The 72,089-nt window shown below is 41.4% G+C and overlaps 1 non-coding gene across 1 annotated transcript; it reads left to right on the plus strand.

Moving 5' to 3' along the window:
- The first annotated feature begins 26,637 nt into the window (after positions 1–26,637).
- Trnas-cga (transfer RNA serine (anticodon CGA)) lies at positions 26,638–26,711 on the plus strand. The gene has a single exon. It is a non-coding gene; the product is annotated as a tRNA-Ser (tRNA).
- Positions 26,712–72,089: the final 45,378 nt, after the last annotated feature.

Here is a 72,089-nt window from a genome sequence, read left to right on the forward strand (position 1 = left end):
ACCCATTGGAGACTTCTTCCCCCCAGTGGTCAAGCTGCGCCCGGATACGTTATATTAACACTGTGTAGTTGGAGGATCATGAGTACGGATGTCTCTACGTCTGGTGTACTGGTACGGTAAGAGAACTAGATGAAAATGGGTTATATTATCTTGGATCATGCTCGGAACATATTAGTTAAAGTCAACGTAGATAGGGAAATGCCAAGTAATGAAAAGTGTGGGGTCATCCACAGGTTTCTCTCCCTCGAGGTGCAATGAATACAGCGATAGTACAAAATCTGTCACTTTCTGAAAATATATTTAACATAAGAGTAAAAAAGTTATAAGGTTTGTTTCTATTCGCTTCCTTCTGTCGTCATGGCCGTGATTTCCTTTTTCATCTACATCTACATCTAAGTACGTACTCTGCAAACCCCTGTGAAGTACATGGCAAAAGATGCTAATCATGGTACTGCATCTTAGGATCTCTCCCCGCCGCAGGAGCGTATGAGGTTGAAGAATACATCTAGGTTCTTCTCGTAACACGTTCACGCCTGAGCTGAGAATTGTGCGTCTCGCTGTGGGGGCGGCACTCGTATTCAAACGCCTTAGGCTAACACTTTAATATATTGATCTTTTATTTTGAAACTGACATGAGTCTATTCTTTTAAAACAGCGAGAGATCACATAAAAATTTTTACACCAAAGTAATCACAAAGTACGTGATGTCTATTTGAAGGATCACGGCCGTCCGTAGCACCTGCCTGATAAGTAATAGGTCATACGTTAATGTACTGCTGGTACCATAATTGGTAGAGCCGATCGTGAGTCACCGCTGCTATAGACCGACATGATCGTGAAATGGTTCTTAAAATTTTACAAGTAGACTTTCGGGGGAAAATTAGTGTGGTGTATGCCGATTCACGTTTTCCAGTCAAACACATGACTATTCATACCGCCCTTCTTTTTATATTTTCAATATCCCCATTTAGTTCTATATGTTACAGGCCCATCCACTTCAGCAATATTCTAAGATGGGATTCACAAATGATTAGTAAGCAGTTTCCTTTGTAGACTGAGTGCGTTTCTCCAGTATCCTGTCAGCGAACTAAGTCCGCCACCTGCCTCACATACTACTGAGCCTATGTGATCATTCAGTTTCATATCCCTACAAAGTGTAACACACAGTTGTTTGTATGAGTTGACGGTTTCGAATCGAATAATTGAAATAGTAGTCATAGGACACAACTTTTCTTTTTCTTTTTTTAAGTGAAATTTTACATTTTTGGACATTTAAGACAAGTCGCCAAACTCTACACTACATTGAATTTGTATCAAGATCTAACTGAATAGTTGTGCAGCTTTTATCTAACATTACTTCATTATAGATAGCTGCCTTATCGACGTCAAGTCTGAGGTTACCATTAATAGTGTCTACTACGTCATTAATATATAATATGAACAGTGAGAGTCCCAATACATTTCCCTAAACCAAAAATTGAAAAAACCGCTTTAGTTTCAAAGTTCTTTTATTATGACATGACCGATTTCTGGCTCTTACAAGCCCATCTTCAGGTATCGTAACTTGGCGCTGTGGTCCCCGAGCGCCGCGGTGGACGTGTACTAGGGTCGCCGTGCTACCTAAGAGCGCAGAACAGGGAGTTCTGCGTTGTAGTACGTAGTAGATCTCCTTTGCCATCGTCAAGGGTAGAGCCATAAAAGCGTCGTGTGTGTATAACTGAAGTCCAAATAAAAACGCCTAAGATAGAAGAACGGTGTCGGAATATTTTGCAACGACACTGGGACTCGAGGGAAGCTGGCGCTAGAGCTTGCAGCAGTAAGTTTGTCAGTCTCGTGAGGCAGCGATGCCATAACCGTAAATGTGAACTAACGAACAAGGCCACCGCTGTGCTGTAAACGTTTACTACCCCTAGTCCTCCCCAGTCCTCGGGGAGGGAGAGGGATTCATATCGAACTTTGAACAACATTCCTGTACTAACGAAGTAGCCGAAGATCGCCGTAATGCTTCCGTCTATTGGGTTCGTAACTGCAAATGCCTGTGCAACGTGCGGGATGCGAGACGCTAGTTGGACTTTGGCATACTGTGTCTGTGGAGGATGTTTAATGTCCACAGGCGGTGATCTGCTATCCGTGCTCTAATTTGTACAAGAGGCGCCTTTAATTACAGCTCGTCGCACGGCTTATATCGATTGTAAAGTCTAAGCCCAACCATCTTATTTAGCCGCTGACGCATAAATGCGTAACATCGTCAGGTGGTGGTCCCGTCTTGATTCGCATGGCTACTGACTTCTCGACATTCATGCGGCTATCCGAGGCTATCCCATATGTCATGATCCATTCCATGGCCATCGTTATATCATCACTGCCACAGAGTACCAGCATCAAGTCATCAGCGTATGCAGTGCATCGGAAGGTGGCCGTATCGAGCATAAACAAATCGGCATATGCCACATAACAAGGGTTCTAAGACCGATGTGTATAACATCTTTGACAATGGCAGCCTTGGCGCACCGAGCGGCGAATCTGGATGGCTGCTGTTAAACGATCGTCAACGAGCACCTTCAATTACGCATCGCGTAGTAGGCGCTTCACCACTTCAGTAAAGCGGTCTGGGTATCGCAAGATCCGGAGGAATAACTGCTCAACTCGGTCACATGCTCGACTGAAGTCGATGGATCTGGCGCACCAGGCATGTGCCGAACCTTGACCAGTGTTATCAAGTCTCTAAATCGGCATAGATCTGTGCGTATATTGTGGGAACCCTTGATACTTTGAAATTACGTCCTGTATTGTCTCCTGAAACGCTTAACAATTAGCCTGGTGAAAAGTTTCGTAACACTATTCAGCAGTGTCAAGGGATATGGGACCAAAAAATGGTTCAAATGGCTCTGAGTACTATACGACTTAACTTCTGAGGTCATCAGTCCCTTAGAACTTAGAACTACTTAAACCTAACTAACCTAAGGACATCACACACACCCATGCCTGAGGCAGGATTCGAACCTGCGACCGTGGCAGTCGCGCGGTTCCGGACTGAAGCGCCTAGAACCGCTCGGCAACCGTGGCCGGCAATATGGGACCCACCTTGCAGTGACATCAGCTCTTGGCATGTCTCTGTCCAGCAGGGCATCTCCATTTGCTTGCAGGTCTGATAAAACACCAAAGGCAGGCCGTCTGGTCCGGGGCTCTTGCTGGTCACACTTCTGATAATGGCATCAGACACTTCGTCTTCTGACACGTCGACTATGAGGTCCGCTTCCAATGCCTGTGGTGTGGAGGTGTGGATCAACCGTGAGACTTCCGTAGCGATTGCCGGATTCAGTTGCCACACCAGATACATATTCTATGTGGATAACGTGGACCAGCCCAGGTCGCCGCTTTTCGAACTCCATGAGTATGTGATACATTAAAGGTCGTTTTGTGAACTCGCGGTTTCGTACACGTGCACGTACTAGACTGCCTCTAGATGGAGGTGCGTGAGAGAAACGATCTTTGCTTTTTCACAGTTGACTGATGCGTGTATGCTTAGCAGAGCGGTTGCTTTGAACTTTCTCAGACGATGATAAAGTACAGGTACGTTGTATGTCTGCACCACGCAGCTACTTGTCTACCGTATGTCACGAAGGTTCACCTGAAGGCCGGTTTTGCACAGACACTCCATCATCTTAGGGCCGAGGGATAAAGACCGCGACGGCAGACACACGTATTCCATGTAACATCCACAGCTACAAGACGGAAAGGAGAGGACAAGTGGATGATATTGAGCTTCCATGGATTCCTATTTCGCTATACCCTCTGGGGACTGAAGGCTGTAGTACTATTGTAGGCCAACTAATCCGAAAAGGCTTAGTTCCACATCACACGTCGCCGCCTGTAGCAAACGAGTGACATAAATCTGGTAGAGCTGGCTGGACGAGTGACTGGTGAATATAGCTGTGAGTATAGGTGTGTCTATCACCGGGGGTTCGGCGCAATGTGTCCACCGGTTGAAGACTTTATAGGAGTACGTCAAGCTCAGCAAATGGAGAACGGCAAAGGGAGCTGATACGAAGGTGCTTGTGCGCAGTTGAAATCCTCACCACTCACCAGGTCCTCTAACCGATCCTGGCAGAGCAGCGTGATGACCTCTGCAAAAGAAGCTGGAGCCGACGATCTGTACCGGGAGGGGCATAGACATTCGTGGTGCAACAAACTCGGTTCACTGTGGCGGTCAAGCTCCATGCATTGAGAAGATATAGAACGTCATCGACTACCAAGACCTCTCTACCTAGGACGGCGACGCCCGCGGCCTACGGGAAAAGGGTGGGAGACATTAATTGTGTAACCGAAGAGGTCAGCAATGCTAGCTACGTGGACCGAATGCAGCAGAGAGATTTCTACGTCCGCAGCGTTAAACATGGTTTGCAACATGGGGAATTTATGGCACATTCTGATAGCGCTGAGGTTGATTGTTGCCAGTCGAAAAGTTTGTTGCTGTGTCTCTACCTCAAGTGGTGTCATCATGGACAACATTGGAATGGGCTACCGTTGCCTAAGCGCCACTGACGCACTGTTACTTACGTAGTCGCCAGAGTGGTAAGAGCATATTGGGTATCACCCTTATCTTCCTCCCCCTCTTCTCTCGTCACGTCACATGCAACGTCGCCTGACCATGGGCCGTAACTTGCCAGCTGCTGCTGTGTAGAAGTAGAAACTACTTTATTTAAATGAGTATGGCTGTACTTAAATTGCTGAATGACTGAGGCCCATAATATCCTAGCGCAACGCAGTCTAACTGATTACCTGACTTCAAATAATTAATTCAAAAGAATGGCCCTGCCTAAAAAGAAATCCTAACAATAAGCTATACATTTCATTAAACACTTACCTCACAAAAATCTTCATTACGCGAACTATTGCAATACATCAAGCGTCAATACTGCCAGCTAACTAAAAGATTCTAACTACTAAAGCCACTAATTATTAATAGTCATGTGGTTAGCAAAGTAAAGTTTTTGTTGCAAACCAAATAATGTATTTTTTACCTTAATAATGTGACATCCAGTTCAGACATGTATATAAATCGTCATTGACATCTAGTACAAAGGTATATAATCATGAATAATATTCGATCTCCAAGTCGAACATGTACAGATCGTTAGCCTACGCTAACACTTCAGACCTCGACCTTCCATCAATGCTAACTTCTAACATCTAACATCCATCACTGCTGGCTGTGCCCCTCCAACTGCCCAACACTACTTCCATCACTGCTGGCGACTAACTTCCAACTGCCCAACACTACTGGCGATTAACTTCCAACAGCGAATCCAACCAGCAACAGAGTCTCTTATAAAGAAAGCGCAGTCAGAGAGCCAATGCAAAGCGCTACATGGCGCTACCAACACAGAAGCAGCCCACCTACAAAGTTCCACAGGTCGGATCCTGAATCTCTTTCGTACGGGTAGCTGATGGAGGGTCAAATTCCCTTGGTGTCGTAGCCAGCAGGCCGAGAGGGGACGAGGAGACCGCGTCTTGAGCGTGGAGGATGTCTGAGGCAGGAGCGCCCTCTATGCCCTCTGTAACGTCGTCGTGCTGACCACGCAATCGTCGGAAGGTGCACACCATCGCTCTTCATGTTTGCGAAGTGAAGGTTGCTTGCAGACATGAGTTTCCATGCAGGAGTCAGGATGCTGATCGGTCGCCGTCGCTTCCTCAGTAAGGCAGGCAGAGGTGGGTTTCTTGAAGTTCGCCCGTTGACGGCCGTTACGGGTATTGCAGTGTTGTTGTCACCTGTATTGGCCTCGTGGCCTGGGTCGTTCATCAGCACCCGTAGATGACCGGTGGTTTCTCCGTCCATGTGGGATGTCTGTCTGACGCACTTTAGGGGGAGGATTGCCGTCTCCACCGGTGGCGCCGATCCTCTGAGCAGTGTTTGCGTCAGCCGGAATTCAATACACTCGGACTTGACATGTCCTTCCAGGCCGCAGCCAGACGATGTGCGTGGCTGGCCATCGTATATTACTATCGCACGGCAACCGCCGTCGCTCATGTGGGTTCTGGGCACTATGGGACTTAACTTCTGAGGTCATCAGTCCCTTAGAACTTAGAACTACTTAAACCTAACCAACCTAAGGACATCATGCAGCCGGCCTAAGTGGCCGTGCGGTTCTAGACACTACAGTCTGGAACCGCGTTACCGCTACGATCGCAGGTTCGAATCCTGCCTCGGGCATGAATGTGTGTGCTGTCCTTAGGTTAGTTAGGTTTAACTAGTTCTACGTTCTAGGAGACTAATGACCACAGCAGTTAAGTCCCATAGTGCTCAGAGCGGTCGCGCGGTTCCAGACTGTAGCGCCTAGAACCGCTCGGCCACCCCGGCCGGCTGCTCATGTAGGATGGGACGTGTTTGGTCAGTTCGACTTTTATTTGGGGACACCATTGTACAGCCTTAAAGTCTCAAATATCTGCCATTCCTCGGCCACATGGCAGATCACGTTTCCGTACGGTTGGAAAGCCGCATTTGCGACGTTGGCCAACACCTCAGAGGGGAGAGCAAAGTCTCTAAGTGAGCGCAAGCCCAGGTCTGCATGGCCCATTATAACTGCCCCGACGAGATCATCGAAGCGTTTTAAGTTAAGTGAGTTGATGAATTTGTTCAGCACAGTTGTGCACTCCTCTCCATCTTAATGCAAACGACGCTGGCTAAAATTGAAAAATGGATGTCCATGATATCCTTGGGATCCAGATATAGAACGTCTCCTAGGAATCGTTCAACATTATATGCGCGTGATCTGGCATGATGCTGTTGGAAAGCGATTTTGCCGGCCGCTGTGGCCGAGTGGTTCTAGGCGCTTCAGTCCGAAGCCACGTGGCTGCTACGCTCGCAGGTTCGAATCCTGCCTCGGGCATGGATGCGTGTGATGTCCTTAGGTTAGTTAGGTTTAAGTAGTTCTAAGTCTAGGGGACTGATGACCTCAGAGGTTAAGTCCCATAGTGCACAGAGCCATTTGAACCATTTTTTTGACATTTGAGCCATTTGAAAAGCGATTTTGATCGTTGTCTGTGTATTGGAGTGCGCCATATTTATGACATGTGCCTAACGACTCGCTACAGCTAGGAAGTAAACAACTGCCTGTCCGTAGCTACGCTGGCGGGACGCAAACAGACGTCCGCTCCTCACCGGTGCTAAGCGTAAAGTGCCCTAGACCATACAACGAGTTAATTGGGGAGGTACTTCCGTATCTTCCTCAGTAAGGAAATATTCAAATATCGTGTTCATCATTTCTGCTTTGTCTGTCCTCAATTTCAATCCCTGTGTCAGCCATAAGCGTCTGTACACTAATTGACAGTCTTTCTATATGACTAGAATTTCCTTGGGTGTCGTAGAAGATGTTTCATTAAAATACGGTAGGAAGTCGCTAAATGTCCGCTAACACGCCGTAGAGGTAGAACCAGCAAAAGCCGCTAGGTGCTGGGGCGATCGAAAGCTTCAAGACAGCCCGAGATTCCCGAACTGTGACGCAAACTGGAGTAGTGCCGAAGCACAGTGCTAGTGGATGCCCGTTACGAAGCAACAGCAGCAGCAGCAGCAGCAGTAGCAGAGGGTAGCTAATGAGACTGCCAGCGACGCCCTGACGGAGGATGGCGGCGATTTATGGGACGGGTAGGGGCGGCGGGGAGCGACGTAATCACCCGGGCAGGGATTGCCGACAATGAAGTGAGCGGCCCGGTTTATTCAATCGACAGCGAATGAATAGGTTATTAGCGTGTCGCCGAGTGCGGATGCGGTAATCGCCCCGGGCCAGCCCTGGGCCGGCTGCCCTGCTCTCGTGATACATATGGCCTGCTGTCTTTGGCGCGCCGCGCAAACCCAGCCGCCCCTCCCCACACGGATTAGCTTCCATTTGGTGCCACCCAACCCTCTACTAGCCTGGCGGAAAACATTGCACCGAGACCACCGTCTTGCCGAACACAATACCCAAAGGTTACTGGCTCAAATGGCTCTCACCACTATGGGACCTAACATCTGAGGTCATCAGTCCGCTAGAACATATAACTGCTTAAACCTAACTATAACCTAAGGACATCACACACATCCATGCCCGAGGCAGGATTCGAACCTGCGACCGTAGCAGTCGCGCGGTTCCAGACTGAAGCGCCTAGAACCGCTCGGCCATACCGGCCGGCAATGGTTACTGGTGTGACAGCATTTTTAGGCTAACTAGCTAGTGCTTCCCTAAGCAAAGAAGTGGAAGCTGAAAGGAGGAAGGAGTGTAGCGAGTGTCTACACAGGGTAGATGTGCTTGACGGCCACATTATAGAAAAGGAAGAGGACGCAGATGAAGTTCAAATGGGAGATACGTTACTGCGAGAAGAGCATTGAAAGATGTAAGTCGAAACAAGGCTCCGGGAGTAGTCGACACTCCGACAGAACTACTGACAGCCTTGGAACAACCAGCTATGACAAAAACTCTTCCTTCTGGTGTGTAAGATGTATGAACAAGTGAAATACCGTCAGACATCTAGAAGAATGTAATAATTCCAATTCCGAAGAAAGCATTGGCTGATAGGTGTGAAAATTACCGAACTATCAGTTTAATAAATTGCGGCTGCAAAATAATAACACGTATTCCTTACGGAAGAATGGAAATAGTAGAGACCGACCTCGGGGAAGATCAGTTTGGATTCCAAAAATGAAATGAAATGATCGTACGGCTTTGCTGGACAGGAGGCTCCCTACTGATCCTACAACTTTTCTTTGTAGATAGGTTCAGGAAAGGCAAATCTACGATTACAGCATTTAAAGAAAGCTTTTGTCAATGTTGAGTGAAATACTCTCTTTGAAATTGAGGTAAAATACAGGGAGCGGAAGGCTATTTACAACTTGTGCAGAAACCAGACGGCAGTTCTAAGAGTCGAGGGGCATGGAAGGGAATCAATAGTTGGGAAGGGAGTGAGACAGATTTGTAGCTTATCCTTAGTGTTAACCAATCTGTTCATTGAGCAGGCAGTAAAAGAAACCAAAGAAAAATCTGGAGTTTTGACTTAAAGGTCAGGATGAAGGTATAAAAACTTTAAGGTCGGACGATGACATTGTAATTCAGTCAGAGGCAGCAAACGATGCTGAGTGAATTAGAGTTTTGCTATTTGGGTAGCAAAACTACTCTTGACGGCTGATGTAGAGAGAACATAAAATGTGGTCTGCCTATGGCGAGATAAGCGTATCTGGACAAGAGAAATATAACATCCAATATAGACTTAAGTCTGAAGATTTTTGTCTCGAGTGCAGCCATGTATGGAAGTGAAACGTGGACGATAAACTGTTTACACAAGGAGAGAATATAAGCTTTTGAAATGTGGTGCTACAGTAGAATGCTGAAGATTAGATGGGTAGACCAATTAACTAATGAGGAGGTAATGAGCAGAACTGGGAAGAAAAGAAATTTTTGGTGCAACCTGACTAAGGTCGACAGGACACATTCTAAGACATCAAGGCATCACCAAATGAGTACTGGAGGGAAGTGTCGTAGACAAAAATGGTAGATGGATAGCAAGAGATGAATACAGTAAGCAGATCGGGAAGAATTTAGGTTGCAGTAGTTATTCGGAGATAAAGATGCTTGCACAGTAGAGAGTAGCTTGAAGAGCTGCATCAAACCAGTCTCCGGACAGAAGACCACGACCATAACAACAACAACAACGACGACGACGACAACAGCTAGTTTACTATACAGGGTACTTACAGCGATGAGCCAAATTGTTATGACCTCCTGCTCAATAGCTTGTTTTTGCGTTTTTGGCACGAAATACGTCACTGATACTGCGTGTCACGGATCCGACAGTTTGTTGGCAAGTTTGTAGTGGTTTGTGGCGTTAGATGTCTACTCACAAATCATGTAATTCACGTAAATAACTGGCCGCTAATTTGCGTATGTACTAATGGCGCAAGTGGTGATGGCGACCAAGATGGGTTCCATAGGATTTACATCAGACGAATTTAGTCGCTGAGACATCAACGTGAGTTCACCATAGTGGTCCTCAAACCACTGCAGCACAGTTCAGGGTCCGAGACACAGACAGTTATACTGCTGAAAGATGCTCCCTGCCGCCGTTGGATAAGCAGCTGCAGCAGCAAGTCGTATAACCCTAGCTTCTTATTTGTTACATAGTTTAATTTCTTTGCGTGTTTTCGGGTACTTGCATTGTTTAATTCGTATATTTCGGGCGTATTATAGTATTTGAGGGTTGTAGCATCGCGCCTTAGTACCTGAATAGTGCAAATTCGCGTAGTCGTCTGTCTTCTGTTTTTGTTTTGAACGGCCAGTGTCGGTTGGTCACAGTCATTGTGCTCCCTGCCGCCGTTGGATAAGCAGCTGCAGCAGCAAGTCGTATAACCCTAGCTTCTTATTTGTTACATAGTTTAATTTCTTTGCGTGTTTTCGGGTACTTGCATTGTTTAATTCGTATATTTCGGGCGTATTATAGTATTTGAGGGTTGTAGCATCGCGCCTTAGTACCTGAATAGTGCAAATTCGCGTAGTCGTCTGTCTTCTGTTTTTGTTGTGAACGGCCAGAGTCGGTTGGCCAGTCAGTGTGCTCCCTGCCGCCGTTGGATAAGCAGCTGCAGCAGCAAGTCGTATAACCCTAGCTTCTTATTTGTTACATAGTTTAATTTCTTTGCGTGTTTTCGGGTACTTGCATTGTTTAATTCGTATATTTCGGGCGTATTATAGTATTTGAGGGTTGTAGCATCGCGCCTTAGTACCTGAATAGTGCAAATTCGCGTAGTCGTCTGTCTTCTGTTTTTGTTTTGAACGGCCAGTGTCGGTTGGTCACAGTCATTGTGCTCCCTGCCGCCGTTGGATAAGCAGCTGCAGCAGCAAGTCGTATAACCCTAGCTTCTTATTTGTTACATAGTTTAATTTCTTTGCGTGTTTTTGGGTACTTGCATTGTTTAATTCGTATATTTCGGGCGTATTATAGTATTTGAGGGTTGTAGCATCGCGCCTTAGTACCTGAATAGTGCAAATTCGCGTAGTCGTCTGTCTTCTGTTTTTGTTTTGAACGGCCAGTGTCGGTTGGTCACAGTCATTGTGCTCCCTGCCGCCGTTGGATAAGCAGCTGCAGCAGCAAGTCGTATAACCCTAGCTTACTTATTTGTTACATAATTTAATTAATTTCTTTGCGTGTTTTTGGGTACTTGCATTGTTTAATTCATATATTTCGGGCGTATTATAGTATTTGACAGTTGTAGCATCGCGCTTTAGTGTTTACTTCGTAGATTCTTATTTAAATTGCGTGTGAGTTTCGTATAGGAGGTGCAGTTTAGAGTTTTAGTTACTGTAATCGTAAATTCAGCAGATTGTAGCGCAGTCGTTAGGCATTTGTACAGGTTAGTTGATACATTCTTTGCGTGTTCCGCTTGCGTTATCTAGGCACCGACTCGTGTTTCAGTAACTATTGTTAAACATCGATTAGAATGGACAGGGACTGCGATTGCTGTGTTCGGATGAGGGCTGACTTGGCATCCCTTCGCTCACAGCTGCAATCGGCGCTGACTTCGGTCGCGCAGCTTGAGGCTGTTGCCAATGGGCACCACTGTGGGGAGCCGGACTCGGGTATCACGGGGATGTCAACCTCATCCCGTCTGTCCCCAGATCGGTCTGCCGCTGTGGTTGCCCCGGTTGCTGCCCGCAGTGGAGCTGAGCCCTCGCCTGTGGTTGATTGGGAGGTCGTTCCAAGGCGTGGCAGGCAGCGAAAGGCGTCCCCGGAAGCTGACCAGAAAGCCTCCCCGGTGCGCCTGACAAACCGGTTTCAGGCACTGTCTCTGGCTGAGCCAGATGCAGCTGCCTGCCCTGTTTCAGAGGATCATTCTCAGCCTTCAAGGTCCGGGCAATCGCAGAGGTTGGGCTTACTGGTAGTTGGGAGCTCCAATGTTAGGCGCGTAATGGGGCCCCTTAGGGATATGGCGGCTAAGGAGGGGAAGAAATCCAGTGTGCACTCCGTGTGCATTCCGGGAGGAGTCATTCCTGATGTGGAAAGGGTCCTTCCGGATGCCATGAAGAGCACAGGGTGCAGCCAGCTGCAGGTGGTGGCACATGTCGGCACTAATGACGTGTGTCGCTTTGGATCTGAGGAAATTCTCTCTGGATTCCAGCGGCTATCTGATTTGGTGAAGGCTGCCGGTCTTGCTTATGAGATGAAGGCAGAGCTCACCATCTGCAGCATCGTTGACAGAACCGACTGCGGACCTTTGGTGCAGAGCCGGGTGGAGGGTCTGAATCAGAGGCTCAGACGGTTTTGCGACCGTATTGGCTGCAGATTCCTTGACTTGCGCCATAGGGTGGTGGGGTTTCGGGTTCCGCTGAATAGGTCAGGAGTTCACTACACTCAGCTGGCGGCTACACGGGTAGCGGAGGCTGTGTGGCGTGGACTGGGCGGTTTTTTAGGTTAGAAGGCCTCGGGAAAGTGCGGGATGGGCTGCAATGTCAAAGGGTGCTTGGCAATTACAGGACGTGCTTGGATCAAGGAACAGTCGGAATTATAGTTGTAAACTGTTGTAGTTGCGCTGGAAAAGTCCCTGAGCTTCAAGCGCTAATAGAAAGCACAGAAGCGGATATCGTTATAGGTACAGAAAGCTGGCTAAAGCCTGAAATAAGTTCTGCAGAAATTTTTACGAAGTCTCAGACGGTGTTCAGGAAAGATAGATTAGGCAGAATTGGTGGTGGAGTGTTGGTGTCTGTCAGTAGTGGTTTATCTTGTAGTGAAGTCGAAGTAGATACTCTGTGCGAATTGGTGTGGGTGGAGGTTATACTTAACAGCCGAATTAAGTTAATAATTGGCTCCTTCTACCGACCCCCAGACTCCGATGATACAGTTGCGGAACAGTTCAGAGAAAGTTTGAGTCTCGTAACAAATAAATACCCCACTCATACGGTTATAGTTGGTGGGGACTTCAACCTACCCTCGGTATGTTGGCAAAAATACTTGTTCAAAACCGGTGGTAGGCACAAAACGTCTTCCGAGATTGTCCTAAATGCATTCTCCGAAAATTATTTAGAGCAGTTAGTCCACGAACCCACGCGAATTGTAAATGGTTGCGAAAACACACTTGACCTCTTGGCCACAAACAATCCAGAGCTGATAGAGAGCATCATGACTGATACAGGGATTAGTGATCACAAGGTCATTGTAGCTAGGCTCAATACCATTTCTTCCAAATCCATCAGAAACAAACGCAAAATAATTTTATTTAAAAAAGCGGATAAAGTACCACTAGAAGCCTTCCTAAAAGACAATTTCCATTCCTTCCGAACTGACTATGCGAATGTAGACGAGATGTGGCTCAAATTCAAAGATATAGTAGCAACAGCAATTGAGATATTCATACCCCATAAATTGGTAAGAGATGGAACGGATCCCCCGTGGTACACAAAAAAGGTCCGAACGCTGTTGCAGAGGCAACGGAAAAAGCATGCGAAGTTCAGAAGAACGCGAAATCCTGAAGATGGGCTAAAATTTACAGACGCGCGAAATTTGGCACGTATTTCGATGCGAGATGCCTTTAATAGGTTCCACAACGAAACATTGTCTCGAAATTTGGTAGAAAATCCGAAGAAATTCTGGTCGTATGTAAAGTACACAAGCGGCAAGACGCAGTCAATACCTTCGCTGCGCAGTGCCGATGGTACTGTTATCGACGACTGCGCCGCTAAAGCGGAGTTATTGAACGCAGTTTTCCGAAATTCCTTCACCAGGGAAGACGAATGGAATATTCCAGAATTTGAAACACGAACATCTGCTAGCATGAGTTTCTTAGAAGTAGATACCTTAGGGGTTGCGAAGCAACTCAAATCGCTTGATACGGGCAAGTCTTCAGGTCCAGATTGTATACCGATTAGGTTCCTTTCAGATTACGCTGATACTATAGCTCCCTACTTAGCACTCATATACAACCGCTCGCTCACCGATAGATCTGTACCTACAGATTGGAAAATTGCGCAGGTCGCACCAGTGTTCAAGAAGGGTAGTAGGAGTAATCCATTTAACTACAGACCTATATCATTGACGTCGGTTTGCAGTAGGGTTTTGGAGCATATACTGTATTCAAACATTATGAATCACCTCGAAGGGAACGATCTATTGACACGTAATCAGCATGGCTTCAGAAAACATCGCTCTTGTGCAACGCAGCTAGCTCTTTATTCGCACGAAGTAATGGCCGCTATCGACAGGGGATCTCAAGTTGATTCCGTATTTCTAGATTTCCGGAAAGCTTTTGACACCGTTCCTCACAAGCGACTTCTAATCAAGCTGCGGAGCTATGGGGTATCGTCTCAGTTGTGCGACTGGATTCGTGATTTCCTGTCAGGAAGGTCGCAGTTCGTAGTAATAGACGGCAAATCATCGAGTAAAACTGAAGTGATATCAGGTGTTCCCCAGGGAAGCGTCCTGGGACCTCTACTGTTCCTGATCTATATAAATGACCTGGGTGACAATCTGAGCAGTTCTCTTAGGTTGTTCGCAGATGATGCTGTAATTTACCGTCTAGTAAGGTCATCCGAAGACCAGTATCAGCTGCAAAGCGATTTAGAAAAGATTGCTGTATGGTGTGTCAGGTGGCAGTTGACGCTAAATAACGAAAAGTGTGAGATGATCCACATGAGTTCCAAAAGAAATCCGTTGGAATTCGATTACTCGATAAATAGTACAATTCTCAAGGCTGTCAATTCAACTAAGTACCTGGGTGTTAAAATTACAAACAACTTCAGTTGGAAGGACCACATAGATAATATTGTCGGGAAGGCGAGCCAAAGGTTGCGTTTCATTGGCAGGACACTTAGAAGATGCAACAAGTCCACTAAAGAGACAGCTTACACTACACTCGTTCGTCCTCTGTTAGAATATTGCTGCGCGGTGTGGGATCCTTACCAGGTGGGATTGACGGAGGACATCGAGAGGGTGCAAAGAAGGGCAGCTCGTTTTGTATTATCGCGTTATAGGGGAGAGAGTGTGGCAGATATGATACACGAGTTGGGATGGAAGTCATTACAGCATAGACGTTTTTCGTCGCGGCGAGACCTTTTTACGAAATTTCAGTCACCAACTTTCTCTTCCGAATGCGAAAATATTTTGTTGAGCCCAACCTACATAGGTAGGAATGATCATCAAAATAAAATAAGAGAAATCAGAGCTCGAACAGAAAGGTTTAGGTGTTCGTTTTTCCCGCTCGCTGTTCGGGAGTGGAATAGTAGAGAGATAGTATGATTGTGGTTCGATGAACCCTCTGCCAAGCACTTAAATGTGAATTGCAGAGTAGTGATGTAGATGTAGATGGCATCGCTATCGGTGAAGATATCGAGCATGAAGTGATGCAGGTGGTTCGCAGCTGTCGATTAGTACCACAGGTAACACGCGATCGTAGGAGGATGTCTCCCATAGCTTAATACTGCACCCACCATCCCACGTCCGTGGCGCGCTGCACGTTTCGAGCCGCCGTTCACCTCGATGGCGATGTTTATGGGGACGACCATCGACCTAGTGTAGTAAAAATGTGATTTACCGAAAGAGCCGACACTTTTCCATTGATCGGCGGTGGAATCCCGATGGTCCGGTGCGAACTACAATCGAAATTGACGATGTCATGGGGTCAACATGTGAACACTTAGGGATCGTAGCACCAGCCTTGTCCTCTTTCGGCAGAGATGCCACAGATCACCATCTATCCTACTTTACAGAGTAGACAAGCCTCCAAACCCCACGTTCTGCCAGGAGGCGTGGTCGTCCAACAGTTCAGCGCCTAGTGGTAGTTTCACTGTATTTCTACCTCTTTCTGTAGAGACTAACGACGTAGCACGTGAACTTTCGATCAGCTTCGCAATTTTCGAGATATTCGTTCACAGGCTGTGCGTAATAATAATCTGACCTTTGTCAAAGACGCTTATTTCAATGGATTTCCCCATTTGCAGCACATATCTTCGTTAGGGTGATCCCTCACCCGTGTCTGCTCTGCTTACATTCTTTTGCTACTGCGTCACGGGCCTGCGGCGCCACCAGGCAGCATCCAACGTCGCGGTGGGCAGTGGTCGCAATGTTTTTGCCTTATCAGTGTCTAAAGTACATGAGATATTTCAACAAAATCACTACACGGTGGTCCATTGATCGTGACTGGGCCAAATATCTCACGAAATAAGCGTCAAACGAAAAAACTACAAAGAACGGAACTCGTCTAGCTTGAAGGGGGAAGCCAGATGGCACTATGGTTGGCCCGCTAGATGGCGGTGCCTTAGGTCAAACGGATATCAACTGTGTTTCTTTTAAAAATAGGAACTCCCATTTTTTATTACATATTCATATAGTACGTAAAGAAATATGAATGTTTCAGTTGGACCACTTTTTTCGCTTTGTGACAGATGGCGCTGTAATGGTCACAAAAATATGGCTCACAATTTTAGACGAACAATTGGTAACAGGTAGGTTTTTTAAATTGAAATACAGAACGTAGGTACGTTTCAACATTTTATTTCGGTTGTTCCAGTGTGATACATGTACCTTTGTGAACTTATCATTTGTGAGAACGCATGTTACAGTGTGATTACCTGTAAATACCACAGTAATGCAGTAAATGCTCAAAATGATGTCTGTCAACCTCAATGAATTTGGCAATACGTGTAACGACATTCCTGTCAACAGCGAGTAGTTCGCCTTCCGTAATGTTCGCACATGCATTGACAATGAGCTGACGCATGTTGTTGGGCGTTGTCGGTGGATCACGATAGCAAATATCCTTCAACTTTCTCCACAGAAAGAAATCCGTGGACGTCAGATCCGGTGAACGTGCGGGCCATGGTATGGTGCTTCGACGACCAATCCACCTGTCATGAAATATGCTATTCAGTAACGCTTCAACTGCACGCGAGCTATGTGCCGGACATCCATCATGTTGGAAGTACATTGCCATTCTGTCATGCAGTGAAAGATCTTGTACTAACATCGGCAGAACATTACGTAGGAAATCAGCATACATTGCACCATTTAGATTGCCATCGATAAAATGGGGGTCTCGCGTCCGTCGTAGTTTAATATATTATTATTATGTTGATTGTTGCCAACTTACGTTGTGGGCCTTAATAAAAATGATATTTCATTCAATTTTGATTTACGATTAAATATTTTTGTGAAGTTCTTCTTTTTAACAATATTAATCTTAAAAATATTCGTTACGTTAATGAATGTTAGACTCGCTGAGTCTTAAAACATGAGCATGTAAGTTGAACAATGGAATAAACTTTTCATATTAATTTCTTCGGCTAGTCATTACACTTTAAAGCAAAAAATCTTTAGTTATTAATTACAATTGCGGCCCACACACGCGCGAGAGTACTTTTTCTCTTACCTCCGTTAACCATTGCTTCGTAGTCGGAGCCCTGGCTCTGGCTCTCGGCTATGGTACTCAAAATAAGAATCTTAAAGCAACGTATTTCTGCAACTTAGTGCGGCTGTGGAGAAAAATGAATATTATGTTACTAGCGGGCGAGTTTTTCGCTTCCGCTAATTTTTTATAAGTTAATATCGCCACGTAATGGCGCCGTTGGCTGCATCGACCGCTGCGATTGTTGAACTGTAAATTAATTCAATGCAGGTTAATTCAAGGAAGGCGGACATGAAATCGGGATCACCTCTTACAAATTAAAAGTGAACAATGATATTAAATCAATATATTATCTGTTTAATTCGTACAAATATGCTTACATTTGCCAGCACTCGCAAGATGTCCATCTACACGCAACCAAGACAAGAGAAGAAGTGAAGACGAATAAAAAATTAACAAAAGAGCGTATCTTGTCGTCTCTGTAGACCATTTTGTTATATTTCTTTGCCCTCTAAACTTATACAGAGAAATGATAAAAATACATATTATTCCATTTTTAAAAGTCTCTTCTTTATAAATACCGTTTTTTAAGTCTTTTCGTAATATAGCACTGGGGACGCTATGGGGGCCAATTATCATTCCTCCTATAATGTCGCAGCATAAATTAACCCGCAAAGGTCGCTGATGTTCCACTTGTCTCAGCCATCGTGGATTTTCCGTTGCCCAATAGCCGGTTTACGTTACCGCTGTTGGTGAATGACGCTTCGTCGCTAAATAGAACGCGTGCAAAAAGTCTGTCACCACCCCGTAATTTCGCTTGTGCCCAGTGGCAGAACTGTATACGACGTTCAAAGCCGTCGCCATGCAATTCCTGGTGCTTAGAAATATGGTACGGGTGCAATCGATGTTCATGTAGCATTCTCAACACCGACGTTTTTGAGTTTCCCGACTCTCAAGCAAGTTGTCTGTTACTGATGTGCGGGTTAGCCGCGACAGCAGCTAGAACACCTACTTGGGCATCATCATTTGTTGCAGGTCGTGGATGACGTTTCACATGTTGCTGAACAAAAAAAAAAAAAAAAAAAAAAAAAAAAAAAAAGTTTCAGATGGCTCTGAGCACTATGGGACTTAACTTCTAAGGTCATTAGTCCCCTAGAACTTAGAACTACTTAAACCTAAGTAACCTAAGGACGTCACACACATCCATGCCCGAGGCAGGATTCGAACCTGCGACCGTAGCGGTCGGGCGGTTCCGGACTTGAGCGCGTAGAACCGCTCGGCCGCCCTGGGCGGCTTTCCTATTTCCTTAAATAACCTAACTATCCGGCGAACGGTCCGGACATTTAGATGATGTCGTCCAGGATACCGAGCAGCAAACATAGCACACGCCCGTTGGGCATTTTGATCACAATAGCCATACATCACCACGATATCGACCTTTTCCGCAATTGGTAAACGGTCCATTTTAAGACGGGTAATGTATCGCGAAGCAAATACCGTCCGCACTGGCGGAATGATACGTAATATCACGTACTTATACGTTTGTGACTATTACAGCGCCATCTGTCACAAAGCGAAGAAAGCGGCCCAACTAAAACATTCATATTTCTTTACGTACTACATGAATATGTAATAAAAATGGGGATTCCTATTTAAAAAAACGCAGTTGATATCCGTTTGACATATGGCAGCGCCATCTAGCGGGACTACCGTAGCGCCATCTGGTTTCCCCCTTCAAGCTAGATGAGTTTCGTTCTTTGTAGTTTTTTCGTTTGATGCTTATTTCGTGAGATATTTGGCCCGGTCACAATAATGGACCACCCTGTATAGATAAAAGGCCAAGATAAATTATACAGTAGGCTATGTGAAAGACAGATTCCCAAAGTCTTTCTTTTTTTTTACATTGCTTATAAATGTTTTGAGTCTACCCTTCGTCACAATGCGCAGATCTAATCGATGATGGAATTCTGCCCATATCCGGCTCAGCATATCAGGAGTGATGGTAAGAACAGATGCTGTGATGCAGTATTACAAGTCTTCGAGGTTTAGTAGTTGAGGTGGAACATAACGCTATTCTTTGTGAAACCCCACAAGAAAAATACCGCGAGGTGACAAGTGCAATTACCGTATTAGCTACTGTAGTAGAGCCAGGTCAGCAGCGGCAACACGACGTACATATCGACGTGGAAACGTCTCATCCGGGCTATGTAGTATACTTATTGTAGAAACATGGGGGGGGGGGGGTCGCCATCTTGTTGAAAGACGAAATCCTTGCACACAGTTTCAGGTTTCAGCATGAGCCACATTTACAGTACGCCCTGATAGAGATATCTTGGATAGTTGTCTTAGTGAAGAAGAGGAGTTTTTGAATTTCTTGCACCATTTCGATATGATATTGTATACTTGTAGCATTTTGTGGAACTTCCCACAGTAAGCTCTTTGTGCACTCACTACCAATCGGCAACGCGTGAATGCTAGCATACAAAATGCATTTCTCTGCCTGGTTCTCCACCATTCTCAGCAATTACGATCAGCGGTACCGATATCGGCGGTTTTCTGAACTGACTAGCCGGCACCAGGTTTTTTAAAAAAAGTTAAGAGCTTCTCTTTCATATTCTTTATTATTTGTTAGGTTCTGTTTAGCCATTTACTTGCATGACTTTTTAAAATGTTTGATTCACTTTATAATTACCCTGTGGTCCGATTTAAATTAGGTGTCATATGACTCTCAAGATTCAAATGCAAAAAGATAAAAACGGATGTGTGGTTCTAAAATACCTAAGTTACTATAAGAAGTAAGTGAAAGTGGTGAATGGAAAATTGATATCATCCAAACCATTCCGAAAATCGAAAGAAACGTGTGATGCAAAAATATAAACTTACCAGTCCAGAACCTAACCGTACCACCAAAAAATCGTATTTCTATCACATATCCATGGAAGGCATGTTACAGGACTGTTTCTCGGGGAACAGCCACGAATCAGAAACGAATTGATAATGTAAATCCCATCTGTTACTATTCTTTTGCAATTAATTCGAATCTGTATGCCTTGAGAGAGAGAGAGAGAGAGAGAGAGAGAGAGAGAGAGAGAGAGAGAGATAGGTGACTCTTTTCTGTGGAGTATGGTGCAAAGTAAGTTATTGGTAAACCAATTAGAAGAAGGGGACTATCGTTTTGTAAGCAATATTTTTGGCTGTTGGCACTCGGAAGATCCTGAGCCGAGTTAATCAAAATTCGTAAGAGATGCAAAATACGACAATGCCGTACCGCCTGAGCTACTGTATTAAAGAAATTTCTGACTTGTCTGCACATAACCGCTGGCGAGGGTTAGTTCTGCCAGTCATTGATTCTACGACCACTTCAGCCTCCACCAGCAACATTATGTTGAGGTCAAGCTGCAGCCACCAGATGTAGGGACATTAAATCATTTTGTAGTGTCCAGTTACTTTAAACTTCACTCTGAAGACTTGTATTGTATCGCCAATGTACAGTGAGGTAGCCCCTTGTGTAATAGTTTTCAGTTAACATCATGACAGTCACTGGACACTCCGTGATTATAGTTAGTTCACCTACACGATTATCAGTGTCTTTCCCCTGGACAGTCTATGACAGATGTGCTATCGTCCTATCATATTAATGTTGCCGCAGGTTGCGATTTGGTTTATCAGTGGTTTTGTTCGAATAATATCAATGTTGTCACAGGTCATCATTTGTATACCAATCGTTTTATAACAATAAATCAAAATAACTGTAATTCGTGTCCCATTTAGTCATAAATTCCCCAGTCATTTTATTCTGCTGTCATCTTATGCGATGCCTTTTAGGTTGCCAGTTCATTAACCTCGTGCGTCAACTTACAGATTTTAGGACGTCCCCCAGCAGGCATTGTGCGAAAACCCTTAACGATGTGACATGGGTGAAGATAGCCTCGTCGTTGAGCGCCCATAAACCAGAAAAACACACACACACACACACACATTCACACACACACACACACACACACACACACACACACACGTTATCACAGCAGACGCTTGTAAGTACAGTTCAATTATCAAACCAAATACAATTCAAAACGATATGATACACAACCTTCAGAACAAATGCCAACATTTCGGAAAAAGTGAGAGTAAATTGTTATATTAGCAGTTTGAAATAACTTAAACCTAACTGTAACGCTACTTCAGAAACGATACACATCCTTCTAATATTCTGCACTGTGCCGTATGATAGACCAGAAAAAACGAAAGGATTTGTGACACGAAGTCATGCACGTTGCGTAATGCATCTTTCTATAAACATGTCACAAATATTTACGTAAATTTGTTCCTGAAAAGAAGAAACTTTACTATCTAAAGTCTGAATACTGTGTGGAAAGGAAAAGCTAAGAACATGTTGCCAATACTAAAACTCACAAAACAGCCTGTCATACACGTAATACAAATTGTATCACCTATGTCCTAAACTGAAGCGTAAAAACGTACTTACCGAAAATAGTGCTGATGTGTTACAATCTACTGGAGAATGTCACCTAGAAATGGGCTACTAATTTCAGCGATGCAGAATCCGACATATTCTCTTCTTATTTTCTATGTCTTTGCTCACTTGTATGAATGTTCTTCTGGGCGTATATTACCTTAACAGGATGGTTAACAGTTAAATGTACTGGTGGATGTCTGTTCGTTGGTGGTGGTGGTGGTGGTGGTTAGTGTTTAACGTCCCGTCGACAACGAGGTCATTAGAGACGGAGCGCAAGCTCGGGTTAGGGAAGGATTGGGAAGGAAATCGGCCATGCCCTTTCAAAGGAACCATCCCTGCATTTGCCTGAAACGATTTAGGGAAATCAAGGAAAACCTAAATCAGGATGGCCGGAGACGGGATTGAACCGTCGTCCTCCCGAATGCGATTCCAGTGTGCTAACCACTACGCCACCTCGCTCGGTCTCTATTTATGTATTACTAATCACCTGTATATGTAATTTTTAGTATACTTGCAGTTTGTGTAGGTAGTTAACTGATTCAGAGACTGTAATGCAGCTCGACAGTGCCTGGATGGGTGAACTACCTGAAAACGACGCTGTGAACCGACTCGCAACTACCTGGGGTAGAGTCGAAATTGCGGTCAAGCTCTTGCCACCATTCTAGCCACCTCATCTAGATAAATATTTTGTCACTGTGAAGTGGCACTAAATATGGGGTGATATCACGACTATTTTTTTCTGTGTTGTCCAGATAATGGTTCAAAGTCAAAGTGCAACAGCACTAGTTATGGATTAAATTAGTGGAATTGTGGCCTTTATACATTTTACTATCACTGTATCACATCGACTGATATACACAGTAAAATAATAATAATAATAATAATAATAATAAATCAAAAAGACTCACGAAGATATTCTAAGCCCCGTTTTGTTCCCCTTTATGGCAAGTCAACCTGCGCTTACATTTCAGCAAGATATAATTCCCACTCACCCACGGCGAAAGTTTCTACTGCTTGTTCTCGTGCTTTCGAAACCCTGGCTTCCCAGCAAGGTCCTGAGATCTCTCCCCAATTGAAAACGTTTGGGCAGGGACCTCCAACCATCTCTGGATTTTGATGGTTAACTCTCCAATTGGACAGAATTTAGCACGATATCCCTAGGGAGGACATCCAACAATTCTGGCAGTCAGTGCCAAAGCCGACTAATGCTTGCATAAGGGCCAGCGGCAGTTAAACGCATTACCGACTTGCTCGGTTTCTGAAGCTCTTTCTCTTTAATAAATCATTCAAATTTTCTGAAATTGTGATCACTCGTTTGTCCGTACATGCACATCATGTCTACCGATTTCCGTTCGATTCCGATAATTCATTCGTGTGGTGCGTCGATTTCTTTTTTCTCTTTTTTTTCATAGAGTGTAAATACTCTTCTCGGGGGGTAAAAAATAGTGTTCCAGAATGATATATGGTCAGGTGCCACGGACAAGAGCTGCTGAGTCGAGGCTGAAAATCTATGGTGAAACAGTCACTATCCGAGCAAAAGTATCCGGACACCTGTTAGTGGACATTAATCATTAATGTGGCGTGTGTCTGCCCTTCGCCTTTACGACATCTTGAACTCTGGAGGGGACAATTTCAGTGAGGGGTCGGAATATGGGTGGAGGGATGGCAGCCCATTATTCCTGAGCCCAAAACAGAGTAGGTAGTGAAGTTGGACGCCGGGCTCTGGAGCGAGGTCGAAGTTCAGAGTCATCTCACAGATGTTCCATTTGGTTCAGGTCGGGACTCTGTGCAGGTCAGTCTATTTTAGGTATGCTATTGCCCACAAAGCATTGACTCACAGATACTGCTTTATGAAAGATTGGATTATTATGTTGGTAGAACCAGTCACCCTCTGAGAACTCTTCTCCTACTGTATTTAGTACCCAATGGTGTAAAATGTGTTCCCGGTTTTCGTGCTTTATTAAATACAATAAGGGAAACACACCCTTAAATACCATCATACCGTAACAACACCTTCTCCATACTTCACTGTTGCCATTACTCGTTATAGTAATCAACTTTCTCCATGAAATTGCCATCTGAACTCAAACCCTTCTGTCGGGCTGCCACAGGATACAGCCTGACTTGTCACTCCAAATCAGAGTTTTCCAGTTATCCACTGCCCAATGACGTCGCTCTTTTCACCATATGAAGTGTCGCTTAGCACTGTAACAGAAATCATTGGCTTCTGAGAAGCTGCTCGAACATTGTACAGCCTTCCTTTAAGCTCCTTACACAGAATCATTGTGCTAGCTTGACTGCTGATAGTACTGTCGAAGTCACGACTGACTCCTTCCGCCGATTTCATCCTATTTTTCTACACCCACCCTCCTCAGTGCTCGAGCGTCAGTCAGTCCGTCACTAAATGAGGTGCGCCAGGTCATCGTTTAGCTGTGTTTGTCTCCTCCCGTTTCATTTCGCACTGGCATCACCAACATTTGTTACTTCAGTGATATCCAATGACTAGTCCACATTCGAAGTCACTGAGCTCTCATGACTGACCCATTTTGCTGTTACTACTCCTCTGTTGACTACGCAATACTGCTCGTCTCCTATTATACTAGCGGATTCCGCCTCTCGTGACACCTAGTGGTCATTACGTAGGGGTGTCTAGATACTTTCGATCAGATAGTGTATATTAAGAAAATGGTAATCCTTACAAATATTTTCTTGTTGGTAGGCACAGGGTTCAGAGACTGAGCGCAATACTTCTACTGATGAGGTGACGCCTTCCAGAAATGTCAACGGCACCCATCTAAATTCATGTCACATGTATTTCTAATTTAAATCATGGAGTACTTGAGAACTTGTGACTGCCGTTAGTATAATGAAAAAAAGTACCATCTGTTACTATTTATTTAGATAACCTGTTTCGACCTAATGGAGATGTCATTTTCACACATAAAAACATAGTGAAGGGTAGGAAAGCGAGGGTGGGAGGGGGGAATAACAATACAAAAGTAGTAGTAATGTGTCGTTGAAAGAGGTAAAAGGAATAGTATGACATTGTTGGCTGGAAAATGCGAGGACTGTCTTCAGCCACATAATGGGAATGGGTTTTGTTCCTCCACGCACAATGACCTCTTTCCTCGCTGTGTGTCTTAATTCTATCTGTTGGGTGTAGGTGACCGTAACGTAGTCTACGAGGTGGAATCCAAAATTTTCGGGACTGATGTTGCCATCTGGATCTTTATACCGCTAGGTGGCGAGAGCTGCATATCTGATGAGTCAGTGTGCGGAGTGGGAGGACGTGTTGCGTGTTGCGTGTCCGCAGTGATTTCCGTAATACTCTGTGTTTGGTCTGTGGATTTTACGACGGATCCGCGAACAGAACAGCGCTTTTGCATCAAATTCTGTTCACGTCCCGGGAAAAGTGCTACGGAGACGTACAGGTATGACCAAGATACAAAGCAACAATCTTCCCAGTGGAAGAGCCCGGGCTCTCCAAGACCCAAAAAGCGAGACAGGTGAAGAGCATGATCATCGTTTTCTCTGATACCAATGGAATTGTGCACAAAGAATTCGTCCCATCCAACCAAACAGTGAAACCCGCATACTACTGTGACGTCTCGCGACGGCTCAGTGAAAACGTGCGGAGACGACGGCCCGAACTTTGGCGTCAAGGGAACTGGCTGCTTCATCACGACAACGCACCCTGTCACATGTCCTTGCTCACCTGGACCTTTTTTGGCAAAAAACAACATGGCAGTTGTATCCCACCCACCGTACTCGCCTGATTTGGCACCTTGCGACTTCGTGCTATTCCCAAAACTGAAAATCAAGCTGAAAGGCCGTAGGTTCGACGCTCTAGAGAAGATTCAAGAAGCGTCGCTGGCGGTGATAAACACCCTCAAAGAACAGGACTTCCAGAAAATGTTTGACCACTGGCAGGAGCGGTGGAACCAGTGTATATGTGCGGATGGGAACTACTTCGAGGGTGATGGTGATCATTATTCCAAAGGTAAGGTTTTCAACAGATGGCAGCACCAGTCCCGAAAATTTGGATGGCACCTTTTTTTGTTATATAGCAAAGGAACTCAGTGCTCGCACAAAGCGTACTACTCTGGAATAACAACAACGTGGCCATCTGGCTGAGGGACAGCCGTAAGTGTCACAAACCCTTACTCCACCAGGCACTGCGGAGAGGTCAGGAATGTAATCCAGCACGTTGGCGCACAGTCTGTTGATCAGGAACTTCACGCCATCAACTCTCCTCCTCTTGCCGGTTAGTACTTGCGGTAAATACCTTCCATTACCTACATTCAGACTGGTGGTCCGAGTCGAGAAAAAGAGATGAAAACAATGGTACTAAGAAACGTAGAAAGACTGCAGAAAAAAATACATTGCACAGACAAGTAGAATATTTAAACCTCGCTTTAATGAACAGACTTTCACTTCAAGCGAATGTGCGTTAGGCACACATTCCTTAAATGTTTTCACATAACCACAGGATCTCCGCCAAATATTTATATTTTACGTAGAATCAACAGGGGGAGGCATCTGGATGTGCTTGAGAAATTAGAAACATTTATCGTCAGAAGAGAAGAAGCAGGTAAGATTCTGAATGAACGAAATTTTCCTAGAACACTTATTTCACCATTTACGGTGCTTTCCAGTAATTCTGGGCTATCTACTTGCTGCAGTACGCGACCACAAAACCAATGTTTGTCGCGTGAGAAGACCATAGACCTGAAACTTCCTGGCAGATTAAAACTGTGTGCCAGACCGAGACTCGAACTCGGGACCTTTGCCTTTCGCGGGCAAGTGCTGGGTAGCTCAGTTGGTAGAGCACTTGCCCGCGACAGGCAAAGGTCCCGAGTTCGAGTCTCGGTCCGGCACACAGTTTTAATCTGCCAGGAAGTTTCATATCAGCGCACACTTCGCTGCAGAATGAAAATCTCATTCTAGACCATAGATCTGCTCGACCGGTAGGCTGAAGCACTCGTAACCGCCGGTGACATCTGAAGTTGGCTGTTGCACCGACGTTTCAATGTTGTGTTTTTGCGTGATTCGCTTTCAAGGGTGAAAATTACATGTCTCGGTACCTAATTTCCGGACATTCCTTGTCATAGACACCCCTAGAATACATGGTGTGTTAAGGTCGCAAAATTCAGTTCCCTTTTCTTTTCTTTTTAATCTAATTTACTATCCGGTGAAAAGTTAGAGATAATCTATGACAATAAAATATTTGTGGTAAAGAGCATCCTGCGATTTATCAGTTATCCAGTAAACCTATTATGTCACACAATGAACTACATTGCTACTAGAAGCGAAATACATTCGTCATTTAAAAGACTGGAAATAAGAGACAAATCATACATTGTAAGCACATTTATTCTTACCTCGCTTGTATTGAAAATTAACTCTTTTATTTTTTTATTGGTGCAGACTTGTCAATCACCCGCTGATTGAAGTCTGCGATCTCCATAACGAGATCTCTTCAGTGGAAATCATCACCGATACGGACAATCTTTCCTGACTCAGACTTACGTAAGAGAGATTTTATTTTTTTCAAAGTTGACAAGGACATTTCATCTTCGAACGGACGTCATGGGAATGCTTTCTCAAACTGTCGATTACCAACATTGATTTTTTACATAGTATTTAAAACTCATAACGATTGTACTAGTATATTTACAGCAAGATTCTCCTCGTCAAAAAGGTGGGAAAGGTCTGTACCTTATAAATTATTTACGCTATTCACTCTGAGCCGCACTCGACAACCTAGAACTAAGGGACGAACTAGTTCTCACTACCCAAAACGCAGCAGATACAGCAATGCACATAACACTGCGGTATCAAGTAACAAAATACTGTTACATTCAAACATCTTATCCATACACAAGGTTCTCACAAATAATAAGCATACACATAATAAACATAAAAATTACGGCTGCGGCAACCCCAACAATCACAATATTCTAGCCACTTTTCCAAATTTCACCATGATAGCATTAAATCCAAGCATTATTTTAGGTGGCGCAGTGGTTAGCACACTGGACTCGCATTCGGGAGGACGACGGTTCAATCCCGTCTCCGGCCATCCTGATTTAGGTTTTCCGTGATTTCCCTAAATCGTTTGAGGCAAATGTCGGGATGGTTCCTTTGAAAGGGCACGGCCGATTTCCTTCCCAATCCTTCCCTAACCCGAGCTTGCGCTGTGTCTCTAATGACCTCTTTGTCGACGGGACGTTAAACACTAACCACCACCATTATTTACGATTCAGAAAAATGATGATTCCTGTTGAAATATCCTGCCCTCCCTACCCCTTCCTCCTCCCCACCGTTCCTCCCTCCAAAACCGTCCTCTCGTGGAAATTGATGGGGAATATGCTGACATGTTGGTGAAGAAAGATATGACTTTATTTCATCATTTTTAGGATGTGCAGGTGTTATCCTGTTCGAAGAATTTTCGTGAGTTCATAATACTGCCAGAAATTGGTGGGAAAAGTTCAGTTGCTCATCAGCCTCAGTGGAAGCAACAGTGTGTGTGTGTGTGGGATGTTTTTAGTTGATGAGCTGTTGGTGTCAGACAGAGAAGATTTTAATAACCATATGATCTGTAAGCTCGCAGCTGATGACTGCAAATGCCAAATGGCAAATTCGTCACGTCACTGTGGTGGACAAGGAGTGTTTGAAGCTTTTAAAAGTTCTGAATGCTGGTGTATTTCTGCCATTAACTTTTCTGTCATGGGAGCTCTTTAAGTACCCGGTGCTATAAACTGCAAGCAGATAAATGGGGGCTATTAAAACCTCTGTTTAATTGGAGACACCCAGATTCGTAATACTTGCATTTCAGACCAATAGAAGAGAGAATTTAGCAAATTATTCCACCAAATTGGACAGTTCAGGTTAACTAATGACAGAGCTTACTTACACTCCAAATTCTGCCCGTATCATAATTTACACTTGCAGTGGGATGATGGCGTATACAACCTATCTTTTGACATGTATGTGAGGTTCAGTGCTTCTTACTATGAAGAGGAAAATTGTCTACTAAGCCTACTGAAATTCAAGGAGCTGGCACCAATCATCATAACAGACTGCTCAAAACAAAACTAGATTGTTACATCAGGACCAACAGATGTATGAATTGAATTAAATCTTCACCAGATTTCCCAGAATGCAGTGCAGCATATGCTGCAGTTGAGCAAGACCATGCGATTAACTATTGCCCACTCACTGATGTTGTGCAGCTAGCTGTATAAATGAACAGTGTTGTGTCATACTCAGAGAATTACACGATTGAATCTCATCACTGCAGACATTCAAAGTTTCTATGATGATGAGTACAGACAATTCATACTTAAAGATATTGCTTTCATTGCATTCATAGAGACATTCTCAGCAAGTATGATGTTATAGAAACCTTTCAAGGATGTGAAGCAAACTAAAACACAGAAGGGTGTAGTGTGATTAACTCATTCCTTCCATGGAATTCACTGGGAAGACCCTGGTATAATCATATAGAGAAGTGGTGGTATCACTTCAATAATTTGATTACATGGATATCATCATCTATGTCAAAGGCAAGGAGAAGACAACATGGATGTGTGGAATCTACAAGTTTGCAACTATTCAAGACCTGGAATTCCATGGGTGATTTGCCATCAATCAGCTCAAAAAGACATATGGATATGAACAAAATAATATTGTCTCTGCCTCTGAAAGAGCAAAAATTACTTTTAAGTTGGCTGAAAAAATAAATGAATTTTTGTCACATTCTGTGTATACTTTTAGTCATTTTACCCTGCTTCCACTATTGTACATGTATAGCTATATAGTATTCAGCTGTTTCCAGATGCTACATCTCTGGTTTTCTTCAAGCACAGGTGATACGATTTTAAACATGTTTGCTATATGTCTTTGGAAGGGGACATAGTCATGTGCCATCTGCTCCAGCAACCCAATATGTTCAGCATTGTAGGCAATACCTCCTGCAACCACTCCATATATTTTGTTATTAACCCTCCAAAACTTAACTTGCTTAATGGCACTCATGTTCCATACTAAAGTCTTGTTTGTGTCTCTCACACCTTTTACATACACAACATAATGGGGATAGGTGTTCTGTTAATAACAGCAGCAAAGTTCTTAGACATGGATGTATATGAATTATAGAAACATTTCAGCTCTTGGTTCTTTAAAAAAATGTCACATCTCTTTTAGATACAGATATAAAAGATGACAGATACAATTTGATTCTTAAAAAATTTACGCCTAAAATTTTCACTGCAGAGACACCTTTTTTTACACAATTATTATTGCTATTATGTTACTATAATATGTAAAGATCCACAGTCCACCAAACAGTAGCACTGGCTGCATTCTGTTGAGATTAAAAATATTAAAATTCTGGTGGACCATGTAGGAGAAGGAACTATATATCTACACTAAAAACTGATCAGAGTAGGATGGCTAGCAGCAGGTGAAACTTAAAAATTATTCTGTTTACAAGTGTGCCTGGTGCACATGTTTTGTCACCACACAATATGGATATATTTACAAGTGACATTTTTTCATCTGAACATATGATGTGAAAGATTTGTATTTTTACAAGTTTACTTTGCACACATTTCTTCATCAGCAGAAATGGTGTTGATCTTATCTACATGGTACATATTTTTGTCAGCACACACGATGTGCATATCTTTTTCCATCTGTCCATGGTACACATCTATGTGGTCACAGACAGTGTGCAATTTGCTAAAAAAATATTTCACCATGATAAAAAGGTCATACTAATCCACGTACGTATAACATCTGCACCCCATGACACTCTCTCTCTCTCTCTCTCTCTATCTCTTCTCAATTTCACCACCCGCACCAAGTGAGTAGTATTAGTAGCATACAGGTCAGTGTCAATCCAGTCCTCACAAATGACCCACTTATCATCATGGAGTGACAGCCTCCCTTTCGATTGCAGCACATTCTACACCTTGTACCCCCATGACTGAATACTAGTTTGCTGCACCATATGCTGTGGCTGCAGGGGAGCACCACAAACACTGCTGTACAGACACTGCAAGCAGTTTTCAGTCGTGAGAGCCCTTGATACCACAAGACACACACCTTTCGTTCATGTCTGGATGGTACCTCTAAATGTGCAATTAGCACACATCTTCAGTTTGAGACTGATAAACTCCACAGTCAGCTACAAATTCATCTCATCTTTCATAAGGCTGATAACCTTCTTGTTCCGTGAAACAATACCATAAGGATTATTGGTCACATATGAAGACGTGTTGAGCACATCGACATGGAACCTTATTACATCATATGAGTCACAGCCCTTCACCCAATAGATGAAGCTATCTGTTTCCACATAAAGTATCTTTGGATCGGCAAAAATTAGTTTTCACAAACTCATAATGAAATTGGTACATAAGGAGTTTGGACAGGTCTAATATGCATATCCCCTCACAGACAGGCTTCAAGAATTCTAATGTGGCCTTCATCTCTCCACAGCAACAAAGTTCTTATTGAAGATTGACATTTGGTTTGGTGATACATTTCCTTATGCCACACATCCATCCCATTTCATTATAATATGAATTTCGTGGCGGTTTCTCAGTTTGATATCGTATCATCTATAAGGTTACTGATGATTGCAGTTGTGTTGGGTAGTCTAGATTCATTGAGTTTTTCCACACAATACAGATAATTGTGTAGGAAAACCCCCTCCCTTGTCACAAGCAGAAACTTTGAGTCATTGGGATATGCATCTCATGTTATGTGCATGTCCTCTTGAGGCAGAGTTTCAGCAAGTTTCTGGAGTGATGCCTCCATAAAACAAGTTTAGTAAGTGGAGCTTAATTCTTGGTATCATTTGTTTGGAGAATGAAATGTATTTTTCTAGATCCTCAGGCAGGACACTGACCTGATCCTTCTCCACACCAAAATCAGCCAATTGTTCAACAAGAAAGTGGGCATCATACCCAATCAAATTGTGAAAGCAAATGAGTTAAAAAAATTTAAAAAGATGTGGAGCCCCTCCACATCCACACCAAACTAGTGACCATCTCAAAAGATCTACTGTCAGGTCTGTATTTGATAGTTACTAATTGAGGACTTCATGGTATGTGGAGTCATGGTGTTATAAGTGCATCTGGGTGGGATTACTCACTAAGTCACATTGAAGAGATAGATAGTGGATAAAAAGTGAACTAAGGGTAGTGGTTTCAAGTGCAGAAGGAAGAAAGTGCCACGTCAAGTGCCAAGAGAAAAAACCTCTGTGATAGTCTGGTTGGGTAGGAAGAGCAGTAGTAATTTTCTTGCCATATGTGACAGATCATGCAAATGCAGGGCGATTGTTAGTTTTGGGTACAGTGCAATGCTGAGTACTGTTGTCACAGCTTAGGTCATCATTAAGAGTGTCAGTCCTTTTGAGGAGGGGCACTGCTCAGCTGGGCACCTGTGAAGTCTTCTGGGCCACCTGCAGTTTCTTTACCTGTAACTTGCCAAGATTGTCATATAAATGGTCGATTGGTCATTAATTGATGACTATGTAAAGGTTTTGGTTGGGTTTGTTTGCATTTAGCGGGCAATACAGCTTCCCTACATTGTTGGTTGCTCGGCTAGTTTACGCATGGTAGTGCCAGTTAATAATGCTGTGCTGCAGGGGTTCACCAGTATTTGTCATGTTTGTGTGTTAGTGTTATCCATAGGAGGTTAATTGTCCCTAAGTAGTATTGTTTTTGGGCTGTTGTGTTTCCAGCTATGGTTGTGAAAATGAGTATGTGTCAAGGTAATTTACACTTCAAGTTGCATACATTGCAAGCTGAACCACAGACCTCCCCCATTAGATGGCAGTGGTCCTTATGCGGAGTTTCCAGTTTTCTGGCTCACAGCAGCCCGCAGCTATGACAGTCAACTGCACTATTATACAAATCATCAACCTCCTGTGTGTATGACATGGGAACTTTGTTGCTGGAAAGCTCATCAACATCCTACAAAAGTTTATTGAGTTCAGTAAGCAGCCAAATCCCAGAATTAGCTCAATAACTACTTTTTGGTGGTTATGACCCAAATCATATGAAAACAAAACTTGATACACTGCACTGCCAATGGTATGTGTTTTCCTGTGAAAGTACTATGTGAGGCTGTAGGGTTGTCTTCGCAGTGGATTACAGGAGTGAGGAGGTGCTCGAAGTCAGTTTACACTACAAAGGGACATCACTTCTGATGGTGGTCATTCTTAAACTTCAAGAATTTACTTTCCTTTGTGGGCATGACAACATGTAATGGGTCCTGAGAAGTGCAGTCTTCTAGATGCTTTGCTGACAAACAGCTTGTGGAAAAGGCAATGAGGCACCTTAAGCAAATATGCTGTTTATGCTGATGTTTACTCAGTTGTGTGAAAAGTAGGTCAGTCATCTCTTTCGTCCATATGTAGTGATTATTATTATCATCCCATTCACAGAATAGTAGCACATTTTGATACAGCTTACACACACTGGCAGTTTCAGAGAAATGAAGGTGTCCAATGACTTTATGCCTTTCTAGTATTACCCACACTATATAAGATGTACACTGTGGATTTGTCGTATAATTTCTCTCACAAGCCAGGATTGACCACAGAAAACAAAACACACTGTTCTCAGTTTTGACACTAATATATGCTTTCCTGGTGGCTACATCCTCAGGAAGTGGGATGGAGCTAGGCCTTCCATTTATGGGATGAAAGACGTGTGTGTATATCGAGGTGTAGTACTTGGCTGAGTGCTTCACCTGATCCTCTAACTTCCATCGTGGAAAACCAGGCCTATATAGCACTGAAGGTGAAGTTATGAAACCATTTAGTGATGTAAGTGCTCAATGATATCATGCCATTTCCTGTTTGTGGGGGGAGGGGAGGGGGGACTGCATTAGTTTGCAAACATAACACTGTGCTACACATTGTGGTGGGATACTGCAGATAATTAACAGTTTTGAGGAGCTCCCTTTCCAGAACATGAAGGCATGCTTTCAGAAGGCTTGTTGGATCTCTATGTCCTCGTGCTGGTTTGTCTATGTGAGTAAATGAGATGCTTTCCTCAAATCACTTTGTAGTTTAATTGTAGAATTATGTTAATAACCTGATGCATGTCAGTAATAGGATGGGAGAGAAAACTGCTGCTTGTCACAGGATCTCTATTACTATCATTATTATTAGCAATGAACTGCAATCATCCTGTCAGTGTAGCTGGCTGCTGGAATGGGCAAGGAGGTATGTGGTGCAGTGCACCACCCTTGCGAGGTTGCCAACAGTGAGATGGAGCCCTCTGACCCAAAGGTCATAAAGAGGATCCAGACTGCAGAGATGGCTGCTGTGTGGGGGAATGAGCAATTTCAGGAACTCTCAGTCCTGACCCAGTTGGCATCAGCATTACAATGGCTGGAGAGTTGGAAGCCTGCAGGCCATTTGCAGACCAGGGCCTCCAGAGTGATGGCGCAGGTAGGGTGCTGGCTGCAGAGGCTGCCTGTGCAGCAGTGAGCCTTGTCCTCATGGAAAAAGTGTGTCTGGCAGGGCCATGTTATGTTGTCACCTTCAGCAGTCCTGACACCTGTGCCACTGCGAACTGCGGGAATTATGGTGATGGTGGTGGAGGTGGCGATAGTGCTGGTAGTGGTGGAGTAGCCCCCACAAACAATCAGCTTACCAACTGTAGAGAAAGAATAATGAAAAAATGAGCACAACATATCAGACATTGATTAAACTTGTCTGCTGCAAAGAAAGGACATTAATTGTATGTACTACAACAAAAAAAGAACAAATGGGATTAGTATATAAATTATCAATATCTCCCTTTCTCCACTATGAAACCAAATCCCCAAAGGTTGTCAGGGATTACTCTGGCATCTCCAGCTTTAAGTACTGGGATTCATGGAGCTGCAGCCCAAGTTCCGTGTCCTCCACCCACTCAGGCTTCTCTGTGTGGGGGTCAGCATGGAGCCAACTGTTCAGCTCCCCACAATCACATATGATAACATATTGATTTAAAAATGTATGTATTTACAGCACTATGACAAAAACTTTTAATGAAAAGAATATGTACTCACACTACGGCTCTGATGAATAATCTACCACTGTTGGTCACTGCTCCATGATCTCTGACGGCTGTGTAATATCACCCTCAGACTCATTGGACTGCAGCTCCTCAAAATCACCCACAACAACATATCGATTTAAGGACCTTTTTAACTGAGGCATATAGCACTAAAAAGAAAAATTCTTATGGAAGAAAAATATGTACTCACATGACAGCTGAGGCTTCTCTACAATCTCTGGGGGTTGTGAAGCACCATCCCCAGGCTCACTGGCTTGCCACCTTCGGGCCTCCAGTTGCCGACTGAGTTCAGCCAACACTCGAAGTATATAGGCTACAACAACAACAACAACAACAACAATAAGGATTATTATATGCTACTAACACACACTTTTAATACTACAAAATCTGAACATACCAATGAAAACCCATGTACTTATATGGCAATTCCTTCAAGTAGTTAGAGTGGCATGGGAGCTTGCTACTGCCACATTGCTTGCTGTTGAGGACTGCATTGTCATTCCTTCCACTGACTGCAGCTGAAATCAATGAGAAACAAACAAATGTGACTGCATACTAGATCAGAATGAGGATGACAGTGGAGGGAATGGAATTTATGTTTGCTCAAGGTCCACCCCTAATTTATTGGGAACCAATAGCAAGGTGGTATCTTGAGGAAAAGCCAGGTCTGCAGGCTCAGACACATTATGGGGGATGAGGAAGAGTGTCCTTCAACCTTATTTGAAACACTTCTTTAGGAGTCCTTCAGAGAATTGCTTCACTCTTTGTTGACATCTTTCAAGTGTTATGGTGTTCCAGGAATCCCTTTATTCTTTGTCACCATCTTTCAAATGTTTAAGTGTTCCAGGAATCCCTTTGCTCATTGTCAGCATCTTTCAAGAGTGCAGATGTTCCAAGAATCCTTTCACTCTTTGTTAATGTTTCAGGTAGTGTTTAAGAGGGCTTTATGAGCAGTGACTCCCCTGGGCCTAGGGAAAACCTAAGTCTGCAGACTCCAACACTTTTTGGAAGAGGTGGTCTGCAGACAGGTATCTTTTGCTATAGTTCACATGGTCAAGCTTCCTGGCACATAAAAAAACGTATTTCAGAACGTTCCAGTTTGCCAGTGGAAAGCAGGAAGCATATTGTTCAATGTCCTGGTATCTCCTTGAGTGAGATTTAAGTGCTCAGGTGTTCCAGGAAGGATAGGAGGGCTTTGAACAACCTGAGGTAAGTCTTTGAACCACCCTCTATGGGTTTCCACAAGCCAGAGGACACCTGTTTTCATTCTAGGAAATGCACTTGGTGGTCTTAGTGAGAAGACTGGACACACATTTTTCATGATGTGTTAGATGCATTGTTTTTCCCTAGTTCAGGTGGTCAGTGTGCAGGCATTCCACAGATATACTGAAGGTGCCATTCAACAACAAAGTAGGCTGCTGTTAGTGCAAGACTCCTGGGGTACTACAATCCATCACAAGCTGCCGACAAAGCTGTTACTGGAATTGAAAGCATTGCCCACAGTGACAGATGCTCAGCATAGCCCTCATGAAGAAAGGCACCTGACTGTGCAAGACTTATGTAGTTAATGCAGAGACTGCTAGATGACACAAGTATGCAGTCTGAGCACCAGCCATGTACTAGTTCCAACAGCTGCCACTTAGCACTGCACATGGCAGCTTCTGCACTCAGTGCACAGATTGCTTTGAGCTGTGGCACCAAGTGAACATACTGTTGCAAGAGCTGATTGTGTAGCAGCCACCAAATGTGCAGGAACGAGTGCCCGCAGTAGCATGATTACATATAATGTTCCTCTCTTGGAAAGTGCAGGCGGATATCTTTTCACAATATATAGATTCCATTTGAGGTACATAGGGTGCTTCTTTATGATCCATAGGTGAAGTTTTGGTGTACTGTATTTCATGACATTTGCAATATTTTTGGGTCTTTAGCTGTGCATACAGATGTTTATAATTTCTTATGATCTGTAGGTGGAATTTAGGTGAAATTTTTAACTGTGTTAGTATACTGTTTTTTATGATGTTTGGAGTGCGTACTTTATGTTTGTATGATCTGTAGATGAGATTTTCAGATATACTATTTACTGCACTTACTGGATTTCTGTTGCTGTGCATATGATATTTTCTTTAAACTCATCCAGATTGATGTCCTTTAATAGTGTAATTAGTGCATGTAGTTGTTTTTTGACCCAACACAGTAATACTTGCACCTCTCTGAGCTTTTACCACCAATTTCTGGCAGTATTGTGAACTTATGAAAATTCCTCAAACAGGATAACACCTGCACGTCCCAGAAATGATGAAATAAAGACATGTCCTTCCACACCAATGGCTCAGCATACCCTGAGCTTTTGTTGGCAAGGTTGAGAGGTGGAGAGGGGGCAGGGCTGGGATGGGAGGGGATGGAAGGGTTGGGAGGATTGAGGATTTCCTGGAGGGATGATGGCAGGGGAAAGAGGATTAATTGATCAATTCAATTAATTAGTCAATTGTTTGATATTAATTTTATATCAAAATTGTGCCAGCCTTGGCTCTGTCCCACTACCAGAGTTTACACACTGAATGCAACACCCTGTGCTGTCACTGGTGGGCATGCAACCTGTTGTCATGGACAGGCCTCTTCTCATCCCTGCTCAAAGCACAAAGGGACATATTGTCCACCACCAGGGTTTTTTTGTAGGTGTGTGAAAACCCTGGAGATTCCTTCAAGCTTGGCAGCAGATTTGGGTCCGTTATGAGGCAATAGGACGTTATTCAACCAAAGGCAGTTAACTGCAGTATCTTTCATTGTATACATTAGGATTCCTGAAACAAAAGAATATAAGAAAACTGGACATATGAAGTGCAAAATTATTGGGAGTTGTGCAACGTGCAATAATACCATATACCACCACTGCTGAAAACCCCCTTGCCTAGTTCACGTTCATTGATGTAGTTTCATGATCTGGACTCATCATGAGGACAACCTTTGATCTTCCCTCCACAACCTCAACACCTGCTCCCAAATCCACTTCACCTGCTCCTTCTCAAATCAGTGGGTCACCTCTCTAGATTTCAGTCTTTACGTCTAAGTTGGCTCCATAAATACTTCTGATCATATCAGGTACACCAACCACCAACAGTACTTCCACTTTAACAGATGGCATGTATTTCATGTCAGAAAGCCTCTTCCTCACAACCTTGCCAGCCATGGACACTGCATCTACAGGAATTGTTGAAATACGCAGGTGACTGACAGACAGTATCCTACCCAACTCATTCATAAACAAACAGATCTTCCATACCTTCTCCTTCTCTGACACTAGTAAACCTACTGAGAGGGGTTGCACAGTGGTTAGCACACTGGACTTGGATTCAAGAGAACAATAGTACAAACTCATGTCCAGCCATTCTGATTTAGGTTTTCTGTGATTTCCCTACATCACTCAGGCATATGACAGGATGGTTCCTTCAAAAGGGAATGGCCACTTTTCTTCGCTGTCCTTCCCTAATCTGAACTTATGCTCCATCTCTAATGACCTGTAAACTATCTACTGACCAACATTCCTCTGATCATCATGTATCTCCATGGTTTTGAAAAGATCAACCAAATCCTTCACCAGGTATTCAACTATCTTTCTTCATGCCCTGAGATGAAGGATATTGTTCCCAAAATACTACCCACGTCACCAAAGTTGTGTCCTCCTGCCCACCCAACATACAGAATATCCTTGTCTGTTCCTATTCCAATCCTGAACTTCAGAATAATTTTGTTGTGGTCAGCTCAGTTGCACGACCAGTCCCACACACTCATTCACCTCCTCAACAGCTCCTACTGCACTCTAGTCGCAGGCATTTGCTACCCAATAAAAGGCAAGGCCAAATGTGATAGCAGTCAGGAACAGCATACTAAGCAGGCATGACAAGTAACCAACTCTCTGCTCATATGAATGGCCACTGCCAACTTGTGGCAAACCACAAACTTGACCATCAAGTAGCTGAGTATGCTCCATACCACAACACAGATGTCTTAAACAGCTGTTTCATTACATGGGACATTTTTATACTCCCTTTCAGCACAAGTTTCTCTGAACTATGCAGGTGGGAATTTTCGCTCCACCCTATCCTGCCTCTTGTAATTCACCTCACCCAAACCTCTGTGTCTGGTTATCTGTTTCCCACTGCTACACCTTCCCCTTCCCCTTCTCTCTTCTATCCATACCAGTCCTTCCCCATCCACATCATGTACTGCCTTCTCCCACCTCTCTTCCCCTCACCCCCTACCCCCACGTACACTCATCCAGATATTCTCTCTCTCTCTCTGTCTCCCTTTCTACCAATTTCACTTTCCCCTGTTTGGCTTCCCCTTCATATTCACCTTTCTTCTCTTTCTTCCCATCCCTTCCTTTCACCTCCTTCCCTTCACTTTATATCTCTCACATGCTCTATCCTTTGAACTCCTTTCATTTGTAGTGCAGCCACTGAATCATCTGTCAAAAGCTCTGGCTTACTCTATCTTGCTGCCCGCTCCTTGCCTCCTGCATCATTCTCTACCACTCGTCACCTTCATCAGCCCAGGCAATAATAAATAATCAATAATCAGTCTCAGCATAGCTGCAGGGGTATATGTTTGAGTGTGTGTGTGGTTGTGTGTGTAGATATGTGCCCATTTACTAGAAAAAGAGCAAGAACTTGAAAGCTAGTGTAAATTCTGTGGTTGTGGTTGCCTCTCCCTTATTTTGCCCCACATTATTTTTCACGAAATATATAGGAAGTTGAGACTTGGTTATAAAACAACTCAAACCTAGGAGATTGATGGTTTTGCTACAAGTTCAGTTTACAGAAACATCTATTTTTCTCAAAATATTGTCTCTCCACTTTGGACCACTATGGTTCAGTGCCTTAAATAAACTGAAAATACCAAGTTTTCAGAAGAAGAAAGCTGATGACTTAAACAGGAAAGTGAGGACTTTCAAACAGCTATTTCATTCTAGAAGCAAACAATTTTAGTCTTAATGAATTTTGGCACCATTTGCAGGTATAGTAAATGATGAATATTTATTAAAATAAAAAGTTTCTGTGATAAGTAAATATACCATTGTCATCTAAAATTAGTCATCAACAATTATACAGTGAATAATGAAGTTAGGTGAAATACTGTTTGAATAAGAAATTATTTTGTGTAACTCTTGTACATGTGTTGCTAATGAAAAAAGTATTAAAAGGAAAAAAAACAATATTGGCATCAGACATAGTATAAAAACAAGTGGGATAAGACCACCTTTTTCTTTTACAAGTGGTCAGAGGTTTATTTTACTCATGGGAAATGTATAAAAACAGCTGAAGATAAGAAACCAAATATACTGCAAAAGACTGCTTACAAATTTCAAGAACCAGTAATAAGTGAGGAAACTATATATATTTTACATCCACTACTTATTGCTCCCATAGGGCATGCAGAGAAAAGATTAGACTAAATGCAGCACATACAGAGTCATTCCTTCCATGCTCCACATGCGAATAGAAGAGGAAGAAACCCTAATATGTATTATGATGTAAAGTACCCTTGGCCCTGCACTCCACAGTGTTTGCCAAGTATGTACATAGACGTTAAAGTAAAAACAGCATATTTTTTAAGGTTGCTGATTTGATGTTGATTTTACTGATTAATTAACCTGTTTCTTATATAGTATCTGGTAGTGTCATAGTATGCACTTAAGTTTGGGATGTTTATTGCTAATGCAGTATACATATCAGGTTTCCAATGGTTACTTCCCATTTATTAATTGATACCTCATTATCTGACATGTCCGAAAGTTCTCTTTCATGATATATTCCTTTTACACAGTGGATGAATTCCATCATTTTATGGTGCCCGGGAGTCCTTCTAATCATACAGGTATATAATATATACAAGAATATTGGACATTGTTAAGTCTTTACAACATAAAATAGAGTTCGCTTTGCATTTCTAGGGACTAGATATGTAAGTAATTTAGTGAAGAATCATATATACAATAAACATTTGACGACATACAAAATAGAATATTCATAATGCATATTTATTTTTGTTATTTGGCTTCTAGGTAATCTGTCAGATGGTAAAAGAAATGATCAATTAAATATACCTTTTTTGAGCAGTGGTTTCGGTTTTGCTATTTTTAAGCATAAAGGGAAGTTTCCTGATGACAGTGAACTGTTGCACAAGTGTTTAAAGGTTTCAGCTAAGGCAAGACAGCATTTTTAATAATCACATCTGGGTGAAAGGAACAATGATGTTGACACATTTATTATACTCCTATTGGATGATAGAGGTCATATTTTGTTGAGTTCTTCCAGTCCACTCACTAACTGTTCACTTATGTTTGCAAAATACTTGTTGAAAGTATCTGTGATTTTTTGTCAGGCAAGAAATCATTTATCCTTCATAACATAAGTTTATTTTTTATGTTGTTTGGTTGCACTTGCTGTTTGGTTTTTGGTAACTTCCCATATAGCTTTAGATTTTTTTATTTAATTTTCAATGTATTTGTCATTTGCCATTGTTTTAGCTTCCCTTACAACATTTTTGAGAATATTTTTGTAATTCTTAAAGTATAAATTAAATTTGTGAAGCATGTTCTGTGTTTTTGTATATTGTGTAATCTTCTCTCCTCTGCACAAAAGATTCTAATAGCTGTTGTAAGCCATTTGTTCTTTTGAAGGTAAGTTGATTTTTTTATGGAAATGTAGCTGCAAAGTATGACATGAAGATTTCCATGAATTTTTTTGTTGTTATTTACACAAGTATACTCTTCATACCAGGTTTCTTCACTTAATATCTGTATAGAAATGTTTGTTTGTTTGTTACTGAATTTTCTTGTTTCTTTTATAGGTTCCTCTATCTCATTTGTTTTGCTTAGGGTGTGAAAAACAATGAGCTGTGCATAGTGATAACTGAAGACAGTATTAAGATTTCCGGCTAAGAATTTGTGATCTACATTTGTGTTTATTAATATCTGATCAATTGTTGAGCTTGTTGTTGGTGTAACTCTTCTAGGAGAATCTATGGAGCCTTTCATGTTATGTGTTTCCAGTAGGGCCATGAAGATTTACGGGTTTTTTGAGATTTCCTGAAAATCAATATTAAAATCTCCAAGTATGAACACTGTTTTGTGGTTTTTTATAGCATTTAAAGATGCTTCTAGCTGATGACAGAAATCATTTAAGTTCCCATCAGAGTTCCTTTATACACAGATGATTATTAATTTTAATGCAGATAGTTTGACTGCAGGTAGTTCAAAAAAATTCTCTTCAGCTAACCGTCCAATGGCTTTTATGTTACAATAATTAATACCAGTTTTAACAAATATACATGACCATCCATGACTAGAAACAGTTCTAGAGAATGATGATGAAAGATTGAACTCATCAAACTTTGTGACTGGCATTGCATATTTAGGCAGCCAGTGTTCAGTTATACATATCACAGGATCATTTTTTAACTTATCAGTAAATAAAATTTCAAGTTCACTTAATTTTTATTTTGCAGTGATTGGACATTTTGGTGAACCAGCATAATACTACAAGACTTTTTAGACTTTGGCATATTTAATTGATCATTTACCTTTACCTTGTTAGTAAAATATTATTCAGATGTACTTGTGATGTCCGGAATTAAAAAAAAAAGGGAGGGTGGTAATTTTTTGTTTTTGTTTTGTTGAAAGGAAAGAAAGAAAAAAGGGTGAATAAATGTGAAGGGAAGTGGTTCTATTTTTACTGGAATGAACTTATTGATGGACATCACAAAAATTTATTTTACCTATTTTTTTTTTTTACCCATCGAAGAAGACAACACAACACATATAAAAGAAATCATCACACTAATATTATCCACAGAATGATCGTTTCACAAGACACTTTCTAGCTCGACTGACTCTTAAGACTGAACAAGACTCGACTGACTCTACTCTCTCTCTGGACCACAGCCTCTTCACGTCCCTCTGGACCAGAGATTTCAACTGTGATTAGCACGCCGATTATTTAATTAATCGTACAGCCGCTGGGCGCGCGCTTGGCGCGTCATTTAAATGGGGTTAAACGCACACCGCGAGAGGCGTGGGCTAGCGGTGTCTTACAGGTATCGCCACACGGCCCCCTCTACTGGTGCGTAAGTTTTTCAAACTTCGCGGCAGTACCAGATTTGAGTTGACGAACCAGGTTGTGCAGTGTTTGCACCAGCATTATACAACATTTTCAAACATATGACAAGTACATACATATATAAAGAATTATAGCCTAAAGTACAAAGTTTAAGTAAATATACATAAATTGTTGCACATTACAAAATAGCCACTTTGAAATTGATCAATGGATGATTCATTTTTTTTAGAGAGATGCCTGCACCGTTGGCAGTCCTGTCATTAAAACAATAGCTGCTACCCTGTATTCACAGTTCTTATTGTGTCGACCAGTGAGCACTATGCTTTGCCTCAGTTCAGTGTGGTGCGTCGTGCGAAGCACAGTAAAAGTCACAGCACTACCACTTTGTTTACTTTACAGTTTGCACATCAGGACAATAGGTAATGAATCTGCTTACGACAAAAGAACACAAAAGGTCATACAATTTGGTTTTAAGTTGTCGATGACAACAAAGTTCATGTCAGTATTGTTGGTGTTTAAGAGTGGCTGTGCGTGCACGAGTGCAGTAATTTTGATAAAGTGGTCCATCCACCACGCACCGCCGCACTGCGTACAGCCTCGCGCTCGGGTCCGCTGTTGAGGTATAATAGGCGGTGACACGTCTGGCGGCGCCACCCCTTACGACGGACGCGACAGTACTGGTAGCCGCATCCGAAGACCGTACAACGCAGACTTCCAAGCACTTTCCACGGTAGGGATCACTGTGATACACATCATTGCACTTTATCGTAGAATTTGAGATTAAACTTATCACTTTGTACGGAAAACACTTTTCTATCATATTTTTACTCTTGACTGGTTGATTTCTCTTTATCAACACTATTTGATTTTTTTTTACACTGTTCAGAAGGGAGGTTCGACGTCCTGTTCCTTCTGAGAACACATTTTCACAGACACTTCACTTTTGAGCAAAATTACACTTTGCATCTTTTCTCCTTTTATGTTAGGTGCACATAGTAAGACTGTTTTGTGTGTAGCCTTCACAAGAGGACATTTAAGTTTTGAATAGGCAAGTTCAAAATTACATAGAAAAAATGGACATGTACATATACATAAAATGATTACCTACTATAGACATGAAATTCAATATCCATAATACAAATGAACTTCTTCGTAGCTAAGTTGCTATATAGCCATTGAAATACTTTGCTAGTCGTGACCTGTGAAACTCTCCCAAAATTCATATTTATATAGAGAATACTAGTTGTTTACATCTTCAAAAACTTACAATTAGACATGTTTTGCTAGTCGTGTCCTGTGAAACTTTACAAAATTCAGATTTATATTGAGATTGCTAGTTGTTTACATTTACAAAATTTTACAATTAGACATGACATGACATATTTATGTACACGAAATTCAGGTTGTGCCATCTATTTCTTGCTGTGCATGTGCACTAACGGAGTACTATCTCCTTCTTTACAGAATATTGAAATCTATGGCATCTGCCATCAAGAATTCTGCATAACTCGACGAGAGACCCTAAGTGCTGCAAATTATGAATGGACAAAATATACAAAAGAATAGTGCAAAAACCTCACTACCCCACTATCCATCGTCCAGCAGTGGGCAAGGAGGTGGAAGTAGGATCAAGATAGAAGGATTGGGTTATATTCATATTTACAAAATCTTCATCAATACAGTAGTGTTTTCACACATGTGTGCGACGAATAGTGTATCTGTTTGCGTAACGTATGCATCATAAACTTTGCCATTGCGCAAGTGTCACTGACTTTAAGCCAATTCATGTTGTATTCAGTTTCATCCTTCAAAGTTGATCCGAATTGCTGTTTAAGCAAAAAGAAATTCAATGATCATTGTCAATCACTTCCTGTAAATCAGTCAAAGATTTTTGCAAGAATCAATGTGAGTACCGTATATGGTTTAATTCACTCGTTGAATCAGTCATGTTTAGGTAAATACGCGCTTAATGACACGGTAGTTTATATTCCTGAAAAAAATTCGGTCAGTAAACGTACTAATAAATGACTATAGGATCCTTCCATAAGAGGTGTACTTTAGTGAGTATCACGTAGTAAAATAAATATATGAATTTCCTGTAGGTAAAGGAAAATGAATGCGCTTTAGTTTCCATAAAGACAAGAAAATCGCTGTGTCCACGAAGACAGCTGCGTCGTACTGCTTCACACACAAATCTTCAAAAACTTATCCACTTTGCTGAAAGAGAAAGAAAAATCTCATACACTAAAGTATGTTTTCTTGTAATCGTGAATTGTACGTCGTACCGGTAGTCGTGTAGTTTTTATTTCCTGGTCGAGAACATGAGCAGAGAGCGGGAGACTTCATATCCTAGCAATTGTTTTATGAGAGTCACATTTTCTTAAGTCTGGTCCAGACAGAACGACATAAAATTGCATAACTTATATACTATCCCACTTACACAAATACATATATCCATGTCCTCACAGTATCAAGTAATGAGTGCTAGATTTCACCTAAATTACTTCACAGGATAAAAACATTTTTTTAAATAGTGTTAATGTTAGTGAGTTCATAAGTTCGTAACCATTAAACACGACCTTCGTAAATGTAGAATACGAATCTTACGAAGGCAGCCTGCATGCATGGTACTACACAATTAGCCTGTGTAAATAATGAGATTCTATAACGACAGCAATTTTTATTCGCTGCGTAAGCAGATTATTTATTTCGCTGTGGCTGATAAACATTTTTCCTCCACAATGACCTATGTACAAAATTTACGTTTGTTACGATGGAGAGCACACAAACTCTTTATGCCAAGCGTGAGATAATGGTTTTTTAAATAGGGCACATACCAAATAAGTTTTTCTTTCTCCTTTTTTATTGCCTACACGGCGAATCATTTCTCATTAACATCTATCAGTATTCATACACACGTATCGTTTTCATTCATACAGCTTCATATAATTAATATTCACCTTTCTTCTCATAGAACAGCTTCAATATAAATCGCAAATCATCAAATAATACTACGTGGTGGCATCATTGGCTCACACACAACGAAATCCTCATCATCATCATAAAAACTACCTTATAAACTAAAATTCACATTCATTCTTTCACACTCATTTCAGAACAATCATTCACTCATGCTGGCGTATAGTATAGCATTCTGGTGGCTCTCAAATTCATCACAGTTATTAACATAATAAAATCTTTTTTCTTGTACATAGTTTCCTGTTCTAGAAAATGCCTGTTTAAGGAGTAAGTTTGGTCGCTAACTTCGTTGTCCCTGGCTAGTAGTCAAATTATTCGTAGCATAGTAAATATAACGTAGATTAAATAGTTCTTGGATTGCATGTAATGTTTAACGTAGATTTGCTACAGTTTAATGCGTTATGATTCTTTGCATTGACTAACAATTAACACTAACATTTTAGCTGTAACTAGCACATCCTTTCTCTTTCTCTTACTTTACATACTGCTTTAAGTGGTGGTGGGCGTAAAGTCCTTTAACTTTCTGTGTTGTAGGGTATGCTAATAAATAACATCCAGGGTGAGGAATATCGACGATCCGGTATGGACCTGAGTAAACTAATTACCATTTCTTAAGCAAACGTTTTAGCCTCGTAGATTTGGGATGGGTTGTGAGCAATACCAAATCATCAATTTCGAACACACGTGTCGGTCTGACCCGTTTATCAAATTTTTTCTTCCGGAGCTCCGCAGTGTGTGCCAGGGTAATGGCAGCTTGCCTTACCTTTTCCTGCAAAGAAATATCGTTCGAAGACAACCTAGGCAGGGGACTTGACCATGAGTTTTTTTCTGGTTCGTCTGATAATAACTCGGAAGGTGAGAATCCGGTTGAACTATGTGGCAAATTGTTCACAATGTACTCGAACGGAGCGAGGTATTCTATCCATTTGGAATGTTTTGTAGGAGAATGGATGCGCATAAATTGATTAAATTCTTTAAAAATTCGCTCAGCGGGGTTACCCTGTGGGTGAAATCGGGAAGTAAGAACATGTTTAATATCGGAATCTTGCAGAAATGATTTCCACTTTGCACTCGTAAAGTACGATGCATTGTCCGTTAGGACAGCAACAGGTTTTCCGACGCGGGCTAGGTAGTCGGCCGAAAAGCGTCGAATGATAGCCGCAACAGTGGCTGTGCGCAAGGCGTACAATTTCACATACTTAGTAAAAACGTCCAATATAGCCAAAATGTATTTAGCACCACCGCGGGATTGTGGATAGGGTCCGCCAATGTCTACGGAAATCAAATCAAGCGGTTGCTTTGGAAGAATGGGATGCAATTCAATTGATGCATGTTTGTTCAAATATTTTGATACATTTGATACATATTTTGATACATTTTGATACATTTGCGAATGACCTGCAGGACTCTACGTCGCATGTTAGGAAAATAGCAGAAGCGTAGGATCTTGGCGGCACATTTATTAATGCCATAATGTCCCCAGGTTTTGTGGGTGAACAAAATGAAGTCGTCAACATAAGCTTCCGGTAAACATACCAACCAACGCTCTGACACGAGATGGGAACGATGAAACAGTACTCCATTGTTGATCTTGTAGTAATTTTGAAGATCAGAATTTGAATTCTGACATAATTTTGTTTTTACTGTAGACCACCTAGGATCGGCATCTTGTAACTGTGCAAAATCCCTGCAGATTCGGTGATAGTAGCGGTTGTAGGATTCGTCATACATTAACATGACCTGAAAGTCGGAAGTTTGCTCATGCAAATCTGAAAGATTTTTCGCATCGTGCGGAAGACGAGAAAGAGCGTCCGCAACAATATTGGTTTCGCCGGAGATGTAAATAATTTCGAAATCGTATTCTTGTAACGACAAACACCAACGAGTGAGCCGGGAATGAAGTAATTTGCAAGACAGTAAAAATGTTAAAGCTTGGTGGTCTGTATAGATGCGTGTATATTTTCCCCAGAGAAAATATTGAAATTTTCGCATAGACCAAATAATTGCAAGGGTCTCGCGTTCCGTAACTGAATACGATCTCTCGCATTCAGTTAAGGTGCGACTGGCAAAACTGATAGGTTTTACTATTGTTCGATCATGTTCAACAGACAGTTGAAACAAAAAGGCCTCAAGTCCATAAGATGACGCATCGGTCGATAGGCAGAAGTCTTTTGACATGTCCGGATGACAGAGGAGTGGTGCGTGGATTAATGATTGTTTAATTTTTTCAAAATCGGCTTGACATTCTGTAGTCCATCGCCAAAGGGAATTTTTCTTTAGAAGATTTAGAAGATGTGGGCTGTTAAGAGCTTGCTGTGTCACGAACTTTCTGAAAAATGACGAAAGACCCAAAAATGCTTTAAGTTGTTTTTTGGTTCGGGGTGCAGGAAAGTTGCGAATTGCTTCAGTCTTTTTAGAGTCCGACCTGATGCCTTCCGGCGTGATGATGTGGCCAAGGAACTTAATCTGTTGTCGGGCGAACCTTGATTTTTCCAAATTGATTGTCACGCCTGCATCGGCGAATTTAATCAAAATTTGTCTTAGAAGATCGACATGTTCTTCCCAGGTGGCAGTCGCCACAACTAAATCATCCACATAGGGAGTGATTTGTGAAAGTAAATCTGGCCCGAGGACGTCGTCAAGCGCCTCGATAAAGATTCCTGCACTTATTCGTAACCCGAATGGCAAAACACGGAATTGATATGATCGTCCTTCGCACAAAAATGCGGTATATTTACGTGATTCAGGATGTAGAAGAACCTGGTAGTAGGACGATCGTAGGTCGATATTAGTCAGAAATTTGGCGTTGTGAAATTTCAGGAGTTGTTCGTCCAGATTTACAGGGCGAGTATTTACCGGTATAATAATTTTGTTGATTTCGCGTGCATCGAGAACAAGACGCACGCTTCCATCGGGTTTCGAAACTGACAACAAAGGGTTGCAATACGGCGAGTGCGAATTTTCTATGATTTTCCAACGTAGCATTCTGTTAATTTCCTGCATAACCGCTGGTTTTTTAGACCACGGTATATTGTAGTGTGTACGACAAAATGTTAGGTGGGGTTTGACATCCATCTTGTACACATACCCACGTATGATACCAGGTTTATCTTGAAAGACTACTGAAAATTGTTGAAGAAGGTGAAATAGATTCTGTTTTTGCAAATCAGTTAGATGGTAGGCTTCGGCACACTTTTCCCACAGAGTTTTACTATCAGCATTGTAAGAAGAATTGCAATTGTTTGTCATAGAAAAATTAGTGATGGGCACAAATTGTACTTTCAAGTGACGTACGTCCCGATAAGAATTGTTGTTATTAATTGTTTTAGATAGAGGTATCAAAATTCTTTGCTTTTCAACCGTCAATTGACAGATACCATTCCCTAAGTCAATCACTGCTCGATACTGATTTAAGAAATCGATGCCGAAAAGACATGGAACTGTTAAATTATCCACAACAAGGAAATGATAACGAACATGCACGTTGGAAACAACAAAAGTTAGAAGAGCTTGTAATTTGACATTTTTTGATTTGTTTCCAGTGGCACCGATGATTCGGCAGTTCTGCACTGGAAACGTCGGAAGTTTAGAACCTTTATCTAGATCCAAGTACAGGGAACTAGAAATCACGCTTGCTGACGCTCCAGTGTCGAATAACACTTCTACAATGGATTTCTCTAACGATAAAACAGCAGTTGCCTGAACCGTTACCTTTACTTTGTCGTTATTACTAGACTTATTATTCTCGGCAAGAAGGTCATGTTCCATAGTGTGTTCGTCTTGGAATCTCAAAAACAATTTGCAAGATTATTTGCGCCCGTGCTCACGTTCTCGACCGGGGGTTGGGCGCTTACGCCGGTCTGCTCATGTTTTCCGCCGCATTATTAGGCGACGCATTTTGGTCATCACTTACCTCAATAATATTTATCCTTTGTTCATGGACATGTTTGGTATTCGGTGGAGTTTGATTACCGCAGTCCTGATTATTAGCATTGTTTGTTGGTACAAAGTGTCGTGCATTCGGAAACATATAATTGTAGTTGTGTGGTGTATAGTTCGGGTTTCCCCACTGCGGGGGTTGATAACTGACTCTAGAATTTTGACAATTTGAATTATTCTGCTGATATGGCGAATTTCTCTCAAAATAACCAGGGTTGTATCTTCCATCCTGACGTCTGTTTTGATTGTTGTTGTTTCGGTTACGGTTGTTGTTGCCTCTGGAGTACTGATTGTTGTTGAAACTACCATTGCGTCTGTTGCCATTACTATTACTTTTTCGGTAAAATTGACCATTACCAAAACTGTTGTAATTGTTGGAATTTTGGAATCGGGGATCGCAAGATTGCTGCGAATATTGTGTGAAGTTGGGCTGTTGTGATTTTTGCCCCTGATTTTGAGGAAGCGGGTTTGCATTCCACATGTTACCACTGTTGTTATTTTGATTGAAATTATGGCAATTGTTTTGGCGAGAGTTGGAATTAGCATTATAAATATGTGGAGTGTTCCCTGAATCTCCTCTAAACACAAGGTCTACTTCATTCAAATAATCTAGAAATTTCTTGATGTTAGTTTCCGGAACACCAATTAATTGTGTCCGGTAATGCAGGGGTAAATGACTTTTTAAGGTATTAATCACATCGGCAAGATCGGCCGGTTTTGACCAATAAAGTGTTTTGTCCAGGTATCTTTCAAAATATTGACGCAAAGTTTCTTTACTAGGGTTGTATGGTTCGGGATTGTGGACTTCACGTCGAAGTTGTTTTTGCTCATGTTCTGACCAGAATTCCTGCAGAAAAGCCTCTTCAAATTGCTTGAAAGTTAAATTTTGCCTTTTTATTTCAGCTCCCCATCTGGATGCTCGCCCCCTCAACAGATTACTTACAAAAAAAATCTTTTCCGCATCTGACCAGTTGTGCGGAAACATTCCGTCAAAAGACCTAATAAAAACAATCGGGTGCACCGCTTGGGTATCATCGGAACTGAACGTTGGAAAATAGGCATGTTTAATCATGTTACCGTCAACAATACCGGCAGGCACTATCGGGCCTGAACTATTGTTCCCTGGTGAAACTTCATGGCACAAGGGTGGTTGAGAATTACTGTTTTGTGCGATCACTGAGAGCGGCTCTGTTTGATGTTTTTCGCTCGCAAGTGATTCGCTGTTAGACTGTGGAACAAACTGCACAGTGAAATTAGGCGGTGAACTCGTTGTGAGTGGGGTTGTAGGCGGAACAGTAACTACGTTAGAATCGGGAGTTAATAACTGAGAAATTTGGTTTTTTAAAGTGTTGGTCTCGGTTTGCACCTGCGACATGGCCTGGTGTAAAATCTCTTTTGTAGCGGTTTCTACCCTTTGCTCAATGAGCTTGTTGCAAATACCACATTCGTGCACTAATTTTTCTGCAATGTTTGCGTTACACTCTAAAGAAAGCGATTCTGTTTTTTCCTCCAAATGGGAAATTTTTTCTTTCATTTCTAATTGTTGTAAGCATACTACGCTAACTTGTTGAGTAATACCATCGATATCCATCGAAATTTTATTTTGTGAGGTGGTTTGATTTTGCACGAAATTCTGAACTAGATCATTGATCTGAGCCTGAGCGTTCGTGACCTGATCCAACTTGGTTTTACATGACTGCATTTCGGAATTTGTCACTGTTTGATATTTAACAAAGGAATTTTCGTGAGTGTTTACACGACATGACAATTCGTTGAAACTTTCGGTCAATTGTGTCGTTTTTGAATTAAGTTCTGAGATTTGGTTAGCCTGTTTTTCGAGAGTAGATGTTACCTCAGAAGACAATTGATCGATTTTGCTGTTTAATTCTTTTGTACTCTGCTCCTGTTTATCAAATCTAGTGTCTAGTTTATCAAACCTTTCATTAAGGATGCTATCCATACTTCGCGTACGAAGTTGTATTAAAATTCCGTACTGATTCGGATCAATGTTTGGATCATTGTTCCTTTCACTAGAGTTGTGCAAATTAGGATCGGAGTGGGAAATCCCTAGTTGGACACGTCTACTATCGTTTTCCATAGGGTCAGGATTATTGGGTGTGTCACCTGATGAATTACTTTCGTTACTTAGTATTATTTGATGTGATACACCTGCAGTAAATTCCATAGATTCTGGGCTGGAAAAGCCTAGGAAAGGGGATGCTGATGATACAGTAGCATCACCGTTATCAGTTTGCTGTTGCTGTTGTTCCATTTTTGCCAATAATTAACAAACGTGAAATATACAAATAGTACACCCAGAATGGCGATGGCTTGCAAAGTACAAAAGATAAATAAAATTTAAATAGTTAGACGTTATAACTATTACTTATAGAATTTCCAAAAATGTCTGAATTATTATTGTGGTTGTAACCGTATTCGCGTAGCTAATCTGACAGTGGTGACATGACGTGACAAGCAGGATTGACTCATAACAATGACTTCTGCATATCTTACTGTTGAATTTCAATGTTACAATAATAGAAATTCCATTGACAAAGGGTATGATTCTTGTTTAGGGAAAGGCATGGGAAATGGGAATAAAAGTTAGCATAGGCGGGAGGCGCACGCTGGACAATGGCATAGCAGAACAAATGCTTTTGCACTACTCACCGCGCTGCGTTGAAGCTTGCAGAAATCTTGTTAATCTTGAAACAACGTTAGCTCTCGTTTTCATATTGGGCATGAAAGAGAAAATTACAGTTTTTTAGGCAATGTACAAGACAATAAATATTACTACACGTATGATTTTACTTTAATTTGCCCTTGTTAAGTTCATTCCAGTAAAATCCGAAGATTGGCGGCCTGTAAACGGTCGCCAGTGTGATGTCCGGAATTAAAAAAAAAAAGGGAGGGTAGTAATTTTTTGTTTTTGTTTTGTTGAAAGGAAAGAAAGAAAAAAGGGTGAATAAAGGTGAAGGGAAGTGGTTCTATTTTTACTGGAATGAACTTATTGATGGACATCACAAAAATTTATTTTACCTATATTTTTTTTTACCCATCGAAGAAGACAACACAACACATATAAAAGAAATCATCACACTAATATTATCCACAGAATGATCGTTTCACAAGACACTTTCTAGCTCGACTGACTCTTAAGACTGAACAAGACTCGACTGACTCTACTCTCTCTCTGGACCACAGCCTCTTCACGTCCCTCTGGACCAGAGATTTCAACTGTGATTAGCACGCCGATTATTTAATTAATCGTACAGCCGCTGGGCGCGCGCTTGGCGCGTCATTTAAATGGGGTTAAACGCACACCGCGAGAGGCGTGGGCTAGCGGTGTCTTACAGGTATCGCCACCTTTACCTTGTTAGTAAAATATTATTCAGATGTACTGGAAGTACTGTTTTCCTTTTCTCTACTGCACTTATTCTTCTGTTATCATCTGCTGCAGAATTTTCTCCTGTGTCTGGCTTCCCTGTTACTTGTTCAGCTGCTCCAGTTGTTGATTCTGCTGCTGATGCTATCGTTGATGATTTTACGGCTGGTGTTAGAGCTGGGTCTGCAATTGATAGAGCTGTTACTGCATTCATTGTTGTTGCTGTGGCTGAATATTGGGGGCACATTGTTTCTTCTTTGGCTGTTGTTGATGTTGGTGACTGAGTTCTTGTTGGCATTGTTTCCTTTGGATATTGGGGGGGGGGGGGGGGGGGGTCAGTGCTGGAGGATTTTTGCTTTTGAGTGTTTCATGCCTTGTTTTGGTAATTTCTGTTACTTTTTTGAGAAGCAATTTTTCCCCCCATGTTGTTAAGTCATTCAAAGGAAACTATACTCCCTTTACTTATATTAGACCTACCATTGTACTACTGAAGTTTATATTCATCCATGTCTATCAGTAACATTACTGTCACTTCCAAATGACCTTGCAATACAAGCACCATCTGTAGAAATTCCCATTCACGTTTCACTTCTTACTACTGCAAGCAGCACATTCTTTTTATTTCCAACTAACGCATTTATTTTCCTTTTCACCAGTTCTCATTTTTAATGGTACTGCTGGATACACTTTACATTATTATTATTTACTCATTCATCCACAGTACATCTTACAATGATATGGAATTGTCATCAAAATAGAACAGAAATACATAGCTCAAAATATACATACACTTACAATCGATAAGTATGTTTGTATGAGGCTAGTGTGGGTGGTTAGCTATAGCCTTGTGGTAGAAACCATCCTGGCATTTGCCAGAAATGACTTAGGAAAATCACAGAAAACCTGTATGAGAAAGGCCACACAGAGCAAAATCCATCCTCTAAAATATGAGATAAGCATCTTAACTATTGCTGTACCTGATTGGTTGGTTCCTATTGTACAATAATCTTTTGATCATAAACAGTTAGTACCAGATAACATTTAAAATCGAAAGCAATTTATCGTTGCACCCACTACGGATACCTGCTGGTGACATTGGACCACGAACCCCTTTTATTCTCTCCAGTCTGCTCAGAAAATTAACTCCAGCAGAAGTGCAGAACACATGGGTGTAATACTTTTGAAGGCACATCTCAAATGTTGGAAGAAATTTGCACAGATATATGACATGGTAAGTAAGTAAAGAGACAGTCTTCCTTTTGGCAGCTTGTGTGTTTGCTTTGTGTCTTCCATTGTTGTATAATGCCATATAATGTGAGTAGCCTTCTGTGGATTATGTGAACATATACTTACACACAAATTACATGTATATTTTAAAGTTAAGTAGATACACAATATATGAGGTGTGGTCAAAAAGCAATGGTAACTTTTTTACTTTTCCATGCTTTATACATCCAACTTACATTTTTTTAAATCTTTTTGGTACAGATGTTCCTCGAGCAAGTTTGAATTTTTAGCTGTTCTGAATGTTTAGTTTATTGTTGACAGTCAAAAAGGTCATACATATTTTTGAATGCTTGGCGAATTTTTAACTATGAAAAAATGGATCAAAGAATTAGAATTAAATTTTGCTTAAAAAACAGAATAAAGAGCAGCAGCACATTTGAAATGTTGGCTGTGTCTTTTGGCAAACCTACTATGAGTAAAACATGAGTTTCTGAATGGTATAAATATTTCAAAGAAGGTCAAGAGAACACTGAAGATGACAATCACCCTGGATGTCTTAGCACCTCAATTACTGATGATGATGTGGAAGAAATAAAGAAAATCGTTCCCGATAATCATGGAATCACCATCACAGAGGTTGCTGTTGATGTCAGCATATCCTTTGGCTCAGGTCAAGAAATTTTTTGGATGTTTCAAGCATGAAATGTGTAGCACCAAAATTTGTTCCAAAATTGTTGAATTATGACCAAAACCAACATCGCTTAAGAATTGCTGAATGAAGATGGCAATGATCCATAACTTCTAAGAAGGTTATAACAGGTGCCAAAACATGGGTATATAGGTATGAACTTTGAAAACAAGGTCCAATTAACCCAATGGAAACTGTCTGGAAAAAAAGAAAAAAAAAATCAACAAGTTTGAGCACGTGTGAAGGTTCTTCTCACTAGTCTCTTGGATTACAATGGAATAGTGCATCATGAGTTCCTGCCTTATGGTCTTAGGGTCAATGAGGCACACCATCTGGAAGTTATGTGCCAATGTAATGACAGAATATGAAGAAAATGATCATGGAAATTGCACCACAGTAATGCTCCTGCTCACACTTCAATGCTTGTTCATGATTTTTTGGCAAAAAACAAAACTGTTTCACTGCCTCAGCCACCATATTCCTCAGACCTGACCCCTGCAAATTCTTTCTATTCCTGGGGCTGAAGAGAACTATGAAAGAACATCATTCAGCCATGACTGACAGGAGAAAAATTAATTGCTGAAGGAGCTGAACACCATAGTGAAAAGTGAGTGCCAGAAGTTTTTCTAAAACTGGAAAAAGTAATGGTACAAGAGTGTTATATATGTGGGAGATTACTTTGAAGGAGACAAAGTTAATTTTGATGTGTACTAAATAAAGATACTTTAAGAAAAATAAAAAGTCTCATTACCTTTGGATCACATCTTTACATATGCAACAGGAATGTATTTCCAATGAAGCATTGTATTGTAAATCATACATTCTATAGCTCAAATAAAACAACTTCATGAATGACTTATTGCAATGGCTGGGTGCAGAGCTGCTGGCAGCCATCATCCAAACTTTATGAGTCTCCACATGCCTAGAAACAGGCAACACAGTGAGAACATGACACTCAATAAATAACTGTGATTGAATGTTGGCCTACCTCTACCACCCAGCTTGCTGAAACATCAAAAGTTATTTTAGTCAAAGGATAATGTTCCTGACAACACACAGTTCTCAGATAGAAATTTTTTTGTAAGTTTCATTAGGTAATTAAGGAATTCATATGATTCAGAATAAAAAAAACAATGGGAAAGTCATTCAGGACAGTGGCTTTTGTATAACTGTTTTCTTCTCAGTACTGACTAAGGACATCCAGAGCAACTAATGCCTATCTTTGATTTTTCTTCTTGATGGCATTGCTAACAGTAGGATGCAATGCAACAGAGGTCGATTATTTTAACTAGTATATTTATCGTCTTCTTGTGATTAAAAATGGCAGTGATTAAAGACCATCGTGATCTCAGTACCTTTCCAAAGACTTAAAATATTTAAACTGTGTCTTTAGTGTACAATTTACCAAAATTTAGCAATAAATGGTTGACAGCTCACAAAGCAAATTTTAAATCTAAATTGAAATTTGAAATAATTTGACCTTGTTAACTTTTGTTGTGTAGAACAGTAGTTTCATTTCAAAATTTGTGATGTATGATATGAGACACAGATGTTCACATATTAAATTATTCATAACCCACATACAGCATGATTAATTATTAACTTTAAACCATTGTGTCACTCTGCAGTCTATTAATGATTAGTAGGTAAGGAGCCCAGCCCCCTCCTAAACAAATAGAAGTCAAATATGCATAGTCTGGAAACTGACATGTCATACATAATTTTGAAGTAACGTAATTGTACAAATGATCTCAAGCTCATCTAAGTAGTGTAAATTACTGTTTCATTGATTTAATCACATTGTTCAAAGAGATTCCGCAAGTTGAATGATATTTTCTTTTATAAATGTAGTAAACACTATCATCATAAATGAATTTTTCACTTTGCAGTGGAGTGTGTGCTGAAATGAAACTTCCTGGCAGATTAAAACTGTGTGCTGGCTGGTACTTGACCCCAGGACCTTTGCCTTTTGTGGGCAAGTGCTCTACAAATTTAGATTTCCAATCACAACTCAAGCCTTACTTCTGCCATTACCTCACCTCCTACCTTCCAAAATTCACAGAGGTTCTTCCACAAAATTTGCAGGACTAGCACACCTGGATGAAAAGATGTTGTGAGGACATGGCTTAGCCACAGCCTGTGGGTATTACCAGAATGAATTTTCCACTCTACAGTGGAGTGCACACTGATATAAGACTTCCTGGCAGATAAAAACTGTGTGGGACCTTTGCCATTCTTTGAGTTTATAGTTAGCAACATGTGCACAAGCTGCTCTTCATTCTATGATTTGTGCTACAGCACTGGTATCTGGAACAATGAAGCTTTATCATATACTTTAAACACACATTCACATGCGCGTGTGCGCGCCCACACACACACACACACACACACACACACACACACACACACACACACACACACACACACACACACAAATACTTACTCATTTACTGATTTCTCACTTTGTCAAGTTTGCCATTACCTAACATTTCTTTGGCTCATTACTGGACTGAAAGCATTAGTATGGCTACTATAGACATCAGTCATGAAAAATCTATGAACCAACAAAAATGAAATATAAGACATGAATATATCTCATGTGCACCAATTCTCTTAGGAACACATATAACTCAACATTCAATGCAGTGTACTTGTGTTTAGTGTATGGTGCTCAGCCAACACATGTTTCCGTTCTGTACTTATTGACTGGATTGTTCAGTATCTCTTCTGTCTAGTGATCTGTGTAATGTTACAGAAAAATTGATGCTACCAGGCATCATTAACTATTCCAAATAGTTTCCTGTCTGGTAATTCTGACAATATACATGCTTTGCAACATTTCTCCAAAATACACTCAATTGATAAAACTCAGTTTGCACCAGTTTACAGTAGTTTATCATCACACTACACAAGGGCTATTTTGTAATGTCTGATCAGTTGTGAAGTAGAAACTACAGTGAAAATCTCTTGAAGCATTGCACAGATGTGTTGGGCAGTGTGTTTAGTATGTCCATGAATTACTTCATGTCCCTCCTTTCAGTTCTGAGAGCACAGTGAGCACATAAATATGTCTAGATAATAGAAACTCTGACAAAGAACAAATTCCTGCTGAAAGATTTTTGCTTGATTTCATGCAGTACACATAATGTAACTGTCACACATTTTCTTCTTCATGACAATTCTTGGCACACACTACAGGGGCAATGAAAACACTTCTGCAGCATTTTCATGGTAATTGTTTGATAACCTGCTGTACCACCCAGACTTGGCTCCCTCTGAGTTTCATCTCTACTCACATATACCTCTGGCACAAGACAATTGGGTGCAGGCCAGCATAGAGAGTTGGCAAAAAACACAGTCAGCTGCCATCTATGATGAGGGTATTGGGAAGTTGTTACAACTCTATAACAATTGCCTAAGCAGCAGGAAGATTTAGCTAATTGTTGCAAGTAAAACACTTTTGATTTTCACTGTGGTTTCCATTTTGCAATTGAATGGAACTTAAAAATCAAATAGTCCCCATATATTACACACTTTTCTCACATCTTTCTACTGTGTTTGGCAGCTCTATCTCCCTCTTCAACGACTTTTCATTACAGGATAAGTGTAGTGAAACAATAATTACAGGCATTAATTATGATGTCTGGAACAATGACAATAAGTAATTAGTCCCTTATTACTTGGCAATCAAAGCCTGTGTTCAAAAGCATGTAATGTTACTACCATTTTACCCTGTCTAATTATATGCAAATTGATAATGTCAGAATGTTATCAGACTGTGTGCTATAAGGCAATATCATAATCAATCTTATCCCTAGGCTTACAACTATTTTTGTTTGATCATGCTTCCTGAAATGAGTGCATATTGGGAAAGGTTGAAAGGTCAGTACAAGTTAATAACTGATGCACAGAGACACCGAGGACTGATTCCTTACAGTGTATTTCATTGGCAGTAAATTACAAAGCATAATCAAACCTTCTCCTAAACAAAGAACAAGAGACTTGTCTTAGTGAATGCTGCAAAGTATGAGATAAGGAATAACAAAAAAGAGTCAAAAATTATAGTCATTGCCAGGATGAAGAGAAGAAAACTGAACGGACATTCTGGTTAGGCTATGTGAAACATGATTTTCTCCCAGGGCATAAAATGTTCAAATAACTTATGGGAACACGGGCAGGTGATGTCTTTGCACAAATACAACGAGAGACTGCTGTGCAACATAAATTAAAACCTTAGTATTCAGTGTATATGCGGAAAGATAATAATGCACATACTGTAAATACTTGCACTGCCACGTAACCCCTTAGGGTCTTGGCTGACAGGGAGGGTCAGAAAACTGTAAATACTTGCACCGCCACATAACCCCTTAGGGTCTTGGCTGACAAGGAGGGTCAGAAAACCAATGTGCACTCCGTATGCATAACGGGTGGAGTCATTCCAGATGTGGAAAGGGTCCTCCCGGATGCCATGAGGAGCACAGGTTGCAGCCAACTGCAGGTGGCTGCTCACGTCGATACCAATGATGTGTGTCACTCTGGATCAGAAGAGATTCCCTCTGGTTTCGAGTGGCTAACAGAAGTGGTAAAGGCTATCAGTCTTGCTTGAAGATGAAAGCAGAACTGACCATTTGCAGCATAGTCGACAGGACCAATTGCAGACCTCTGGTACAGAGCCTAGTGGAGGGTCTGAATCAGAGATCAGATGGTTCTGTGGCCATGTAGGCTGCAGATTCCTCGACTTGCACCAAAGAGTGGTTGGGTTTTGGGTTCTGCTGAATAGGTCAGATGTCCACTATATGCAGGAGGCTGCTACATGCGTAGCCGGGGCTGTGTGGCATGGACTGGGCAGTTTTTTAGGTTAGAGGGTCTCAGGAAAACACAAGATGGGCTTCAGTCACAAAGGGTGCAGGCTGAACACAGGAAGAACATAGATACAGCAACCATTGGAATAACAGTTGTAAATTGTCATAGCTGTGTTGGGAAATTACCAGAGCTCCAGACGCTAATAGAAAGCACTGATGCTCAAATCGTTATAGGCCCTGAAAGCTGGCTAAAGCTGGATATAACCTAAGCCAAAATTTTTGTGAAGAACCTAATGGTCTTCCGAAAATATAGGCTCAACACGGTTGGCGATGGCGTGTTTGTTGCTCTTAGAAATAGTTTAACTTGTCACGAAAATAAAATAGATACATCCTGTCAGTTAGTACTGACAGAGGTCATTGTTGGCAACTTGAATAAAATAATAATAGGATCCTTACCGACCTCCCAGTTCAGATGATACAGTTGCTGAAAGGTTCAAAGAAAACTTGAGTTTGATTTTAAATATATACCTGACTCATACGATAATAGTTGGTGGTGACTTTAATTTACCCTCAATATGTTGGCGAAAATACATGTTTAATTCCATAGGTAGGGCTACGATAAAATATCATCCGAAATTGTGTTAAACACATTCTCTGAAAATTATTTCGAGCAGTTAGTTCATGAGCCCACATGAATAGTAAACAGTTGTGGAAACACACTTGAACTCTTAGCAACAAATAATCCTGAATTAATAACCAGCATCAAAAGTGATATAGGGATTCGTGAACACAGGGTCGTCGTAGCGAGACTGAATATAGTAATCCCCAAATCCTCGAAAAATATACCTATTCAAAAAAGCTGATGAAAATTCACTTGATGCCTTCCTGAGAAACAATCTCCACTCATTCCAAATTAATAATATAAGTGTAGACCAGATGTGGCTTAAATTCAAATAAATAGTTTCAGCATCAATTGAGAGGTTTGTACCAAATAAACTAACAAACGACGGAGCTGATCCTCCTGGTACACAAAACGGGCTACAACATTGTTGCAGAGACAATGAAACAAACATGCCAAATTTAAACAGACACAAAATCCCCTAGATTGGCGATTCTTTACAGAAGCTCAAAACTTAGCATGGAGTTCAATGCGAGGCGCCTATAACACTTTCCACAACGAAACTTTGCCTCGAAACCTGGCAGAAAATCCAAAGAGATTCTAATCGTATGTGAAGTATGTTAGCAGCAAGAAACAATCAATGCCTTCTCTGTGTGATAACAATGGAGATACTATTGAAGACAGTGCTGCCAATGCAGATTTACTAAACACAGCCTTCTGAAATGCCATCACAAAAGAAGACGAAGTAAATATTCCAGAATTCAAATTGAGAACAGCTGCCAACATGAGCAACGAAGAAGTAAATATCCTCAGAGTAGTGAAGCAACTCAGATCACTTATAAAAGCAAGTCTTCTCTGGTCCAGACTGTATACCAATTAGGTTCCTTTTGGAGTATGCTGATGCATTATTTCCATACTTAACAATCATATACAACCGTTCGCTTGACAAAAAATCTGTACCCAAAGACTGGAAAGCTGCACAGGTCACACCAATATTCAAGAAAGGTAGTAGGACTAATCCACTAAATTACAGGGCCATATCGTTCACATCGATATGCAGCAGGATTTTAGAACATATATTGTGTTCAAACATTATGAATTACCTTGAAGGAAACAGCCTATGACACATGGTCAACATGGGTTTAGAAAACATTGTTCCTGTGAAACACAACTAGCTCTTTATTCACATGATGTGCTGAGTGCTATTGACAAGGGATTTCAGGTTGATTCCGTATTCCCGGATTTCCGGAAGGCTTTTGACACTGTACCACACAAGCAACTCATAGTAAAATTATGTGCTTTTGGAATATCGTCTCAGTTATGGGACTGGATTTGCAGTTTCCTGTCAGAGAGGTCACAGTTCATAGTAATTGATGGAAAGTCATCGAGTGAAACAGTAGTGATTTCAGTTGGTCCCCAAGGTAGTGATATAAGCCGTTTCCTGTTCCTTATCTATATAAACGATTTGGGAGACAATCTGAGCAGCAAAAATGGTTCAAATGGCTCTGAGCACTATGGGACTTAACATCTTAGGACATTAGTCCCCTAGAACTTAGAACTACTTAAACCTAACAAACCTAAGGACATCACACACATCCATGCCCGAGGCAGGATTCGAACCTGCGACCGTATCAGTCCTGTGGTTCCGGACTGCAGCACCTCCTAGAACTGCACGACCACTGCAATCTGAGCAGCCATTTTTGGTTGTTTGCAGATGATGCTGTCATTTATCAACTAATAAAGTCATCAGAAGATCAAAACAAACTGCAAAACGATTTAGAAAAAATATCTGAATGGTGCAAAAAGTGGCAGTTGACCCTAAATAATGAAAAGTGTGATGTCATTCACTTGAGTGCTAAAAGGAACTCGCTAAACTTCAATTACATAATAAATCAGTCAAATCTAAAAGCCATAAATTCAACTAAATACCTAGGTATTACAATTACGAACAACTTAAATTGGAAAGAACACAGAAAATGTTGTGGGGAAGGCTGACCTAAGGCTGTGTTTTATTGACAGGACACTTAGAAAATGCAACAGACCTACTAAGGAGACTGCCTACACTATGCTTGTCCGTCGTCTTTTAGAATACTGCTGCGCAGTGTGGGATCCTTACCAGGTAGGACTGACGCAGTACATTGAAAAAGTTCAAAGAAAGGCAGCTCGTTTTGTATTGTTGCGAAATATGGGAGAGAGTGTCCAGAAATGATACAGGATTTGGGCTGGAAATCTATATCTACATCCATACTCTGCAAGCCACATAACAGTGTGTGGCAGAGGGTACTTTGAGTACTTCTATCGGTTCTATTCAGTCTCGTATTGTTCGTGGAAAGAAAGATTGTCAGTATGCCTCTGTGTGGGCTCTAATCTTTCTGATTTTATACTCGTGGCCTTCCTGTGAGGTACACGTAGGAGGGAGCAATATACTGCTTGACACCTTGGTGAAGGCATGTTCTCGAAACTTCAACAAAAGCCCGTACCAAGCTACTGAGTGTCTCTCTTGCAAAGTCTTTCACCAGAGTTTAGCTATCATCTCTGTAATGCTTCCACGATTACTAAATGATGCCGTAACAAAGTGCACTGCTCTCCGTTGGATCTTTTCTATCTTTTCTATCAACTCCATCTGGTACGGATCCCACACCGGTGAACAGTATTCAAGCAGTGGGCAAACAGGTGTACTGCAACATACTTTCTTTGTTTTCGGATTGCATTTCCTTAGGATTCTTCCAATGAATCTCAGTCTGGCATCTGCTTTACTGACGATTAATTTTATATGGTCATTCCAGTTTTAATCACTCCTAATGCGTACTCCCAGATAATTTATGGAATTAACTGCTTCCAGTTGCTGACCTGCTATATTGTAGCTAAATGATAAACGATATTTCTTTCTATGTATTTGCAGCACATTACACTTGTCTACATTGAGATTCAATTGCCATTCCCTGCACCTTCTGTCAGTTCGTTGCAGATCCTCCTGCGTTTCAGTACAATTTTCCATTGTTACAACCTCTCGATATACTACAGCATCATCCGAAAAAAGCCTCAGTGAACTTCTGATGTTATCCACAAAGGTCATTTATGTATATTTTGAACAGCAACAGTCCTACAACACTCCCCTCCGGCACACCAGAAATCACTCTTACCTTGGAAGACTTCTCTCCATTGAGAATGACATGCTGCACTCTGTTGTCTAGGAACTCTTCAATCCAATCAGACAATTGGTTTGATAGTCCATATGCTCTTAATTTGTTCATTAAATGACTGTGGGGAACTGTATCAAATGCCTTGTGGAAGTCAAGAAACACGGCAGAAGTAAAGCTGCGAGTACCGGGCGTGAGTCGTGCTTCGGTAGCTCAGACGGTAGAGCCCTTTCCCGTGAAAGGCAAAGGTCCCGAGTTCGAGTCACGGTCAGGCACACAGTTTTAATCTGCCAGGAAGTTTCATATCAGCGCACACTCTGCTGCAGAGTGAAAATCTCATTCTGGAAACATCCACCAGGCTGTGGCTAAGCCATGTCTCCACAATATCCTTTCTTTCAGGAGTGCTAGTTCTGCAAGTTTCGCAGGAGAGCTTCTGTAAAGTTTGGAAGGTAGGAGACGAGGTACTGGCAGGAGTAAAGCTATGAGTACCGGGCGTAAGTCATGCTTCGGTGCCTCAGATGGTAGAGCACTTTCCCGCGAAAGGCAAAGGTCTCGAGTTCGAGTCGCGGTCGGGCACACAGTTTTAATCTGCCAGGAAGTTTCAGATCACAAGTTACCAGCACTGAAAGTTAATAACAATGACTGAGGTAGCATTAATTCAACCCTTTTTGTTTGACCGGAGAGAGAGAGAGAGAGAGAGAGAGAGAGAGAGAGAGAGAGAGAGAGAGCAGGATTTCACGTAGAATTTAGGCAAAAGCCTTTGTATCTGTTTATGTCACTTGCTAATTTAATTTCACCTTCTTCCTTAATAACATTATCCCAACACCTGGAAGTGTGTGCCAGAACTAATGTGTTGTATTGCATAATAAGACCAGTGCCAAATTTATTTTGGCTATTAGTAGTTAATGATTTCATTATAGGGTGAAATCAGTAATTGTTTCGTAACTTAAATTGTTGACTTATAAACAAATATAAATTCTGTAATAATTGTAAACATTTGGTAGATCAAATACTAGTACTCTTAAAACATTTATTTGGCTCTATTTGAAAACATGTTAGCAAAGCTAGCCCTTAATATTAATTCAAAAGTAATTAACAGTTTTGGCAAAAGTATTGTTTATGTAACTGTGTATGTTAATTTCATAATTTAAACAAATAATTCAGCTTAACCTTTGTCCTTGAAGAAACTGTTAAAAAGAACCAATTTCTTTTATGTATTCAGTTGATTTAATGAGTTAAGTTTTAATTGTAATTTCTGTAAATTTAACTTTGAACAATGGGTAGTTTCTGCATCTATTATTGTGAGGAGATATAAGGGCCCAATTTTTGGTCACAAGACATTCAGTCCACTGCCGAGGTTCACACAAGGAATCTGTGATGGTTAGAATGACAACGTAGTAGATACTCTGTGCGAATTGGTGTGGGTGGAGGTTATACTTAACAGCCGAATTAAGTTAATAATTGGCTCCTTCTACCGACCCCCAGACTCCGATGATACAGTTGCGGAACAGTTCAGAGAAAGTTTGAGTCTCGTAACAAATAAATACCCCACTCATACGGTTATAGTTGGTGGGGACTTCAACCTACCCTCGGTATGTTGGCAAAAATACTTGTTCAAAACCGGTGGTAGGCAGAAAACGTCTTCCGAGATTGTCCTACATGCATTCTCCGAAAATTATTTCGAGCAGTTAGTCCACGAACCCACGCGAATTGTAAATGGTTGCGAAAACACACTTGACCTCTTGGCCACAAACAATCCAGAGCTGATAGAGAGCATCATGACTGATACAGGGATTAGTGATCACAAGGTCATTGTAGCTAGGCTCAATACCATTTCTTCCAAATCCATCAGAAACAAACGCAAAATAATTTTATTTAAAAAAACGGAGAAAGTGCCACTAGAAGCCTTCCTAAAAGACAATTTCCATTCCTTCCGAACTGACTATGCGAATGTAGACGAGATGTGGCTCAAATTCAAAGATATAGTAGCAACAGCAATTGAGAGATTCATACCTCATAAATTGGTAAGAGATGGAATGGATCCCCCGTGGTACACAAAAAAGGTCCGAACGCTGTTGCAGAGGCAACGGAAAAAGCATGCAAAGTTCAGAAGAACGCGAAATCCCGAAGATGGGCTAAAATTTACAGACGCGCGAAATTTGGCACGTACTTCGATGCGAGATGCCTTTAATAGGTTCCACAACGAAACATTGTCTCGAAATTTGGTAGAAAATCCGAAGAAATTCTGGTCGTATGTAAAGTACACAAGCGGCAAGACGCAGTCAATACCTTCGCTGCGCAGTGCCGATGGTACTGTTATCGACGACTGCATTGCTAAAGCGGAGTTATTGAACGCAGTTTTCCGAAATTCCTTCACCAGGGAAGACAAATGGAATATTCCAGAATTTGAAACACGAACATCTGCTAGCATGAGTTTCTTAGAAGTAGATACCTTAGGGGTTGCGAAGCAACTCAAATCGCTTGATACGGGCAAGTCTTCAGGTCCAGATTGTATACCAATTAGGTTCCTTTCAGATTACGCTGATACTATAGCTCCCTACTTAGCACTCATATACAACCGCTCGCTCACCGATAGATCTGTACCTACAGATTGGAAAACTGCGCAGGTCGCACCAGTGTTCAAGAAGGGTAGTAGGAGTAATCCATTTAACTACAGACCTATATCATTGACGTCGGTTTGCAGTAGGGTTTTGGAGCATATACTGTATTCAAACATTATGAATCACCTCGAAGGGAACGATCTATTGACACGTAATCAGCATGGCTTCAGAAAACATCGCTCTTGTGCAAGGCAGCTAGCTCTTTATTCGCACGAAGTAATGGCCGCTATCGACAGGGGATCTCAAGTTGATTCCGTATTTCTAGATTTCCGGAAAGCTTTTGACACCGTTTCTCACAAGCGACTTCTAATCAAGCTGCGGAGCTATGGGGTATCGTCTCAGTTGTGCGACTGGATTCGTGATTTCCTGTCAGGAAGGTCGCAGTTCGTAGTAATAGATGGCAAATCATCGAGTAAAACTGAAGTGATATCAGGTGTTCCCCAGGGAAGCGTCCTGGGACCTCTACTGTTCCTGATCTATATAAATGACCTGGGTGACAACCTGAGCAGTTCTCTTAGACTGTTCGCAGATGATGCTGTAATTTACCGTCTAGTAAGGTCATCCGAAGACCAGTATCAGCTGCAAAGCGATTTAGAAAAGATTGCTGTATGGTGTGTCAGGTGGCAGTTGACGCTAAATAACGAAAAGTGTGAGATGATCCACATGAGTTCCAAAAGTAATCCGTTGGAATTCGATTACTCGATAAATAGTACAATTCTCAAGGCTGTCAATTCAACTAAGTACCTGGGTGTTAAAATTACGAACAACTTCAGTTGGAAGGACCACATAGATAATATTGTCGGGAAGGCAAGCCAAAGGTTGCGTTTCATTGGCAGGACACTTAGAAGATGCAACAAGTCCACTAAAGAGACAGCTTACACTACACTCGTTCGTCCTCTGTTAGAATATTGCTGCGCGGTGTGGGATCCTTACCAGGTGGGATTGACGGAGGACATTGAAAGGGTGCAAAAAACGGCAGCTCGTTTTGTATTATCGCGTTATAGGGGAGAGAGTGTGGCAGATATGATACACGAGTTGGGATGGAAGTCATTACAGCATAGACATTTTTCGTCGCGGCGAGACCTTTTTACGAAATTTCAGTCACCAACTTTCTCTTCCGAATGCAAAAATATTTTGTTGAGCCCAACCTACATAGGTAAGAATGATCATCAAAATAAAATAAGAGAAATCAGAGCTCGAACAGAAAGGTTTAGGTGTTCGTTTTTCCCGCTCGCTGTTCGGGAGTGGAATAGTAGAGAGATAGTATGATTGTGGTTCGATGAACCCTCTGCCAAGCACTTAAATGTGAATTGCAGAGTAGTTATGTAGATGTAGATGTAGAATACATTAACTTAACAGTGAAATAAGTGTTACACTAATAGGCCATCTATTAAAGCAATGACAGTGTCAGTCCCATGTTTTTGCTGTTGTGGTTTTCAGTCCTGAGACTGGTTTGATGCAGCTCTCCATGCTAATCTATCCTGTGCAAGCTCCTTCATCTCCCAGCACCTACTGCAACCTATATCCTTCTGAATCTGCTTGGTGTATTCATCTCTTGGTCTCCCTCTACGATTTACCTTCCATGCTGCCCTCCAATGCTAAATTTGTGATCCCTTGATGCCTCAGGACATGTCCTACCAACCGATCCCTTCTTCTAGTCAAGTTATGCCACAAACTTCTCTTCTCCCCAATCCTGTTCAATACCTCCTCATTAGTTACGTGATCTACCCACCTAATCTTCAACATTCTTCTGTAGCACCACATTTCGAAAGCTTCTATTCTATTCTTGTCCAAACTATTTATTGTCCATGTTTCACTTCCATACATGGCTACACTCCATACAAATACTTTCAGAAATGACTTCTTGACACTTAAATCTATACTCAATGTTAACAAATTTCTCTTCTGCAGAAACAATTTCCTTGCCATTGCCAGTCTACATTTGATATCCTCTCTACTTCGATCATCATCAGTTATTTTGCTCCCCAAATAGCAAAACTCCTTTACTACTTTAAGTGTCTCATTTCCTAATCTAATACCCTCAGCACTTAATTCGGCTACATTCCATTATTCTCATTTTGCTTTTGTTGATATTCATCTTATATCTCCTTTCAAGACACTGTCCATTCCATTCAACTGCTCTTCCAAGTCCTTTGCTGTCTCGGACAGAATTACAATGTCATCTGCGAACCTCAAATTTTTTATTTCTTCCCCCTGGATTTTAATACCTACTCCAAACTATTCTTTTTTTTCCTTTACTGCCTGCTTCCAACCACTGCTTCCCTTTCATGCCCCTCGACTCTTATAACTGCCATCTGGTTTCTGTACAAATTGTAAATAGCCTTTCGCTCCCTGTATTTTACCCCTGCCACCTTTAGAATTCGAAAGAGAGTATTCCAGTCAACATTGTCAAAAGCTTTCTCTAAGTCTACAAATGCTAGAAACGTAGGGTTGCCTTTCCTTAATCTTTCTTCTAAGATAAGTTGTAAGGTCAGTATTGCCTCATGTGTTCCATATGTACCTGATTACTCTGAAAGAACTGTGAATTATGTCATTTTAAATGGGCAAATGTCTATAAGGTACATTATATATGTAGAATATGGACAGTTGGGAATGTGAGTCTCAGGGGAAGCATGCAAGGGATAAGTTCCTGCTGTCGTGCTATTCATCTGTGTACTCGGTGGTTCAGATGGATAGAGCATCTGTCATGTAAGCAGGAGATCCCGGGTTCGAGTCCCGGTCAGGGCTCACATTTTCAGCTGTTCACATCGAGGTATATCAACAACACCTGTCGGCAGCTGAGGGTTTTTAAGTAGTCATCATTTATTCTAGGGAAAAGCTGCACAGTCATCAGCAGTATTCTGTTCTTTAGAGAACAGTTATTGTCTTCATATATTATGTCATTATGTTTGTACTGCTCATTGATGTTCAACAGGAAACTCTTGTAGCAGTATGTGGATTTTCACCTGCTATCTATGAATGAGGCTTATGGGAAGTTAGAACAATAGTGCGCCGTCCATATATAACTGTGTATTATTGGGAGGTTGGCAAACACAACTGTGCATCTGTTGGCTACATTGTTTACAGTAGACAGTACTGCACATCCACCGCCTATTTTTTCAGCCAGTACATCGACATGGATGACAACAAATGATCAATGAAGAGAGAAAGCAGGGCAAACATAGTTACATGTCATGTTGTCTGGAGGCCTTTTGCCCAAGAGCAATATAACAGTAACTGAGAGGGCTGCTATGCGTTAACTTAAAGTGGGTTTTAATGTTGTTATCTTACCCATGGACAAGAGGAACACTACACTTGTTTTAGACAAGCAAGATTATTTTCAAAAGATGCAGTATTTGCTATCTTATTCAGCATATCACAGGATCAATGCTGATCCAACGAAAAGTGTTGACAAAAAGACTAACAACCTCTTGTAGATCAGGTCCTTCTCATAGGAGATTATTGACAGTCTTCATTCTTATTGTACTGACCCCCCTTTCACTCAGGTTAGACAGCCTTATGAAGATCCACACGGAAGGGGACCCTCTTAGTGTATAGTCAGTAACAATGGTGCTCTGACATGTTCTGTAGAGAACACCTTGCTACTCTGTTTTCCCTACTGGTAGATCAGTGCATGCATCACAGTAAAAGTGTGGTGGGTTTCTTATGTTGATTGAAGGGGCTGTGTGTGAATGACTCTGATATTTTAGTAAGTTCTGATGTGGTCTCTCTCTTCACTTGGACTCCTCTGTCAGCTTCATTAGGATTAATTAAATTAAGGTTTGGTGTTGAATTAACAAACCTGTTTCAACATGTATTGACTTCCGCACTTTCTATTCAGTGAGCAGTACCACGAACAGACAAATGGAGTTGTGATGAGGAGCCCGTTGTCAAATTTTATTGTGAGTTTGTTTATGGAAGATTTGAAGAAACGTGGCTTAGAGTGACGGCATATAGTTTCTCATGTATGTAGATAATGCCATTGTTATTTGGCCTTGTAGATGTGAGAATTTGAACAGCTATGTGCTGGTGGCAGAAATTCCTCTTGAATTTGAAAGTGATCACCACTGACAATGTACAGTCCCTGTCTGCTAGGGTCTCTTTATGGCCACTGTTCTTACACAATGTTAGATGTCTGTAATTGAGAAACCATTCCCTGTAGAACTAATGGAAAGTCCATGGGATACACCAACAATCAGACAACTTCATTCATAGTGTTGTCATGGATATATTGAAACACTAATGCACCTCTCTGCCATTTTGTCACATCTCCATGTTGTTCCATCTCACTGCACCAGTTCTGTATAGCAGACTGCGGATACACAGCATTACATTGGCATGACTGGTGAATGTGGAGTGGGAAATGTAACTGTCTCAACTAGGCTTTAGTATGGTGTCTGAGCTATCAGTTTGGTGAAGTACTCAATACTAGTGAAATTTCATAATCAAAAGCTTGTCATTTCAAGAACTTGGTGTTTCAATGCACCGTTGTGCAAGTAGACAAAACTTTTCTTTAACTAAGAGGCTTTTGTATTATTTTAAAATTCATTTGCGTAAAGGTTCAAATTAATAATGCAAGGAAAAAGCACGTAAGTACTGGATGTTTCATAGTTTATGAAACATAAATTTGTAATTTTGCTAAAAATTATAGCTATCAGAAGAAAACTGGATTGTTCACAGTTAAGCTTATTGGCTACTTCTGGGCATACCCGTTGAATAATTAATTTATATTCAAGATTAAAATAGTTGCACCAAGCATTGGATTTTGACAACAGCAGTCACTATCTTCTAAAAACTACATATTGATGCTGCAATCATTATCCCCTATTTTGTACTGTTGTTTAAACTTCTTGATAAATACAACACTTTGTTGCTTTCAATAGATCTTCAACTATTTTCTTTCTTGGCCTCCCTTTAGTTTTCTTTCCCAAAATTTTACCTTTCAGTAAGACCATTAAAACTTATTGTGTCACAAAAAGGTCCAGTGAATATCCTTTTTCTTTTTGGGGTAACAGCTATGAGATTTCACTGCTCATTTATGTCTTTCAGAATATCTTCATTGGTTTGTTTTCTGTCCAGCTGATCCTTATTAACTTTCTCCAAGTCTATTGTCTGTTGTAATTAAAGCATGTAAATAACAAAAAAAATTATCAACTTTTTTTATTTTATTTCCTTCACTTTAGATTTAAACTGGCTTCATCAACTTTACATACATTTACAGATGTATCTACACTCTGAAAACCATTTGCAAAGCACATGTTGGAAAATACTTCCCATTGTACCATTTATTAGGGCTTCTCCCCATTACATTCATATATGGAGTGCAGAAAGAGTGATTGCTTAAATGCTCCTGTTGATAATGTAATTACTCTGATCTTGTCTTCATGATCCATCTGGAAATGGCACCAGTGTGTAGTAGTACATTCAGACTGTCCTCACTTGAAGCTGGTTCCTGGAACTTTGTTGGTAGGTTTTCACATGATAGTTTGTTTTTATCTTCAAGCATTTGCCAGGTCAGTTTCTTCACTCGATGAAACCTGGGACCATTCATGCTGTTTGTAATTGTAGAGTTTTACGACTCCTTTTAGTCCTATTTTGTACAGGCTTTACACACGTGGTTAATATTCTGTGATGGGTTGCATGAGTGT

The sequence above is a fragment of the Schistocerca gregaria genome, chromosome 2, assembly GCF_023897955.1.
Source record: "Schistocerca gregaria isolate iqSchGreg1 chromosome 2, iqSchGreg1.2, whole genome shotgun sequence".
Classification (NCBI taxonomy): domain Eukaryota; kingdom Metazoa; phylum Arthropoda; class Insecta; order Orthoptera; family Acrididae; genus Schistocerca; species Schistocerca gregaria.